The sequence below is a fragment of the Primulina huaijiensis genome, chromosome 8, assembly GCF_012295235.1.
Source record: "Primulina huaijiensis isolate GDHJ02 chromosome 8, ASM1229523v2, whole genome shotgun sequence".
Classification (NCBI taxonomy): domain Eukaryota; kingdom Viridiplantae; phylum Streptophyta; class Magnoliopsida; order Lamiales; family Gesneriaceae; genus Primulina; species Primulina huaijiensis.
The window spans coordinates 18337827-18407764 of NC_133313.1; the positions used below are offsets into that span (position 1 = coordinate 18337827).

The 69938-nt window shown below is 34.3% G+C and overlaps 8 protein-coding genes and 1 pseudogene across 12 annotated transcripts; 4 read left to right on the forward strand and 5 right to left on the reverse strand.

Annotated features, from left to right (window-relative positions):
* Nucleotides 1-12326: 12326 nt before the first annotated feature.
* LOC140981977 (protein DEFECTIVE IN MERISTEM SILENCING 3-like) lies at nucleotides 12327-15894 on the reverse strand. Of its 2 annotated transcripts, none has more exons than XM_073448388.1 (7): nucleotides 15026-15894; nucleotides 14717-14831; nucleotides 14122-14347; nucleotides 13521-13712; nucleotides 13115-13438; nucleotides 12684-12909; nucleotides 12327-12527 (listed from the first exon to the last, which is right to left on the reverse strand). In XM_073448388.1, exons 1-7 carry the CDS (start codon nucleotides 15095-15097, stop codon nucleotides 12522-12524), a joined length of 1161 nt encoding a protein of 386 aa, XP_073304489.1. In that variant the 5' UTR covers nucleotides 15098-15894; the 3' UTR covers nucleotides 12327-12521. The 2 variants fall into 2 exon arrangements, with proteins under 2 accessions (XP_073304489.1, XP_073304488.1); XM_073448387.1 differs by having other exon boundaries at nucleotides 12327-12533; nucleotides 15026-15889.
* Nucleotides 15895-20797: 4903 nt separating this feature from the next.
* Nucleotides 20798-25892, reverse strand: LOC140983530 (protein DEFECTIVE IN MERISTEM SILENCING 3-like). Of its 3 annotated transcripts, none has more exons than XM_073450614.1 (8): nucleotides 25725-25892; nucleotides 23497-23634; nucleotides 23188-23302; nucleotides 22593-22818; nucleotides 21992-22183; nucleotides 21586-21909; nucleotides 21155-21380; nucleotides 20798-20998 (listed from the first exon to the last, which is right to left on the reverse strand). In XM_073450614.1, exons 1-8 carry the CDS (start codon nucleotides 25746-25748, stop codon nucleotides 20993-20995), a joined length of 1251 nt encoding a protein of 416 aa, XP_073306715.1. In that variant the 5' UTR covers nucleotides 25749-25892; the 3' UTR covers nucleotides 20798-20992. The 3 variants fall into 3 exon arrangements, with proteins under 3 accessions (XP_073306715.1, XP_073306714.1, XP_073306716.1); XM_073450613.1 differs by having other exon boundaries at nucleotides 20798-21004; XM_073450615.1 differs by having other exon boundaries at nucleotides 20798-21004; nucleotides 25742-25838.
* Nucleotides 25893-28868: 2976 nt separating this feature from the next.
* Nucleotides 28869-31359, reverse strand: LOC140983164 (uncharacterized). Its single transcript, XM_073450091.1, has 5 exons — nucleotides 31064-31359; nucleotides 30839-30973; nucleotides 29884-29991; nucleotides 29314-29391; nucleotides 28869-29164 (listed from the first exon to the last, which is right to left on the reverse strand). Exons 1-5 carry the CDS (start codon nucleotides 31184-31186, stop codon nucleotides 29003-29005), a joined length of 606 nt encoding a protein of 201 aa, XP_073306192.1. The 5' UTR covers nucleotides 31187-31359; the 3' UTR covers nucleotides 28869-29002.
* Nucleotides 31360-31906: 547 nt separating this feature from the next.
* Nucleotides 31907-34827, forward strand: LOC140983592 (protein phosphatase 2C 57). Its single transcript, XM_073450685.1, has 11 exons — nucleotides 31907-32332; nucleotides 32805-32933; nucleotides 33077-33179; nucleotides 33269-33379; nucleotides 33658-33737; nucleotides 33810-33863; nucleotides 33976-34092; nucleotides 34162-34216; nucleotides 34319-34351; nucleotides 34435-34481; nucleotides 34579-34827. The coding sequence occupies exons 1-11, from the start codon at nucleotides 32004-32006 to the stop codon at nucleotides 34700-34702; spliced, it is 1182 nt and encodes a 393-aa protein (XP_073306786.1). The 5' UTR covers nucleotides 31907-32003; the 3' UTR covers nucleotides 34703-34827.
* A 3084-nt stretch (nucleotides 34828-37911) lies between these two features.
* LOC140983417 (luminal-binding protein 5-like) lies at nucleotides 37912-40772 on the forward strand. The gene is made up of 8 exons (XM_073450467.1): nucleotides 37912-38091; nucleotides 38236-38509; nucleotides 38616-38827; nucleotides 38922-39164; nucleotides 39284-39763; nucleotides 39845-39999; nucleotides 40100-40182; nucleotides 40262-40772. The coding sequence occupies exons 1-8, from the start codon at nucleotides 38034-38036 to the stop codon at nucleotides 40746-40748; spliced, it is 1992 nt and encodes a 663-aa protein (XP_073306568.1). The 5' UTR covers nucleotides 37912-38033; the 3' UTR covers nucleotides 40749-40772.
* An 874-nt stretch (nucleotides 40773-41646) lies between these two features.
* LOC140982290 (LEAF RUST 10 DISEASE-RESISTANCE LOCUS RECEPTOR-LIKE PROTEIN KINASE-like 1.4) lies at nucleotides 41647-43435 on the forward strand. Of its 2 annotated transcripts, XM_073448756.1 has the most exons (4): nucleotides 41659-42548; nucleotides 42854-42874; nucleotides 42960-42989; nucleotides 43095-43435. In XM_073448756.1, the coding sequence occupies exons 1-4, from the start codon at nucleotides 41792-41794 to the stop codon at nucleotides 43253-43255; spliced, it is 969 nt and encodes a 322-aa protein (XP_073304857.1). In that variant the 5' UTR covers nucleotides 41659-41791; the 3' UTR covers nucleotides 43256-43435. The 2 variants fall into 2 exon arrangements, 1 of the variants encoding a protein (XP_073304857.1); XR_012176234.1 differs by lacking the exons at nucleotides 42854-42874; nucleotides 42960-42989; nucleotides 43095-43435 and adding an exon at nucleotides 42691-42834 and having other exon boundaries at nucleotides 41647-42644.
* Nucleotides 43436-48689: 5254 nt separating this feature from the next.
* On the forward strand, nucleotides 48690-50507 carry LOC140982489 (protein phosphatase 2C 51-like). Its single transcript, XM_073449022.1, has 3 exons — nucleotides 48690-49467; nucleotides 49714-49819; nucleotides 49920-50507. Exons 1-3 carry the CDS (start codon nucleotides 48739-48741, stop codon nucleotides 50312-50314), a joined length of 1230 nt encoding a protein of 409 aa, XP_073305123.1. The 5' UTR covers nucleotides 48690-48738; the 3' UTR covers nucleotides 50315-50507.
* A 1145-nt stretch (nucleotides 50508-51652) lies between these two features.
* On the reverse strand, nucleotides 51653-62377 carry LOC140982539 (ATP-dependent zinc metalloprotease FTSH 11, chloroplastic/mitochondrial). The gene is made up of 17 exons (XM_073449087.1): nucleotides 61560-62377; nucleotides 60688-60841; nucleotides 60042-60134; nucleotides 59820-59908; nucleotides 56182-56305; nucleotides 55813-55932; nucleotides 55660-55710; nucleotides 55446-55507; nucleotides 54971-55028; nucleotides 54589-54714; nucleotides 54426-54506; nucleotides 53944-54073; nucleotides 53532-53680; nucleotides 52675-52956; nucleotides 52310-52399; nucleotides 52188-52241; nucleotides 51653-52081 (listed from the first exon to the last, which is right to left on the reverse strand). Exons 1-17 carry the CDS (start codon nucleotides 62138-62140, stop codon nucleotides 51926-51928), a joined length of 2400 nt encoding a protein of 799 aa, XP_073305188.1. The 5' UTR covers nucleotides 62141-62377; the 3' UTR covers nucleotides 51653-51925.
* A 5483-nt stretch (nucleotides 62378-67860) lies between these two features.
* LOC140982561 (RNA polymerase sigma factor sigE, chloroplastic/mitochondrial-like) overlaps nucleotides 67861-69938 on the reverse strand; it is a 3316-nt pseudogene continuing 1238 nt past the window's right edge.

A 69938-nucleotide genomic window follows, 5' to 3' on the forward strand; every position in this document is an offset into this window, starting at 1 on the left:
TATATCAACTTAGGTTAATCATTTTCGTAAAATGAAGACGAATACAAAATAATTGCTATAGGACCTCATTGTGCAGTTACGCAGGTACGGGCCCGAATTCAGGGCGTGACAGCACCGATGCCAAAGGCAACAGACGCCCTCCGCTGCCAAAGGCAACAGATGTTGCTATTTTTTCAGTTTATTTTTTGAAATTGTACTTTTTTTTATTATTATCATTTGTTTTCTATTAAACTTGGACACATATATTATTTAATAAAATAAAACTTGAGATCTCATGTAAAAAAATCAAGTTTAAACTCAAATTCAATAATTAAAAAAAATATGTCACCTTTTAAGTATTGGGAGAAAGATGTTTAATTGGATTTTTTAGTCCAACCTTATTTATCCTTCTATGTACAATATAGTTACCTCTCAAAAAACACTTGAAACCTTAACCTAAAATATATGGTAGTATTGGGCTTTATCTTCGATATTTTCAAAAAATATTTTATATAATTTGTTTTTTTCAGTTGTCCGTTACTTAATTCATTAATAAAGCAGTCATTTTATGTAGGGATGTCAATCGGTCAAGGTTTTACCCAGACACACAATGAACTCGTCCCATTTGGAGCGAATTTGGGCATATCAAATGACCCATGGGACGGGTCTCGGGTCCAATTTTTCATACCACTCCGGGTATGGGACGAGTCATGGGTCTTATAATACCCATTTCATACCCGACCCATATATGTGTGTATATATATTCTAGGGTTTTAGTTTTATTAATGTCTATTTGAGATGTCAATATTTTTTTAGAGAGTTAGTAACTCTTTTTAATTTTATGTAATTCATCATGTCGTGAATATACTTTATTTGTCATTATTAAGTGTGGTCGAATACATGAATTAGTGTTCTATTGTATTGTATTTAGATATTTATTTGTTTTATAATTCAATCATGTGAGAAGAAAATTAGTGTTTTCATTAAAAAAAAATCGGGTTTCACGGGTCTAATCGGCCCAGTTTTGTATTCAGGGTGGGGCGTGTCCGTATAATATTTAACTAGGTTGGGGTGGATAATAGGTCAAAGTTTTTTTTCATGAGACGGGTTTTGGTTCTAGTCATACTCGTCTCATTGACATCTCTAATTTTATGCAAGATTGAATATATTTGATTTTAGACACCAATGAGATTTGACTTTTCATGGAGATCAAAATGTAAAATTTCATTACAATAATTTAAAATCTTGTGTTATTAAAAATCATACACAGAACTTATACAGATGAGGTAAATGTGATTGGGTTTTCGCAACACAGAGATTAAATGTATTTAATTTTCTTTTAAAGTGAAAGATCTATCAGTCGATTAATATTTTTAAGAGGTTTTATGCAAACTTTTCAACGAAGGATCTAGGGCTAATAACCCGCTAAACAATTTGTGTCGAAAGAGCTATCGATATCGACAAAGTTTAAAATTCGAAACACATATAAAAAAAAAACCTCTCATAAATATCTTTAAAAAAATTATAATCATATATCAAAATTTTTTTTATTCTATCATATATATTGTCGCGCATACAATACATATATGGAATATACGTTTTGTCAAATTCTGTAAAGTGGGAAAAAAAAATATAATTTTATAATATATTGTGCTTTCATATAGTGGACGGTGGTTTCTGCGCTCACTTCCTTGCACGTTATTTACATTCATATTTGTTAAGCTACTTTATTTTCTGCAATACGCAAATAAAAATATACAGCTGTATCGATAAATATTATATATAAATAATTATCCAGTCGGATAGGCAATGTAATATCTGGAATTATTATTGAAGGTTTTTTCTTTGACAAAAAAGATACAACGAAGAGTAGTAGATTTTTAGGATGAGATTTTTTTAATGACACCCAATATAAAATATTATCACGGCATTATATAGTTTTTTTAATCTCAAAACTTGTAATATTACTGAGATTAAGAAATATAATTGATTACAAGATTTACGAACCAATAAAAAAATTCCATGGGCTTCCAAACAAAAGAAGTTTGGTGACACCAGTGAATTTGCAACGACGTTTGTTGTACGCTGAATGTGGTTTAAAGTGGTTTTGCTATGTTGACTCAAAGATCGTATGATATATAAAGCATAAGTGCCAACAGTAGATAGTTAGTTGTAGGGGTGTGCAATCGGTCCATTCGGTTATCGACCGAACCGAATAGACCTATAACCGATTTAATTTTCGAATAACCTAACCGATTTAATTTTCGAATAACCTAACCGATCAAAATATTCGTAGAAACCGAATTAACCGAACCGATTTTCAAATCGGTTATTTCGGTTAACGACCGAAATAACTGATATTTTTTAAAATATGCGAATTTTAACACATAAAAAAAAAAGAAAACAATGGAGAGCTTATAAATAACTATAAATATTGAACAAAAATATCAATAACAAATAAAAATATTGAAGATAAAATCATTGGATGAATAAGCTTTCTTCTAATGCATGAAAAGTTGAGTTTCTTTCTAATGTATTTTTAATGCCCATATACAATTTAAATTAATATATATACTAATTTGGTTAATTCGGTTTAACCGAATTTTTCAAATTAAAACCGAAACCGAATCGAATTAACAGATTTTTTAAAATTTCAAAACCGAACTTCCGAATTAACCGAACCAATTTTTCTAAATAATTCGGTTCGGTCGGTTAATTCGATTTAACCGAAATTTTGCACACCCCTAGTTAGTTGTGCACTTGTGTTTAATAATATATGTTGTTTAGATATTTAGTACCAATGGATGCTTATTCGCATACTATCAATGTAAGATGTCATATTGTAATAGAAATATGAATATAAATGCTTAGAAAAATTATAATTTTAGTCTTGTAAGTTGACATATATTGGTTTCAGTAATGGAACTAGTCAAAGTTTGAATTTTTTTGATTTTTGATCTATTTTTTTGTTCGAAACTATTAAATCAATTGAATATGATTTATTTGAAAGTAATTCTCTCATACATGGAAAGAATAAAAACCATATTTTAACAATAAAATTCATTGATAAAAAACGAAAAAAGCAAAATGAGCATAAATACTTTAAAATGAGAGGAAAATGATTTGACTGACATTCCCTTTATTTATGTATATTTTTAATGTGTATAATATAAATTTTATTTGTAACATGAGCGTGGATTTCGTAGTTTCGGGCATAAAAAAGATTATAAAAAAATGAAACACCTTATAACAATAATATAAAATTTCAATATTATTTGTATGTAAATCATGAACATAAATTAAAAATACGGAGTGGCTATACACGTGTTTCAAGGAAAATATGACAAAAATAATCTAAACTTGTCATCCAACTATTAAAGCATCGAGAGGGAATATGTACGGAAATGGGAATACGAGCCATGCTTTCTTTAGCAAAAAGAAAGTGGAGTTTAGGGTCACTTTGCAATTGATTGACGGGAGTTCCTTATTGGACACCGGTACAAACTTTAGCTTCCGTTATAGGAAATCTCAATAAATATTCGGAAAATTAATTATTTTCAATCATAACAAGAAATATCGAAAAATAAAATTATAGAATAAATAATGTTTGAAATTAACAGTTCAAGATGTCACACTCCTTGTTTAGTAGTTAAATATTGATGAACACAAAGATTGGTACGATATCAAGGTAAGAACGATGAAAGTCGAAAGTAGAAATTGAATACTTGTAAAATTAAATATTGAGCCGTCAAAACAAGATTAAAATTGGACCGATGTATTCAAATTTCTGCCATCTTATTCAATATAGTAAAATATTAAAAATAAGAAATATAATAGAATATCTTTATAATTAAATATTTGTTTTTTGGGGCCCCGTAGATTCGTGAACAGGCCCTTTACAAAAACATTTTTGTAAATTTTGAATGTGACAATGGTGATTGGTTGGAGAGGGAAATAAAGATAAAGGAGCAGAAGGGTTAATATCATCATGGTTGGGAATGGGGTAATGAGATAATGACCTTTTTTTCTTTTCCCCAAAGTGAAAATGATGGATTTGTTGGCGACGAAACCAATTTTGTAATAAAAAGATTTATGAAAATTAGAGACAAGTCTGACCGCAATTGTTTTTTTTTTTTTTAGACAAGTTGGCTCAAACTTACGAGCTACTTAAACAAGCAGATCTGTTCACCATGTTTGCAAGCTCACGAGCCAAATATCTTTGGACTTGAGTTTGGTTTGATTAAATTATCGAGCTCGAAATCGAACTTGAGCCTGGTTTGATATGATTAACAAACGAACTCAAACGAGCTTTTTATCGAGCAGAGCTTCGAATAGCTCGCAAACAGTTTGGTTCGTTTACATCGTTTATGTGCATCCTTTTTATGTTACTTCAAACATTATAGAAGTAGAATTTGGAAGGGACACCCTACCTGTAGTTTGGAAGGTCCATTTTAATATTCAGAACAAGATCAACTTTTATGTGCGGAAATTAAGCCATCAAAGCTATTCTCCCTCCCCGAGCATACTTTCCATGTTTTATGGCATTGTTCCCGGGCCAAATACGTGTGGTTCGAATCAGCTATCTGCTCCCTTTTGTCACGCTTCAAAGGCCATCATTTCATGGAACTTTGGTGTTGGGTTATTTTGAATGGATCGGGGATGATGCATGTATTTTTTCCATGGTTTCCTGGCCAGAAATGATTTTGTTTTCCAAGGACGAACTTCATCAGCTACAGAAAGTAGTTTCTCATGCCAGTAGTTTATGGAGTCAATTCTTAGTTTGCCAAGCAGTGACAGGCATCTCGGATTCAGGCCACTTCCTGGACTGTGCCACCATCAGGTTTCGTCAAGATAAATGTCGATGCAGCTGTTTTTCGAGATTCCCGGTGCATTGGAGTTGGGGTTATCATTCGGGATGATCAAGGCGTGGTTAAAAATGGCTCAAGCATCACACTACAAGTGGCCAATGTCACTGGAAACTGATTCATATAATGTTGTTGGACTCAATTTCTCATCCAAGTAAGCATGCTCCAGAAGCCTATATTGTGCCATTGCTATCTCGCAGCAAAATCATGTTTCAATGGTTTTTTTGTCGAAGCCGCACATGTTCGTTCTTGTTTCCTATAGTTTATCCAAGGGGGGAGGGGAGTCTTTTGTTTTTAATGACTTTCGTTTCTCAACCCCTTTGTAAAACATATATGATCATCACTTAGTCCTTTTTTATGGTCTAAGGGGTCAAATAATATATTTTTTTTTATAAAAAAATAGAAGCTAAGGGTATATAAAATAAATAAATGACCTACAAAATTATTTTGCAGTTCCAATAATTAACACCACTTTTTTTTTGGTTTAGACGTCCTATTTTTTGATACAATTCAAGATCACTATCGAATTTTAATCCAAAATGAAAAATCATTAAAATAAATAAATGACCTACAAAAATATTGATATTCAATTGTAAACACAAAATAAACTTGAGGAGGTCATTTTCTTAAAAAAAAAAAAAAAAAAACCCGAATTTGTACCGTACAGTACTGGAATAATTCAATAATTCTTTAATAGTAGGACACTAATCTCTCATGTTTTTTTCCCAATCATGTAACATTAAAAATTAAACAATTTTTAGTTGAGTTTTTGTTAAATAATTATAATGAATTTCAAATCTTTATTTAATGGAATAAATATTAATGTTGGATGTACTAAACAAAACGCATAATTTTCCCTTCAAGTTCAAAATTTTCATCCCTATATGAAGACTGTTCGAATTGTTTTAGAAAGCAGACGACTTGATTTATAAATTAATAATCAATAAATTAATAACATCTCTATGATAATATTTATGTCTGTCTCAACTTATACCAGTGTGTTAAATTAATAATTTCGATAAATAATTAAAATAATAATTTTTCAAAAATTTTTTTGTTTGAAACTATGACCATGTCAATATCATAAATTAATAATCAATAAATTAATAACATCTCTATGATAATATTTATGTTTGCCTCAACTCTATCAGTGTGTTAAATTAATAATTTCGATAAATTTATAAAATAATAATTTTTCAAAAAACTTTTTGTTTGAAACTATGACCATATCAATATCATAAATTAATAATTTTATAATATAACTAAGACAGTTTAGCAAATATGATTATATGTTTGTTTATTTTTCCATTAAAATTTGATTCTATTGTTATTTTTGTTTATACAGTGAAGTTTATTTGATTAGCCAATATGATAAATATTATTTGATTATAAAAAACAATGACATCACTTAATTTTTTTTTAATTTTATAAATATACATATATAATGAAATTTTTATATATTATTTCAAAGAATAAGATACATGCTTTGACGAAACACAATCACTATGTTTGTTGAATTTAAAAATTTATTTAAAATAATAAATTATTAATTTATCGATTAATTAATATATGAACATCCGTTGACTTGAAGCTCCGTTCGACGTACAAAATGGTGCTTGTTTGTGAATTTTCCGCATACATAGAATCCTCCTTTCATATTCATTTCTGATCACTTATCACAAATCTTTACAGTCTTTCTTTCTGGTAAGTTTAGCTTCTTCAAATCTGACACAACATCACTAACGTCTGTGTGTCAAAAACTACATACACAAGTTTAATGTCTTTGTGCAAGACTGTATTTGATTGGTGGTGGTGGTGGTGGTGGTGAGTGAGTGTGTGTGAGAACTGAACAATGAATACACCGGAAAAGTGTTCTCACACACTGAGGGAAATGAGCTTCTAAACTAAGATAATATGACTTCGTGTATTCCCTCTGGGCTGGTTGCTTCTTGTAAGCTGATAAGCAGTAAGCGTGCCCTCTCTTCATTTTACTCACTCATTATTTGGTCTTCACTGATCTTCTATTTATATGCGGGAAAGCTTGATCGTACAGTGAGACTCAATTATTGTATCTNCGATTTACTGGCCAAGGGATACATTAGACCGAGTGTTTCTCCTTGGGGGTGCTCCAGTGTTATTTGTGAGGAAGAAGGATGGGTCAATGAGACTTTGCATTGACTATCAGCAACTGAACAAGGCTACAGTAAAGAATAAATATCCTTTGCCTCGTATTGATGATTTATTTGATAAGTTGCAGGGTTCTTCTGTTTATTATAAGATCGATATGAGATCTGGATACCATCAGTTGAGAGTCAGAGATTCTGATATCTCGAAGAAAGCGTTCAGAACCAGGTATGGACATTATGAGTTTATTGTCATGCCGTTTGGTTNCACCTGAGCTTTTTATCAGTTGAGTTCTTCATCAGCTGGCCGGGCTTATGAAGTTCTTCTGCTGAACCACCTATCAGCTGGACATCAGCTGAACTGTTCTTTGATATGTCAGTTGAGCTGATTCAGTTTTGAGCAATCAGCTGGTACTTTCAGTTGCGTCTCGATAGCTTTAGTTTTGGCTCAATTAATTTATCAGTTCGAAGCTTGATCAGTTTCAGCTTCTTGCGCACTACAATAAATCATTAGAAACAAAACAACAAGTTTTATTAACATCAAAATCAAGATTGCGAACATNATATTTCTGTTGATCCTAGCAAGGTTGAGGCTGTGATCAGTTGGCCGNAAAACGTTCCAACATTATTATATTCTTTAAAAGGTTGGAGTTGTACAGTTACCATATGCTAGACATGTCAAAAGGCTGGGTCAGACCCGGACCCGAACCGGAATCGGAACCAACTCATGGTCAACGGGTCAGTTAATCGGGTCAACGATTTTGACTTGGAACCATGACCGGAACCTCCCTAAGGCGATCTAGTTACGGTTTAAGGGTGTAAAGCCTGTCGACCAACCTAGTTGGACCACTTCAACCGGTCGGGTCAATCAATTTTTTAATATTTTAAATGAAATGCCAAGATCGATTGATCAAGTGACCGTTGTCAACCCGTCGGGTCGACCATTCTTTTTTCTAAAAAAGATTGTTTAAATCAATGAGTACGATTTTGTGGTCGTTGATGGTCAACAGCCAGGATGATGTGGCCATTGTGCAACAGTCGACCTGTCGGGCTTGCCCGAACTCGGACCCGAATCGGCGAGTCGACTGTTGCAAAATTTTTATTTTTTTGGCCGAAATGTTTTCTATAAATACCCCCATATCCTTCATATTTTTCACACAGTTTTCTCTCAATCTCTAATACTTAATTGTTTCTTGATTAGTAAAATATCAAGTCTCGATTATTGATTTATTTTTTACTTGCTGATTTATTTTCATAATTACTTCAATTTCATATTTATGCAAATGGCCGGAGCTGGATCAAGTCGTAAGGGTGGCAAAGGAAAGAGAAAGGGCATCATGCCACCCGGGTTCGAGCATCATGATTTTCCTTCATTCAATGTTGATGGCTATGATTTTGATTTTTCCGATGGAAACATGAAGAACGTGTAAAAAAGGCTCAACAAACACGTCACCATTAAAGTCAAGAAGGTATGAGCAATCTAATGACGTCTAAAAGTAAAACTCGAACGGTGCTTTACCCGAGATCTGATATCTTCACCAAACATTTAAAAAAAGTGACGCTTTCCTCTTGTAATATGCAAGTCAAAAGCAAATATTGTTCGAAAACTTACAAATTTCAATAAAAAGGTGGTTATTGAACTTTGATATGGCACATGGAGAAAAATCATCAGTTGAAAATTGATATTAATCGTTCTCAAACTCAAATTCTGACATTCTCTTCTCAATCAGGTAATGCTCCACAATTTTTTAAATCTGACTAATCTAAATTTAGAGAAGAAACAACTAATTTTGTGTTGTCGAACAAATTTTTTTTAGTTTTAGTGATACATTATTTTTTATAAAATCGACTTTCTACAAGTGAAAATCCTTCTATTACACGTATTCTACGAAATACTCTCAAACGTACACTTCAAAAATTAGTCGTTCATATAAAGGAATTAATTTAAAAATTTTCAAGTTTAAATAATAATATTTCTTTGTGTTCCGATATTTGGAATGATCATTGGCAAAGTTGTTCAAATACGAGTATTACATATAATTGGATTGATAATTCTTGGAACATTAAAAAAAGATTGCTTGATATAGATGTTTTAGCAAAATACACACGACACAAAATATTTCTCAACTTATATTTGTTGTTTCAGACGAATATGATCTAACTTCTCAAGTTTCTTTAATTTATTTTGATAATGCCACTGTAAATACTTCAAGTATTAACGATCTTATTAAAATATGTAAAATACGTGGTAAATTTTTTCATATTAGATGCACATGTCATATTTTAAATTTATGTGTTCAAGATGGACTAAAAAATTTATCATCACATATTCAACCAATTAGGAACGCAATTCATTATTTATGGACACATTCTCAAGTTATGAAACAATATGACAAATTTTGCAAAATAAATGGTATGAAACCTAAACAGTTTGCATGAGACTTTCCAACTTATTGGAATTCAACATATAAAATGTTATTATCGTCTTTTGAATATAAAAATTTATTATGTATATTTTTTATCAATATGTTCAAGCTCGTAATATTTATTTATTTTCAAATCAATAGAACATATGCAATAATATTTGTGAAATTTTAAAAGTTTTTGATATGTCAGTGATCAATTATCTAGTGTTATTATCTTACTTCACATTCAATTTTAACACATTGTTATAACATTGCATGTTTTTTCAGTTAACATATTAAATCTAATGATGATGTTTTAGTTCAATGCATTTATGTCATGAAGAAAATAGGAAAATATTTTTTTACAAATTCTTGAAATATTTTTATGTGCTTCTGTTTTAGATCTTAAAATTAAATTAAATGATTTACAAGAAATGTTAACATTATTTTATGAATCTTTTGATAATGTTATGGAAACAATTTCTAATATCTAAAATCTAATTGATTTTGTTTAATATTAAAACTCATTTATATTGTATTTATTATGAATAGAACATCAAATATGGTAGATAAATTATTCCATATGAAACACAATCCACTATTTCTAGTAATATTACTTCTAAACTTACTAAATCACAATTTTTATTAAGAGAATGGACGAAACGTCCACAAGAATCCTCGAGTTCCAGTCAAGAACTTGAGAATTATTTTACCACTACTTTGTTTTTAGTGATGCAGATAAGGAAATTTTCGACATTTTGCGATGGTGGTCACAAAACACAAATATATCCAATTTTGTTTATAGTGGCAAAAAGAATTCTAGCTGACTCATTTCAACGGTTGCAATGGAGCATGATTTTAGCACTGAAGGAATATATTGAATGAGAGATATTCTAGCTTAAAATATAAAAATTTGGAACCCCAATATTTTCTCAATGATCGGTTAAAAGCCGCTAGCCAAACACGACATATTAAAAATGATGAAGAAGACCGAGACGAAACCGAATGAACATCTGGAACTACAATAAGAGAAAATGCGAATAAGTGTTATTGAACATAATGAAATATAATATATTTTTTATATAAGATGCTGAAAGTTGAAATGTAATAGAATTTTTATTGAAGAAATGTGAGATTTTTTTATTGAGATAATGAAATATTTGATAGAGTTTTGTAAGCTCAATTGCACAAACTTACTTTTTTAATTTATTTTCTATTCTTTAAATTTTTTTAAAAAATAAAAGGGTAAAATCGGAACTGAAACAGGCGGTTAACCAGACCCGGACCGTAACCGACCATGGGAGAGTATGTTAAGGTAATCTCGACCCGGACCGAACCCTGCCTGTGGCTAGGTCTACTACCAACTGTAATTTTTTGTAAAACAACAAGTGCACAGTCTGGAGAATAAGGCGAGAAATCTGATGAACATATGAGATAGGTGGTGGCTCTAGATCAAGTCCCGTTTGTGTGTTATGAGATATGCAAGATTCTAAGAGTCATATAGTCCATATATATAGGGATGTGCAATCGGTCTATTCGGTTACCGACCGAACCGAATAGACCTATAATCGATTTAACCGATTTTATTTTCAAATAACCGAACCGATCGAAATATTCATAGAAACCGAATTAACCGAACCGATTTTTAAATCGGTTATTTCGGTTACCGACCGAAATAACCGATATTTTTTAAAAAATACGAATTCTAACACACAAAAAAAAACAATGGAGATCTTATAAATAACAAGGAACATTGAACAAAAAATATCAATAATAAATAGAAATATTTAAGATAAAATCATTGGATGAATGAGCTTCTTTTCTAATATATGAAAAGTTGGGTTTCCTTTTAATGTATTTTTAATGTCCACATACAACTTAAATTAATATGTATACTAATTTGGTTAATTCGGTTTAACCGAATTTTTCAAATTAAAACCGAAACCGAACCGAATTAACCGATTTTCTAAAATTTCAAAACCGAACTTCTGAATTAACCAAACCGAATTTCCGAATTAATTCGATTCGGTCGGTTAATTCGGTTTAACCGAAATTTTGCACACCCCTACATATATATATGTTAAATTCAATCAAAGTTCTATATTAGAAATATACGAGGAAGATTAAGAATTAATAAGGTGAAATAATTTCTCCATCGGTATGAAGCTTTTTGGATAAAGTCCAAAGGCAAATCAATGAGGATTTAAGTCCAATCCAAATTAGAAAATATCATTGTTGAGATATGCGACTTCGATTATTCTAACAATTTATTTTTGTTTATTCGGCTTTACTTACGTTAAATAATTGAATAAATATGAGTTGTGCATTATTTCATTGGACTTTAATTTGGTTATAGTAGAGTGATGAACTCATACAAAATATAAATTGGCTATAATGTTCTGCATATGAAACAACATTATAAATATGTAAATTAAATCTAACATTATATTACTAATAGGTATGCTCAAGTTAATTAATCATTTAAATTCAGCATAACTTGATTGATTTGAATTCATAAAATATAAAAATTTATATAATTGACATAATTTGAACAATGTATCAACCATGGTAAGGTGACATTAATATAAATTGAATTTACAAAATTTACGAACATTAACTCTGAAAAGGAATATTTATTTGCCCAATTAAAACTTCACACGTTTATAAAACAAAATTTAATTGTTAAAATATATTAAAAAAATGTTTTTAAATTTAAATTCAGAGAACAATAATGATATAATAAAATTTAAAATATTAATAAAATGAAATTTAGTTTTCTTTATCATTATTAGTAACATAGCCAGATTGGTATCAAAAGTAAAAAGAAAAACACAGATGAAAAAATATATAAAAATTAAGATTATTAAAAAGATAGCATAATTGAGTATATGTTGGTTGATATATCGATTTAAACCCTCTAACAAAATCATGGTTATATATCTGCCAAACGGGGTATTTAACAAACATAAATTACTCTAAAATTTGAATACACACACTCTGGTTATCCAATCGAATCACAGAATAGCATTGGCGCAAACCAGAATTCAACTAAAATGTACATGAAAAAATGTAGGTGAAGGACGGTCACCATGCTTCCAAGCCATTTCTTGAATACTCATTCTATGTGATCATCTTGGAGTAGATTCCCATCACGCCTGATGCTGATTACAATACAAAGGAAACTCAGTTTTTGGTCATGATAGTTACAAATACAAAGGAATCAAAAAGAGTATATATTTTATTGGCTTGTCATCAAGAGGGAGACAGCCAAGAAAACCAAAAAAGTGTGTAGAGCATGATTGAGTCATTACCTGCGCCGCAAAAAACGAGCTTTGTGCAAGAAACTGGACAAACTCTTGTTTCTTTTTTTCATAATTGAATCTTGCGAGATCTAATAGTGACTGCTCTATCTGCAGATCACCCATAGTTCTAGTTTTTTCCCATTCTGTCTCCTTCAAACGATTTTCAATCTCAAAATAGTTCACGGGCATGTTGAATCTATCGGAGCCATTTGGGAACATGACATCCATCTCCCCCCTTCAATTAGAGAAATTCCAATTTTAAAAAAAAGCAGGAATTAATTGATACTTGATAATTAAATCCAAATATAAATGGATAAAACATTCTCCACATCAATCCTTACCTTCGTTTGAATAATGAAAAGCGAAATATGGATATTGGTTATGTAGATTAAAATGATAAATCTATCACTCGTGCACTAACTTTAAGCCTTGCTTCTTACCGCTTTTGACCCATATCAAACACCCCAGGACTTTTAATGACACCTCCATCAAGAGATACAGCTCCATTTGATATAAAAGGGAGAGCCTTAAGCATGTCTTCCCTTGATCTGTATACTTGCAAATTGGAAAAGAGGTTATAGAATAGTGACTCTCTTAGGTTGTGTCCATCACTTGAGATACCATTTAAGTAGGTACTATCCATGGTGATCATATTGACAGCAAATCCAAGAAACCCAGGAGGAATTTCCCCGTTGATGAGTCTTGGCTTTAAAAGATCAAGCCTCTGTTGAGGGTCATCATCAATAAAGTCGCCAACATATGGTCTAGACATACACAAAAATGATAATAAAAAAAGAGGTAAATTTTAAATGAGACCTAGTTTGATCATAACAGCAAAATACCCACCTTAGTTTTTCAAGACAAATGATACGAAATCGACCATCCAAGGGTCTGCCACCAGATACTCCAAGGGCACAAAGACCCAAACTTTTATCTATTAAACCTTGTCTGTTGTATGTTTCCAGGGCTTTGACACCCTCATAGGTCTTGCAGACAAGTGCTAACATTGTATCCAGGCCGAGATACTCTGAAAGAAGCCTAAGCCCCATAATTAAATAGCAAATAAGTTAGCCAGATTAGGATTAGTAGTCAACTGTTAGTTCACTCACTTTCTTAAATTAAATTTACAAGTGCGCTATCCACAAGGAGTAAATTTACATCCAACTGCTGCAGCGAAACATAAAGCACAATTAATATGGCTGCAGTGGCAACTTGCAATACATAGTAGTGCACACTCCATTGCTAGAAGAAGTAAAACACGAGACTGCCATATTTAGATGTTATTGTCCAAAGATACTAAATAATACACAAAATATATTACTGCTGCTTAAATAAAACACACTAAGTAGTATCATATGAATTTGTCAGTACATATAAATAAAAATTGGAGCCAGTAATAAATTTGCAAGAAGGAAATAGTGGAACGTTGAAAAAGAATTGAAGCAACCTGCTAAGGTTACCATCATCAACCATCCCAAGTGTAGCAACAATGCCGAGGACATCTTTTGTCAATGTTAGGTAAGAAGCTTGAGTTTCAGGTTGACTTTTCATTCTATACCACAATGCAGCTGCAGATCCCTCATGTTTAAGAATATTCTGTATGATTTTCTCCTCATTATGAGAAGGGTCTTCCTTTTTCATTGAGGAACTCATGTGATACTTCCCAATAGTGACTGGAAGAGCAAGTATGGTTAGAAAAAAAAAGAAGATAAATAATCAGAATACCATCAGAAAAGAGATATGATTCAGTTTTCGAGACGAAATAAACAAAGAATGAAGAGATTGAGGTTAAGAAAACATCTTAGCAGTACAAATTTCAAGAAATAGCTGAAAGGTAACTCATTCATCTCTAAAATATATTCTAGATCTGTGACTATCAGCTTAATGCACCAAGAGTTTGTTCCTCGTGATTTAAAAATACCATTACGTCCAAATGGCAATATGGACACCAGAACAATTCATTTTCTCCTTCTAAAAGATGGATGTGCAGCACAACCACATAACTGGAAAGACTGGAATACCAATTATGGAAATGCACATACCTTGCATGTCCACAACTGATTCATCCAATTTGTTTTTATGATGCTTCAAATATTTAACATTGTCTTCATGATGCTTGATTTTTTGACCCAGCTCCAGCATATCATCTTGAAGTTTCTGCAAACATCAAATCAACTCAGTTTCACATCAATCAATATCTTGTCCTCGAGGTGACTCATATAAGATCTTTTGATAGACAAATACTCTTACTGATTAAAAAGGAAAAGGAAAACTAAAGTTGAGTATCAAGCAAGTTACGCACGAACCATCTAAAGGAGACAGTAAAAAATCTAAGAATTTTAGTGACAAACCTTAGAATGGTTTGCAGTTGATTCAGCGATCTGAATAAGACCTCCATTCTGGATATTGTCCCTTGAAATCATATATGGGGAATTTTGACCAACATGTGTCAGATCAGAGACGACTAATGCCCTTGAGTTATTTGATAGCTGGTATTACAAATGAACCACAGCCTCAGATATCATGTTCCAAGCATTTGCATATAAAGAGCGAATTATAGGTAATAATAATAAAAAATCGTCAATGATTTAAAAAACAGAATTTCAGGTTTGAAACAGAAAAATCTTTATGCTTATTTGCTTCATTCAACAAACCAGACTCCAATCCAGGACCAGAAAAATTCAATAATTCCCAAAGCAAGATTGACCAATCAATACCGTGTGGATCAGGAAAGCAACATCATATAAAAGTAATGGTACAACGTAAACAAACTGCATTACCTAAAAGCACACAATAATCAATGAAATCATGCTTATAATCAAAACATCCAATTTGAATAAAAGTAACACGCTGAAATCCTTTTGATAAACATATCGTACTACTGTAAAATTATGTTTCATCTCACATTCACAAATTGCAATTTTAACCTTTTCTTTTTCCCTTTAACCGTTGCAAAAATGATGCCTGTAAAGAACTCAAGCATAATAAACAACAAATTTGGAGATCAGGAAAGACATTTACTCATCCAATTTTAGTTGTGACACATTTTTTTACGGTCTAGATATCACCCTCGTTTGTATAATTTCACTCAATGCAAAAAAGTTTCAACTGTCAGTTCACAAAAATCCACCAGGACCCAAGTTCTAATATATGCAAAACTGTGGTACTAGCCTTTGGAGTGTCAAAGTTTTGGTTTTTGAATTAATGTTATCTTCCCCTGCTCCGGTACTATTAGCCGTAAGATTGGAAAATAAGGAAGAAAACTAAATTCATCGATTGGTGGATCCTTCACTACCTTTAGTGCATATTTATCATTCTTACTCATTGAATTACTCATCATTCAGATTTACAAATTAGTACTTCTGTCGTTAGAGAACAAGTCAGTTATCAGACATAAATATGCTTGGAAGTAGAAACATACACATAAAGCATGATTAAAATCACAAAATATAAAACACCGTTATAAATAACATATGAAAAGTTTATACAGCTTTGAAATGTAAAAATTCAAGACGGAGGTTATTGACAATCATCCAATGTGCTTACAATACATTTTTCATGTTTTACAAGGCTCTATTGAAGGAAGTGAACAAAACTGAATTTGCGTTTTGATCTAGCAATCGGTTCCATAAGTATATATGAAATGATATACAGACTTGAATGACTTTCTCACCTATTATACTAAGTTTCTGGAGCAGTCTATCCTATTGTATTTGATGCCGAACATTGGCGATCTCATTACCGGTGGGCATAATAGAAGGACGAACTGAGNAAGAAGAATGCTCCATTTGTATGGTCTGAAGACTGTGAGTCCAGTTTTCTTGAGTTGAAGAAAATATTGACCAGTGCTCCGATCTTGACTATTCCATCAGGTACTGGTGATTTTGTCGTCTATTGTGATGCTTCTCACAGAGGATTGGGATGTGTTCTGATGCAGCGGGGACATGTCATTGCCTATGCTTCGAGACAGTTGAAGCCACATGAAACTCGCTATCCAATTTATGATCTTGAATTGGCAGCTATTGTATTTGCACTGAAGATATAACGACACTACCTCTACGGTGAGAATTTTTGAGATTTATTCTGATCACAAAAGTTTGAAATATCTGTTTTCGCAGTCAGAATTGAATATGAGACAGAGAAGATGGCTTGATTTGCTGAAAGACTTTGATTGTGAAATCAAATATTATCCGGGAAAGTCCAATGCAGCAACTGATGCCCTAAGTCGAAAGGTATGTTCTTTATCCTTATCGACGATTGGTGTTTCGAATTTGATAGAAGATTGCTGTTTGTCTGGATTGATATTTGAGACAGGTAGTAGACCATTGAGATTATATGATGTTCAAGCCGAACCATAGCTGATTTTGAAAATTAAAGCGGCTCAGAAAGTTGATCAGAATGTACAGAACTCGATATCGATGGTCAGAGCAGGGCATCGATCAGAATATCAGGTACGTGAGGATGTACTGTATGTGAATAATCGATTGGTTGTGCCAGATGTTTCAGAGTTGAGACAACAGATATTGTCAGAAGCGCATAGCATTCGATTCAGTATTTATCCTGGTGGCAGAAAGATGTACAATGATTTAAAGGCACAGTTTTGGTGGAAACAGATGAAATCTGATGTCACAGAGTGTGTGTCAAAGTGTCTGAATTGCCAACAGGTAAAAGCAGAAAGAAAGAAACCAGGAGGTCTACTGCACAGCTTGTCTATTCCTGAATGGAAATGGGATCACATTCCATGGATTTTGTGACGCAGTTACCGCGATCCTCCCAAGGTTGTGATGCGATTTAGGTCGTGATTGACCGATTGACCAAATCAGCATGCTTTATTCCATATCAGATGACATACAGGTATGACCAGATGGCTGAGATCTATGTCAGAGAAGTGGTCAGATTGCACGGAGTGCCGAAGTCGATTGTATCAGACCGTGATCTTCGGTTCACTTCGCACTTTTGGCAGAGTTTGCAGCAGGCTCTAGGTACGAAGTTACATCTGAGTACCGCATATCATCCACAGACTGACGGACAGTCAGAGCGGACTATCCAGACGTTGAAAGATATGCTGAGAGCCGTAGTGCTTGATTTTAGCACTAGTTGGCAAGATGCATTGCCACTTTGTGAGTTTTCGTACAACAACAGCTATCAGACGAGTATTGAGATGGCACCGTTTGAAGCATTGTACGGCAAGAAATGCAGATCCTCTTTGTATTGGGATGATGTCTCTGAGGTACCTGAGATTAGACCTGATATGATCAGAGATATGACTGAGAAAGTGAAACTGATTCAGAAGAGAATGAAGACAGCTCAAGACAGACAGGCCAAATATGCCAATGCTCGACGGAGACCGTTGGTATTTGAGGCAGGAGACCGAGTATTCCTGAAGATTTCACCTTTCAGAGGACTTGTCAGATTTGGCAAGAAAGGAAAGCTGTCTCCACGATATATCGGGCCGTATGAGATTCTTGAGAAGATAGGAGATCGTGCCTATCGACTAGTATTACCGCCTTCTTTATCTGGAATACATGATGTCTTTCATGTATCTATGCTGCGGAAGTATCTCCCTGATGATTTTCACATTATTCAGCCAAATGAGGCCGAGCTTGATGAATCTCTGAGTTACGTTGAAAAGCCGGTACAGATTATTGATCGTAAAGAAAAACAACTCAAAACGAAGATTATTTCACTTGCGAAAGTGCAGTGGACTCGTCATGGCACTAAAGAAGCTACCTGGGAGACTGAGTCTGATATGAGACAGAAATTCCCAGAGTTATTTCACTGATGTGAGTTGTTTATTTTATCTTATGTGATTTAATTGCTTGCGATTTCGAGGACGAAATCCTGTCTCAGAGGGAGAGAATTGTAAGGCCCGAGATGTTAACATGTTAATCCGAGATTATTTAATTTACGAATTTTGGAATAATGAAATAGATTCCACGGTTATTGTAATTAATTAGGATTGAAATTGAATTAAAAAGAGTTGTGAGGACCAAATTGCAAATAGTGAAGATTTCATGGGCTAAAGTGCAATTAATAATTTGAGTGGGACACTTGTCACCACCATGCACTTTGATATATAAATGTCCAATTTCCTTCATTTCTTCTTGGCTGAAACCGAGAGTTGTCCCTGGAAATCCTTGAAGTTTTCTTACACGTGAAAAAAATTGAGTTTGCCACATTCGGTTATCAGAATTTGAATCCGGACACAGTACCGTACTCCTCTCATCGCCAGCTACAACTGGACGTAAGTTTTATTGAGTTCTGTTATCATTTGAAATTATGATATTGGAGGAATTATTATGTGATCATTATTATGTGTGATGGGAATACTAGACATCGTAGAATCGAAGTCAGATCGAAGAACAAGTTGATTTTGGAATTGTTATGATTTTCTAATTTTATCAATTGAAATTGAACAGATTTGGATTATGGATTGATTACAGATTGTAACGGATATGTGTTATGGTTTGTAATTGATATATGTTGCTATTGTATTGACGGGGATATCGGGATTGTGCCGTTATGCCGTTGATTTGAATTAAATTCAGATTGATCAGATTCGGTATTGAATTGTGAATGGAATGTTGATATTGCTATTCTCGATATGTCATTTCAGATTTACAGAGACAGTCTTGAGTTCAGCACTTATATTGCTTCAGACCGAGACTACGAAAGAAAGTTATAAGTCAATGTCGAACCCGGGAGAATGACTCGAGTTAGATATAACTTGAGTTTCCCTAAACCACATACTTATTGTTATTATATGCATTGATTTGAATTGATATGCTTGTTCTATTGATTTATAGAAAGCGTGATTAGACGATTGGTCTTGTGACAGAGGTGCCAGACTGTGATAGAGTAGTCACTGGCCCATTGCACATTGTCACAGAGGAGTTATTGGNCTTATAAATAACAAGGAACATTGAACAAAAAATATCAATAATAAATAGAAATATTTAAGATAAAATCATTGGATGAATGAGCTTCTTTTCTAATATATGAAAAGTTGGGTTTCCTTTTAATGTATTTTTAATGTCCACATACAACTTAAATTAATATGTATACTAATTTGGTTAATTCGGTTTAACCGAATTTTTCAAATTAAAACCGAAACCGAACCGAATTAACCGATTTTCTAAAATTTCAAAACCGAACTTCTGAATTAACCAAACCGAATTTCCGAATTAATTCGATTCGGTCGGTTAATTCGGTTTAACCGAAATTTTGCACACCCCTACATATATATATGTTAAATTCAATCAAAGTTCTATATTAGAAATATACGAGGAAGATTAAGAATTAATAAGGTGAAATAATTTCTCCATCGGTATGAAGCTTTTTGGATAAAGTCCAAAGGCAAATCAATGAGGATTTAAGTCCAATCCAAATTAGAAAATATCATTGTTGAGATATGCGACTTCGATTATTCTAACAATTTATTTTTGTTTATTCGGCTTTACTTACGTTAAATAATTGAATAAATATGAGTTGTGCATTATTTCATTGGACTTTAATTTGGTTATAGTAGAGTGATGAACTCATACAAAATATAAATTGGCTATAATGTTCTGCATATGAAACAACATTATAAATATGTAAATTAAATCTAACATTATATTACTAATAGGTATGCTCAAGTTAATTAATCATTTAAATTCAGCATAACTTGATTGATTTGAATTCATAAAATATAAAAATTTATATAATTGACATAATTTGAACAATGTATCAACCATGGTAAGGTGACATTAATATAAATTGAATTTACAAAATTTACGAACATTAACTCTGAAAAGGAATATTTATTTGCCCAATTAAAACTTCACACGTTTATAAAACAAAATTTAATTGTTAAAATATATTAAAAAAATGTTTTTAAATTTAAATTCAGAGAACAATAATGATATAATAAAATTTAAAATATTAATAAAATGAAATTTAGTTTTCTTTATCATTATTAGTAACATAGCCAGATTGGTATCAAAAGTAAAAAGAAAAACACAGATGAAAAAATATATAAAAATTAAGATTATTAAAAAGATAGCATAATTGAGTATATGTTGGTTGATATATCGATTTAAACCCTCTAACAAAATCATGGTTATATATCTGCCAAACGGGGTATTTAACAAACATAAATTACTCTAAAATTTGAATACACACACTCTGGTTATCCAATCGAATCACAGAATAGCATTGGCGCAAACCAGAATTCAACTAAAATGTACATGAAAAAATGTAGGTGAAGGACGGTCACCATGCTTCCAAGCCATTTCTTGAATACTCATTCTATGTGATCATCTTGGAGTAGATTCCCATCACGCCTGATGCTGATTACAATACAAAGGAAACTCAGTTTTTGGTCATGATAGTTACAAATACAAAGGAATCAAAAAGAGTATATATTTTATTGGCTTGTCATCAAGAGGGAGACAGCCAAGAAAACCAAAAAAGTGTGTAGAGCATGATTGAGTCATTACCTGCGCCGCAAAAAACGAGCTTTGTGCAAGAAACTGGACAAACTCTTGTTTCTTTTTTTCATAATTGAATCTTGCGAGATCTAATAGTGACTGCTCTATCTGCAGATCACCCATAGTTCTAGTTTTTTCCCATTCTGTCTCCTTCAAACGATTTTCAATCTCAAAATAGTTCACGGGCATGTTGAATCTATCGGAGCCATTTGGGAACATGACATCCATCTCCCCCCTTCAATTAGAGAAATTCCAATTTTAAAAAAAAGCAGGAATTAATTGATACTTGATAATTAAATCCAAATATAAATGGATAAAACATTCTCCACATCAATCCTTACCTTCGTTTGAATAATGAAAAGCGAAATATGGATATTGGTTATGTAGATTAAAATGATAAATCTATCACTCGTGCACTAACTTTAAGCCTTGCTTCTTACCGCTTTTGACCCATATCAAACACCCCAGGACTTTTAATGACACCTCCATCAAGAGATACAGCTCCATTTGATATAAAAGGGAGAGCCTTAAGCATGTCTTCCCTTGATCTGTATACTTGCAAATTGGAAAAGAGGTTATAGAATAGTGACTCTCTTAGGTTGTGTCCATCACTTGAGATACCATTTAAGTAGGTACTATCCATGGTGATCATATTGACAGCAAATCCAAGAAACCCAGGAGGAATTTCCCCGTTGATGAGTCTTGGCTTTAAAAGATCAAGCCTCTGTTGAGGGTCATCATCAATAAAGTCGCCAACATATGGTCTAGACATACACAAAAATGATAATAAAAAAAGAGGTAAATTTTAAATGAGACCTAGTTTGATCATAACAGCAAAATACCCACCTTAGTTTTTCGAGACAAATGATACGAAATCGACCATCCAAGGGTCTGCCACCAGATACTCCAAGGGCACAAAGACCCAAACTTTTATCTATTAAACCTTGTCTGTTGTATGTTTCCAGGGCTTTGACACCCTCATAGGTCTTGCAGACAAGTGCTAACATTGTATCCAGGCCGAGATACTCTGAAAGAAGCCTAAGCCCCATAATTAAATAGCAAATAAGTTAGCCAGATTAGGATTAGTAGTCAACTGTTAGTTCACTCACTTTCTTAAATTAAATTTACAAGTGCGCTATCCACAAGGAGTAAATTTACATCCAACTGCTGCAGCGAAACATAAAGCACAATTAATATGGCTGCAGTGGCAACTTGCAATACATAGTAGTGCATACTCCATTGCTAGAAGAAGTAAAACACGAGACTGCCATATGTAGATGTTATTGTCCAAAGATACTAAATAATACACAAAATATATTACTGCTGCTTAAATAAAACATACTAAGTAGTATCATATGAATATGTCAGTACATATAAATAAAAATTGGAGCCAGTAATAAATTTGCAAGAAGGAAATAGTGGAACGTTGAAAAAGAATTGAAGCAACCTGCTAAGGTTACCATCATCAACCATCCCAAGTGTAGCAACAATGCCGAGGACATCTTTTGTCAATGTTAGGTAAGAAGCTTGAGTTTCAGGTTGACTTTTCATTCTATACCACAATGCAGCTGCAGATCCCTCATGTTTAAGAATATTCTGTATGATTTTCTCCTCATTATGAGAAGGGTCTTCCTTTTTCATTGAGGAACTCATGTGATACTTCCCAATAGTGACTGGAAGAGCAAGTATGGTTAGAAAAAAAAAGAAGATAAATAATCAGAATACCATCAGAAAAGAGATATGATTCAGTTTTCGAGACGAAATAAACAAAGAATGAAGAGATTGAGGTTAAGAAAACATCTTAGCAGTACAAATTTCAAGAAATAGCTGAAAGGTAACTCATTCATCTCTAAAATATATTCTAGATCTGTGACTATCAGCTTAATGCACCAAGAGTTTGTTCCTCGTGATTTAAAAATACCATTACGTCCAAATGGCAATATGGACACCAGAACAATTCATTTTCTCCTTCTAAAAGATGGATGTGCAGCACAACCACATAACTGGAAAGACTGGAATACCAATTATGGAAATGCACATACCTTGCATGTCCACAACTGATTCATCCAATTTGTTTTTATGATGCTTCAAATATTTAACATTGTCTTCATGATGCTTGATTTTTTGACCCAGCTCCAGCATATCATCTTGAAGTTTCTGCAAACATCAAATCAACTCAGTTTCACATCAATCAATATCTTGTCCTCGAGGTGACTCATATAAGATCTTTTGATAGACAAATACTCTTACTGATTAAAAAGGAAAAGGAAAACTAAAGTTGAGTATCAAGCAAGTTACGCACGAACCATCTAAAGGAGACAGTAAAAAATCTAAGAATTTTAGTGACAAACCTTAGAATGGTTTGCAGTTGATTCAGCGATCTGAATAAGACCTCCATTCTGGATATTGTCCCTTGAAATCATATATGGGGAATTTTGACCAACATGTGTCAGATCAGAGACGACTAATGCCCTTGAGTTATTTGATAGCTGGTATTACAAATGAACCACAGCCTCAGATATCATGTTCCAAGCATTTGCATATAAAGAGCGAATTATAGGTAATAATAATAAAAAATCGTCAATGATTTAAAAAACAGAATTTCAGGTTTGAAACAGAAAAATCTTTATGCTTATTTGCTTCATTCAACAAACCAGACTCCAATCCAGGACCAGAAAAATTCAATAATTCCCAAAGCAAGATTGACCAATCAATACCGTGTGGATCAGGAAAGCAACATCATATAAAAGTAATGGTACAACGTAAACAAACTGCATTACCTAAAAGCACACAATAATCAATGAAATCATGCTTATAATCAAAACATCCAATTTGAATAAAAGTAACACGCTGAAATCCTTTTGATAAACATATCGTACTACTGTAAAATTATGTTTCATCTCACATTCACAAATTGCAATTTTAACCTTTTCTTTTTCCCTTTAACCGTTGCAAAAATGATGCCTGTAAAGAACTCAAGCATAATAAACAACAAATTTGGAGATCAGGAAAGACATTTACTCATCCAATTTTAGTTGTGACACATTTTTTTACGGTCTAGATATCACCCTCGTTTGTATAATTTCACTCAATGCAAAAAAGTTTCAACTGTCAGTTCACAAAAATCCACCACGACCCAAGTTCCAATATATGCAAAACTGTGGTACTAGCCTTTGGAGTGTCAAAGTTTTGGTTTTTGAATTAATGTTATCTTCCCCTGCTCTGGTACTATTAGCCGTAAGATTGGAAAATAAGGAAGAAAACTAAATTCATCGATTGGTGGATCCTTCACTACCTTTAGTGCATATTTATCATTCTTACTCATTGAATTACTCATCATTCAGATTTACAAATTAGTATTTCTGTCGTGAGAGAACAAGTCAGTTATCAGTCATAAATATGCTTGGAAGTAGAAACATACACATAAAGCATGATTAAAATCACAAAATATAAAACACCGTTATAAATAACATATGAAAAGTTTATACAGCTTTGAAATGTAAAAATTCAAGACGGAGGTTATTGACAATCATCCAATGTGCTTACAATACATTTTTCATGTTTTACAAGGCTCTATTGAAGGAAGTGAACAAAACTGAATTTGCGTTTTGATCTAGCAATCGGTTCCATAAGTATATATGAAATGATATACAGACTTGAATGACTTTCTCACCTATTATACTAAGTTTCTGGAGCAGTCTATCCTATTTTATTTGATGCCGAACATTGGCGATCTCATTAACGGTGGGCATAATAGAAGGACGAACTGAGAAAGAGTTACCTCCAGGCCAACTTCAAGGATGTGACACTTTATATTATCGGTTGGATTAAGGTGCATGAACCGAATCCTAATTGTTGAGTGAATTGTGGACTTTGACTTCTCAAAAAATGGGTTATGATATGATCTCATAACCGTTCCATAAGCAATTTAGTAGCGAGTTTTTGTCTTTTTGAGAGAGAAAACCTAAGGTAAGTTTTCTTAAAAAGTGTTTTTTAAGCATCTTTTAGAATATCTTTCGCAACCAACTGTTTTTCTTTTCTTCTAAAAATGTGTTTTACTCCAAAATTTTTTGTATCCGCACGCGTTCAGATCATATAGTATCACATTCTCCTACCTTTTCCCACAATAATAGGCCGAAAATAAATCCAAACATATCCTTACATTTTCCAAAAAAAAAAAACTAAGTTGTCCAAACAAAAAATATAAAAAAAACCACTAAAAACTGCCGAAAAAATCATCTAAATTTTCAAAAGCAAATGCTGAAACGTTTTCCCAGTTTATCTCAACCTATAATCACTCTTCACACTGTAAAACAAAATCAAAGCATATTCACATTGAAAGAACACATAAAATTTGGTTAGTCCCAATCCTTTTCGACTCTAGGAAAAACCACACACATCAGTTTTAACTTTTAAGCATAATCACAAGCATGCACAAGGCTGCCGCACAGCAGCCTTCACTTTCATGTGTACGGAAAAATCCATAAATGGACCCTAAACCCCAATTTCCACAAAGTTTTGAATGATAAATCACTTAAAAAAATACCAATATCATTAAGAATAAAAGAGATAGAGGGACCTGGGTAGGTGGCTCGCCATTCATGGTACTTAGCTGCTGGTCGCCGCCGAGTATCTCCCTCCGTTGAGTGTTTGCTCTGCCAAGAGCTGGCTAGACAAAGTGAGGGAAAATTTGTTAAATAATTTCAGTAGTCACGGCGAAGTCATTTTTTTAATTTTAATTAAATAATTGAGTGAAGAGCTGCCAACACGAAAGGGGTCTTTTATGCTGGAAAAGCTAAAGAGGAAAACTAAGAATTGATAAATCGAATACAAATAATTTTTTTTTCGAAAATATACTTAATGAAAACAAAAACTTGTTTGAGACGATCTCACAGGTCGTATTTTGTGATACAGATCTCTTATTTTAGTCATCCATGAAAAATTATTATTTTTTATGTTAAGAGTATTACTTTTTATTGTGAATATCGTTAGGGTTGACCCGTCTCACAGATAAAGATTCGTGAGACTGTCTCATAAGAGACCTACTTCATAATGTATTTATAAAAGATTTTTGACAAGTTGTAACAGAATGCATGATTTATTCCTCTTGTTTCCCAAGGAATGATATTTAATTTCTTTCTTCAACATATGTAAACCCTTTTTTTTATGTTTTCCTCGGTCATTTGAACCATATTGAATTAGTTTATGAAATAATATCTGAATCTGCATTATACTTTTATTGTGTTCATTACTTATGAGATGAAATTTAGCATATAACCGATTTGATTAGCAAAGAAGAGCTAGTGTAGCTATTTGGGTTAGCTCGTCCACTCAAATAGACGAGTTGGGCTGGTGATTTTTTATCCATCCAAATGGCGGATTGGCGTGCTTCGTCAAATGGTGAGTTAAGACAGGTTGTGGGTCAGTTCATCTTGACCCATTTTATATAACTAAAAATGATTGATTATGTCGGGGTGGTCCACCATGACTCACCAAATAAACAGGTAGAGTTGACGGTTTCTCAATCCACCGAAATGACGGGGTAGCACGCCTAGTCAAATGATAGATTGTGGCGGTTCCGGGCCGGCTTTTTTTTTTTTTTTTTGGAACAATAATGTATTTACTAGATGAATTATTGAGCAAATAAATTTGATCCAAATTTGGTTATTTTTCCGTAGTGTAAAAAATCTTTTTTTTTTGGGAAGATGATTTAGGTGACTTGATTGATTAAATTTGCTTATAAAGATTACAACCACGATGTCTCTTCATAAAATACTCATAATTTATGTATGTTTTGCCTACATATATAATTTGCTAAATAAATATTTATAATTTTTAAAATTATAAACCGATGAACTCATTGTTGATAAAATTGTACTTTTGAAGAGAAATCCCATGAGTGCTTCAAATACGTGCCAAATTTTGGAGCAATTTGGATTTTGGGCATGTTTGGTTCTTTTGCTCTTCACGTGGAAGAAAATTCAATGAGAATAAAATTTGACACCAACGGCTGACTTCGTGTATGTATTAAATGTTAATTGGAGATTGATCTAATAGTAATATTATTTTTATGTAATTTGTGGTTGTGATTTAGTATATAATATAAATATGTTAACATTGTTATTATTTGAAACACAACAAAGAAAATAATAATTAGCACACGATGTACACGCGTTGCATTTTAAATAACCAAGACACAAAACTAAATGATAACGTTAACATAATTTTTTTCATTTCATTAATATCCTTCTTATTGATTTATAACAAATTTCATGTCCTTATAACATAAAAATATCTTAAAAATTAATCATCCACCATGAAGGTGATGTATTTCATGACAACGTGTGAAAAATTCTGTTAGAATATTTATGTTTTAGTGATTTAACATGGTTTGCTGATCTAATGGATAATTATATAGTCTAGCTACACTAAATTCAAAAAAAATTGATTATTCATGCGTACATTTATTTCCGAAACAAACTTGATCAAAGCCCTATGTATTGCCTAAGTGAAACTAGTAGGCAAGCAGATACAAAGGTCGCCGAACATAAGCATAACTGATCAAAAGTCAATTGATAGAGCAGTCTGGCTCGGTAGACCAGTTAGTCTAATCAACTAACATTCTCTGAACATCTGGTATTCATTTCTGAAGAGCATAGACCAGCTCATGATTGGATAAAATCTCATATAACAAATTTTTAGTACGTAAAATATCAAAGTTCATGCGCACTACCTGAAGTATACTATCTGTTAGAAATGACGATGACATGATACAATGACGTCTGTAATTGTAACGTATTTCCATATTCAAAATGATGACCATTGCACGTGATTCCTTTAAATAGACCAGTCATACGTGCTTAAGAACACTCTCATCCTTGCTCAACATTTCTATTTGCCTAAGAAAAGTTCTTCGTGTTCAAAGCAATTTTTGAGAGCCCAATTGATCATAACAAGCACATGCTGATATTTTTCCAAGTAGATTACATGAGACCTAAAGAAGTAACACAAATACAAAAAAGATATGTTGTGTAATTCTTAAAATATAATTCACAAAAACCATATGAAAAACCCAATGATCCAACAACGAAATAAAATAAACAAAATCAAATGTTAAAAAAATGATTTGTGATGTTGGCACATCCAGTATGTCACCTTTGAAAAGACCAATGGACTCCATATTTCCAATATTGAAAAAAATTTGTTGACAACAAAAAGTTGAATCATAGGATTTCAAAACTATGCTACCACATAAGATCAGTGAATGAGAACGTCGTTCGAGTGTAGTTTTTACCAATCTCCCAAATTACAAGCTTCAAATTTTATCTCCAACTGTAACATGCTTGTCCTTGAAATCAACTCAACAAATACAACATATAAATACCAAATACAAACCAAGTAAAGGCTAATTTATATTAAGCGATAACATATATTTTTTTTAATAAAAATATAGACTAATTATTTATCAAAATCCACCAAATAGACTAATTATTTATCAAAATCTACTACACCATTGCACCAATTTCTTATTAATAACAAATTGATTTAATAATCTATTCAATGTTTACTGATTGAATTTTACTGATTAAATTTAGCCATCAAAGAGTAGCGGAAGATAGGAAATTAGTTGTTAACATGTTTAATGGAATATCAAAACATTAAAAATGTCAGGTAGACGATGAGATAGATGCATTACCAAATTACAAAATGCATGTAAATGACAGTGATGGATAGATTAAAATAAGCCACTTTATTCTTGAAATTTCACATACCGATCCCATAACTAATGAACAATCCCAATCAGGCCAATTTTCATTCCACATTAAACCAAATAACACCAAAAACATCAGTCATCCGTCACCCTTTCCTTATCTTGACATTAAGAATCCACTCATTTCCGGCTGGCTTAGGTATAGACTTCGGTAGCCGAAGAGGCACCTTATACTCCCCAAGAGCAGATAAAGGAGTGGGTAGTTGCAAATTTTCCGGTTCAATGTGCACTTGTAGTTGCCTGGCAATCTGAATTTACCAGAGAAATTAGTCAGATCGATAACACATCAAAAAAGCAGTGCCCCCTCAAGTAACAGTATGAAAAGGCGTAGCCAGGATAGATTGACAGAAACTTAAAGGTAACCTTATGTTTCAAGTTTGAAAGGTCAAAACAATACCTCGGCCAAAATTTCTTCTTTAGTCACCGGATCACGCACCTCAGTGCCCTTCCCTTCTACGATGAACCGTCTTATACTCTAGAACATAAAGGGGTAGTGCAATAAATCTATACTGCTGATTACTTTCAACTTAAACATATGTGAAAAAAAAGTCCAATGTAGAAAAGGGAACCAACTGAATTACATAACTCTCAACTTTCCTGGTAGTGACATGATTCGTCCAACCCATATTAGGTAACCATGATTCTAACCAAGACACAATTCAAGAAAGAAAATGAAGACTGATGCTAATAAAATAACCAAATTAACGATTTTAAAGAATTCAATACACCTTCCTATGAATTCGAAAATTTGAAGGAAAAAAAAACAGTGTGAGAAACAAGAGCTCCGTTGCACGTAGAACTAGTGCAAATTATGACAACTATATAAAGCGGAAATAAACTTCTAAGGATGAAACTGCATTAACTTTTAAGTCAGCGTAGACACCTTTCCAGAATTTTTATGGGAAACTCAAATCTTCAAGTAAGAAATACTGATATTTCAAACCCCAAAAAAGTAAGAAACACTGACCAGTTTTGCATTTGCGAGACGGTTTGCTGCCGCCTGGCACTCTTTCATGCTGTTTTCCTCTGTCTTCGTAACTACTTTAACCTCTTCGACTTCCTTAGGCTGGTAAATCTGATCAGAGAAATGGACAAGGTAGCGATCAGTACTATTTTGTTACATGTTTAATGCATAAAGTGCTGGCATGAGAGCTACTTAAAAATGTTGACCATGCAGTTATTGGAAAAAGAAGAAAAATAGCATGTCAATTGCAAGTATTAAATACTTGAAGTAAGGGACCAACAGAATACAGTGCCTACATGGATTTACATAAAATTTATGGGAGAAAGAGTGTATTCATATTTGCTTAGAATGAGTTTGGAAGAGGAAGTCTTTTTTCCCACATTATTCTCTTCTTTCACTAATTTCCCTCTTGTCGTCCATATGCATTCATGAACATAAAAGCCAAAGAGTGGTCTGAGTGGAAAGGGATAAACACTTTTCTTTGAGGAGTAATTTAACTATCATGTGACTACTATATATGAAGCACTCATTGAATTTATTATAGAAAATAAAATAAGTTCAGATTCACATTTAAAAACATTTCTACCACAACACTCATAAGATATGATACTCCTGTACAATATTGAACATAGCTGAGGGCAGAAATTGGCAAAGAGGCGAAATTTTCAAATGCCATCTTTTTAAAAAATATAAGATACGTCCACCGAAATACACAAGTGCTCCAAAAATATGTAGGATCCACCCTTACCAACGGATACAAGATGCATCAATAGCAACACTTTACAAATCAAAATAAAAAATCTTTGGAGTCACACTGATATTTATTCAAAACGTAGCACAATTCAAAATTCGATTAACCCGTACCAAAACAGAGAAATAATTCCAGTTCCAATCACACCGCTCGCACAATAAGTTGATGAACTCTAAAAAGTGCCAATCAAAATAGAGAAAGAGCTACCTTGCGCTGGTCACGAATGAGATGCGCGAACTTGTCAATATTGGGAACAGCTAATAACTTTGGCATCAAATGGTTCCGGAAATACCCTGGCGCCACTTTAACCGTTTCTCCCGCTTTCCCGAGCTTGTCAATCGTCTAAATCACCAAAAAATACAGTCATCTGCACCATTTTTGTAACAATTTGGGAAAAAAAACTTTAAAAATATATGAAATTGAGGCACTGACAGTTGTCAGGATGACTTCCAGCTTGCGATATCGAACGCCTTGAGCAGCGTAAAACAGCGGGTGATGTAGCCTTTCATTTGATCCCCGCCGGAGAATGTTTTTACCGTATTGCAGATAAGCCATTTTTATTCGTCGACGCTCAAATGTCCGCGAAATGTAGCTATAAACTAAAAACAAAGATTAAAAAAAGGTTGGAGAAAGATGATAATCTGAAACAAGGTTGAAGCGACGGCAACAACGACGGCGGCGTCGTCTGAAAGGTTAGGTTACGGTGTTGGCTCTCGGGTTTTAGATTTCGATAAATAAAAGCAAACAGGTAGCGCATAAAATCTATGAAACCCTTCAAATGACAAGCATATTAAAAAAAATTATCCTAAAATTCTTTTTTACAAATGTGTTTCATTTTCCATATTTTTGTATGAAATGGAACTTGCGATTGCTATTTTTCTATAAGTTACTCTTCGACTAATTTAATAATCTACAAATCTATTTCATATTTTTAAAACATCTCTTATTTTCAAATCAAATATTCTCGTCCAATAGCTTCGTTCAAACTAAGAGGAAAAAACTGTAAATATGCGTTACACTCTTTAAAAAAAAGATATGAATAACCTACAAAGTAGGAATTGAACCTACGACTTATTGTTCAAGAAACAAAAATTTTATCTGTTAAATTACATTTGACTTATATTAAAATTTTAATATTTTATTAATATATATAATTATTATTCTCAAATCCACCTGTAGAAGGCCAATTTGCAGAACCGACGTCGCTTCGAATTGCTCTTTAAATCTAGACCGTTGAATCAGTTGCATTTATTCTGGCCGTTACTCCACCCTATCATCGTTAACCAACCTTAACCAATCAAAGTAAAATACGCTCAATAACACACACACCAAGAAATCCTACTATCATTTCACACGACCCTTTCAGTACCAAATGGCTGTGTGCAGTTCCCAGCTGCATAAGTTTCTATTACGTAGGATCTGCTGCAATTATGGTTGTAATATAACTACCAAAAAGAATGTGAGAGTAAAGGGTGGAGGAGGAGGAGGAGGAAGGTTTTGCTCCGCAATCGCTATAGACGCGCCGCCGTCTTCTTTGGGGAGCGTGGCGGAAATTCGGTGGGGTTCTGTGAAGTTAAAAGGAGCCCGCGATGAGATGGAAGACGATGTAGTGATTATCAATTCTGATGGTGGTTTTGATGGATTTTCTTATGCGGCTGTTTTTGATGGGCACGCGGGATTCTCTTCTGTTAAGTTCCTAAGGTTTGCCCAATACTTGAAATTCTTCGTGTAATACATACGAAAGAACCTTTAATGTTATATATTTTATGGTAGTTTGATGATAAAATACCAAAGGTTTGTGTTTTAACAAAAAAATTAACTGAGGTTTTAAGTCATTATTTTTCACCTGTGGTTTAAGCTCTTACCAGATTATACGGGGATCCAGTTAAACATGAATGTTTTTTGTAGGTAAAAATGAAAACTTTTGACAAGATTCGTGATCGTAGTTTCTTGTCCATTTGTTTTTTTCTTGATCTTTAGCGTCAGAAATTATTGCAACTCAAGAATCTGGTGTTAAGGTTAAGGAGTTTGCAGTAATTTATTTTTCCAGTTCCTAGGAGTGGTATTTTGTTTCATACTACTAAGGATTATCACATTCCGATAAAATGAATATCTTGATACTCTGTTTGGTTCCAATCGCAAATAAGAGCGCGACACGACTTATTAATTGCAGGGAAGAATTATACAAAGAATGTGTTGCAGAATTACAAGGAGGGCATCTCTTAAATGGAAAGGATTTCAAAGCAATCAAGAAAGCACTGACGGAAGCTTTTGAAAATGCTGATGCAGAACTCTTGAAATGGTAAGAAAATTATATTCTCTTTTCCAAAAAAAAAAAAAGAAGTTAAATTCCCTTCTGCTAGAAGAACATGTCATCAAATGTCTAAATATATATTTTGCTTTTATATGATGCATGATTGTATTGAAGGATTTTTTTTTGTAAAGGCTTGAGACGAGCAGTGACGAAATCGAGTCTGGTGCAACTGCAACTGCAATTTTCATCCGGGAAGATGTTATGTTTATTACACATGTTGGCGATTCATGTGTGGTAGGAGCTTATGTTTTTATCATTTTCAATTCTCCTATCTTCACAATTTGTTTGATTAAGTAGATTCTTGGAAAACTTTCTTGTCTTAGGTTCTCTCAAAATCCGGGAAGGCTGAAGTTTTGACAAATTCTCATCGGCCTTATGGAAACAACAAAATTTCTCTTCAAGAAATCAAACGAATCAATGAAGCCGGTGGATGGGTGTGTTCTTTTTTACCTTTTTAGTCACTTTAAATTCATCATATTTCAACGTCATCTGGAATTTTCTTTCTTGTGACAAGTTTTGCATCCTTGTGAATACCAACCCTGATTCCAAAACAATGATTTTTTCCACTCATGCAATTATCTCACTTTCTTTTACCAGAACAGAAAATATGAAAAAACGTGCGTCTTTTTGTCCCTAAATAGAACAGAACTTCGAATTTTAATACCAATAATTTGTATATGTTGATGGTGTTGAATTAGAAAGATGTCTGCAGATTGTAAATGGAAGAATTTGTGGAGAAATATCTGTCTCCCGTGCTTTTGGTGACATGCGCTTTAAGAACAAGAAACACGAGTAAGGATTTTCAATTTTCCTTCTCAAGTGACTGCCATTTCGTTTGTTCACATTGTTTTCTCTTAATGAAAGGATGCTTGAGAAGGGAGTTGAGGAAGGCCGGTGGACTGAAAAGTTCGTTTCTCGGTACATATAGATAAATCACTTGTAAAATTCCAAGTTTTGATAATAAATGCCAATCTAGGATGATCCATTTCAGCAGATAACAGTGTTAGTATGTCACGTGATAACTTTTCAGGATACGATTCAATGGAGACTTAGTCACTGCATCACCCGATGTTTCTCAAGTATTTCTAGGACCAGATGCCGAATTTATATTATTAGCATCTGATGGCTTGTGGGATTACATTAAGAGGTCAGATATATACTTACATTCTACAGCTTAGAACAGTAAAGTATTGTGAATAATTTTTGATTATTTTAGTTCGGAAGCTGTTGACTTTGTTAGAAAGCATCTTCGCCAGCATGGAGATGTGCAGGTAATCTAAGTTCATACTGCCATGGCTTAAAATTTTTTATGGTTCTGAATTTTTTAAAAAAAAAACTTAACCTGTTTCCTTTTCTTTTTCTTTTCCGAGCAGATGGCTTCTGAAGCTTTAGCCCAGTTGGCTTTGGTAACGTTCCCCCAAACCTTAATAATTTTCAGTGTATAAAGATCAAATTATCACTAGAACATGAAATAAAATATGTTTTGCAGAACCGATACTCGCAAGATAATGTGAGCATTATCATTGCTGATATGGGGTATGTAATAGGACTTAGTTTTCATTTGTTTCTGGTGATTTTATTGTCTTCTTTTCCCTTGCTAAGTGTTTGTTCTCGGAACTGCGTATTTGAACAGACGAACGGATTGGCAGAACTTACCCGAACAACAACAGGATTTTGTGTTTGAATGGGTTCAAGCTCTAGCTACAATCAGCATAGTGTCACTTGGAATATGGATGTCAAGTTTGTTTTCTTTTTGAATTCTACTAATGACTACTTGTACATAGATACAATGTAGAATTCGAACCCGTAAGTCAGTTCTCCTCCCACATTCAAGATATGTATGTTATATTCTCCATTTTATGGAACAAGTTTTCACTGAAAATGATCGGTCTTGTTGAGTTCTAAGAACCGTTGCTTGTAGAACTGAGTAATATTCAACAAAAACCAGGAGAATGAGAGGCAATTCTTCATAGATATATTGTATCCACGATAGTTATGCTGTGTTGAAGTTCAAGTGATTTTGTTGTGGTTGGAGTGACGCTTGATTTGATGAGGGTAAAATACATACAAGACTTTTAATTCTATATGTTTAATACATTCACATGTTTTAATATTGGAATATAATATAACGTATTAATTACTACAAAATAATTATTTGAATGTTTATTTTATTTATATTTATTTGCTCTTTTACGTAGTCAAATTAATTTATTTCAGTTGTAAAGGAATGAGAGTGCTAGAAATTTGATTCTAATACTCATCTTTAGATATCTCAGACGAGTCAACTTTGTTCATATTTATGATAATAATTCATACTTTTGGAATTAAAAATAATATTTTTCATTGATAACTCAAATAAGATATTTATCTTATGGATAAAGATATGTGAGACCATCTCACAAAAATTTTTGTGCTTCTTTATTCCATTTGAATCTCATCTCTCCATGTTCAAAAGCTTCAAACCCTTGGCCAATCTTCAGTCGGTCGTATCTTTATCGTTGGTCATCGAAAAATTTAAGTAAATACATGGTTGGAAAGCTCTCGACTAAAGCTATCCATTGATATCGATTTTGCCCACTTTTATGGCGATCATGTCAAAACCGCCGCATTTTTACCTCCAAAATCGCCGCACTTTTACCTCCAAAATCGGTGCCCTCCACAGCTCAAAACCCAAAATTGATTGAGGGGTTTTTGTTCACTATGTTGTAAGCTTTGTTTTGATACCAAAATTTCACAGAAAGCTCGAGATTCGGCCGACCCTTTTTTTGTGTGATTCCGGTAATCTTCTCCGCGAGTTCGCCGCCTGTTGCTGACGAGCTTAGTATTTATGCTCGATTTCAAGTCTTGTTAAGGGTAGAATTTAATCTTTCAGAATTAATTCGATTTTAGTCAAAATATCGCATTGATATTGATAAATTATTAGATTATTCTTGTAGGTTCCGAAATTTGATCGATTTGGAGGTATAACCCGACGAAACAACAATTTATCGTTGAATTAATTATTCGATACTTTAAAAAATTACGAGAGTTCAATAATTATTACAATTTATGACAATAATTCGAGCTAATAAAATAATTAAATTTGAATATTGTCATTTTTTTGTATAAAATTCAAATTTTGGAAAATTAAGAAATTAATTGCTTGAATATTAGTTTAGCTTCATTTAAAAATAAAAAAAATATTTTCGAGAATAAAATAGAAATGAATGATTTTAATCTTTTTGACCGAATATTAAAAATTTAGGAATTTAAAATTTGTTAAATAATTAAAGTTGGAATTCAATTGAATTTAAATGGTCGTGGAATTTTTATAAGATAATAAGATCATTTAAATTATATTCAGGGGGTATTTTAAAGTTGACATTTCTAGGATTTTCTCGAGGATTTAAATTACTGATAAATTGTTTGAGGTATGTAGAGATCAATTATTTTCACAACGTGTGACAGAGACATTTGATGATCATATGTATGATTTATTTCGATATTTGTTGATTTATGTAGTATTATATTATAAGTTGTATTTATCAGCTGGTAATTGATGTGTCAAATAAATAAAAGATTTTTTTTTCACACACATTTTTATTTTAGTTAGACAGTTCAATATCACTGAACATATCATATTGAGGATTTATGTTATTGAAATCCAATTATATTTCGGTTGAGATCCACGATATATATGATATGATCTTGTGTCATGAAGATGTTTGACTACCTTGATTCGGTCCGGTTTAGGTAGTTAGTGACTTTGAGGTTGGGCCATATCCCAGACACAATCCGTTGAGTCATGGACCAGCTCGATTATATTATGTATGATTCTTGATTTCGATCATTTAACTCGTGATATCTCGATATCTTGCTCTTCTTAATGCATTGCATTTATATGATATCATTGCATTTCTATGTCATATATCGTGGTTTCTTAATATCTCGTACTGAGGTTTTTGACCCGCGAGAGGGGGTTGTCATGTCTTTTGTGTGTGGACATGGCATGTACTACAAGTGGTTCAACCTCTGATGCTCAAGAGGAAGCTTCAAGAAGTATCATAGCTCCTTGAGAGTGTGCTCAGTTGTATTTCAGTACTGCGTAGTGTTGTCGTCTCTTAGATACTATGTTTATATTTGGAGGATTGTATTATGTTGTTATCGAGCCTTGTCGGGCCTATGGTATTTTTAGTTTGTATATGTCATAATTGTACCTGACCGACCGTTGTTTATGTTGTTGTGTTTATTGAAGACGTAAGTTGTTTATTTTGAGTATTTGATTTTATGATATGTCATATTTACGAGAAAGTTATGTTGAAATTTTTATAGGCTCAGATACAAATTTTAAACCACTTTTGCGTTGTTTATTGATTATTCATGATTACATGTTAATAAATTGTCATTAAGATAACGAACCCACACAAATATTTTGAGTAATGCAATTTTGATATCTGATGAAGGGTATATTACCATCTCGCATTCATTCATATGCGGTTAGAGATTAAATTAAGAGAATTGAAATAAATTTATTGTGTAAATTTACTTTTTAGAAGATTAAAAATTCCGATATTTAATATAATATATTTAATTAATTTTCTCTAAAAAGACGTTTGGATATTACGTAAAAAAGAGATTTTGGCCCGTGGAAACCTGTTGATTGACCAGTTTTATTTTTATTTGTATGCTTAAAAAGTATCCTAAAATAGATTTAGGTGGTGTCAAATATTATTGAAAAACAGTATTTTAAAATATGAAAATTACTATATTTATATTAAAATATTGCGTAATAATATTTGAAAGAAACCCTATGATTGGTCCACGTCAATACAATTGACAATAACTCAATACGTTATTTCCGATTAAATTAGGCTTAAACATGTCATACTAGCGATATGATTGGTCCACGTCATCCTAACTGCACCCCCGTTTCCTATATATACTTGCCATGCACCTTCCCTCATGAACTTGGAATATCATTAGGTTTCTTCTTCTTCTTCTTTAAAAGAAAAGCAAAGCATTAGGATTCCACTCTATATCAACAACTCTCCCACGCAGAAAGCAGAATCGGACTTTAGTTACCATTGATTCTTGCCAAGTTGTTCGGGGATGGCTTGTGAGTTGAGGAGACACGCTTCTGCATTTTTCTTCGTGATCGCTTTACTCGGTGAGCTTTTCTTATGTATTTTGATATATAGAGAGTTTCGAACTGGTGTTATTGATTTTTCTACGCTTTTCTGTTCATGAGACGTGCATGTGTTGTGGAACGATGACGATATTGAATGAAATTGTTTTTTATTGCTCTAATTAGCAGGAAGTTTATTTGCATTCACCGTAGCAAACGAGGACGTTACTCCCAAAGTGGGAACGGTTATCGGCATAGATCTTGGTACGACTTATTCGTGTGTTGGTGTTTACAAGAATGGACATTTTGAGATTATAGCGAACGACCTAGGTAACCGCATCACCCCTTCATGGGTTGGCTTCACCGATAACGAAAGGTTGATTGGAGAAGCAGCGAAGAATCAGGCACCCAGTAATCCTGAGAGGACTATCTTTGATGTCAAGAGGCTTATTGGAAGAAAGTAATATCTTGTTTCTTTTTTTTTTTTTTTGATGATTTCTAATCATGATGAGCTAAATATTATTGTGACTGATCATTATATACAACCCCTTGTTGAATCTTGATAGGTTTGACGACAAAGAAGTTCAGAGCGATATGAAACTTGTTCCTTACAAGATTGTCAACAGGGATGGAAAACCTTACGTACAGGTTGTCAAAAATGGTGAGAACAAGGTGTTCAGTCCTGAGGAGATCAGTGCCATGGTTTTGACAAAGATGAAGGAGACAGCCGAAGCCTATCTTGGCAAGGAAATTAAGGATGCTGTTATCACCGTTCCTGGTACGTAAACTGTGAAGCTGTCTTATTTTGATATTAGATGGATATATATATAGCTATCATTGTGTTTTTATTGAAATTCTTCTGCCTTGTGCAGCTTACTTTAATGATGCTCAGAGACAGGCCACTAAAGACGCCGGAACGATTGCTGGATTGAATGTTGTAAGGATAATCAATGAACCAACAGCTGCAGCAATGGCATATGGTTTGGACAAGAAAGGCGAAGAAAAGAACGTTCTTGTTTTTGACCTCGGTGGCGGAACATTCGATGTTAGCATCTTGACTATTGATAATGGTGTTTTTGAGGTGCTTTCAACTAATGGAGATACTCATTTGGGAGGTAAGAGTACTACTGATTGCGATTATTCGATCTCTTCATCGCTCTGTTGTTTTCGTTTAATAATTGTACCACCATCTTTGTTTTTCATGTATCAACCCTGGCCGTGTTCATTATTCCAGGAGAGGATTTTGATCACAGGATTATGGAGTACTTCGTTAAGTTGATAAAAAAGAAGCATGGGAAGGACATTAGTAAGGATAACAGAGCAATGGGAAAGTTGAGGAGAGAAAGTGAGCGTGCTAAGAGGGCTTTGAGCAATCAGCACCAAGTTCGTGTAGAGATCGAGTCCCTCTTTGATGGCATGGATTTCTCCGAACCACTTACGAGAGCTCGTTTCGAGGAATTGAACAACGATTTGTTCAAAAAGACCATGGGCCCTGTTAAGAAGGCCCTGGCGGATGCTGGTTTGGGAAAGAACCAGATTGATGAAATCGTTCTCGTGGGTGGTAGCACCAGGATTCCAAAGATTCAGCAGCTTTTGAAAGAATACTTCGACGGGAAGGAACCAAATAAGGGCGTGAACCCAGACGAGGCGGTTGCATTTGGTGCCGCTGTTCAAGGAGGAATCATCAGTGGAGAGGGAGGTGAAAAGACCAAAGGTACGTAATGACTTTCTTGATATTTAGAATCAATCGGTTGTGTGGATGCATGGGATCACTAATTAATTTTTGCTAACTCAGATGTTCTTCTTTTGGATGTGGCTCCGCTTACACTCGGCATCGAAACTGTCGGAGGAGTGATGTCCAAATTGATTCCAAGAAACACTCGCATCCCAACCGAGAGATCTCAGGTTTTCACCACGTACCAGGACAAACAGACCACCGTCTCCATTCAGGTACGTACGTAATTCTTGAAAATCTATCTATCTATCTATCTATCTTAAGAAGGTTGCTGCATAACGATGACGTTTTCGTTCTTGTTTGATATACATACAGGTCTTTGAGGGTGAAAGAAGTATGACTAAGGACTGTAAATTACTTGGAAGTTTTGATCTCACCGGACTAGCTCCTGCCCCAAGGTTTGTATTAAAAGCCGATCGATGGGAAATATGTTAATTATGAAACATTGATTATTATTTTTTTGTTTGGTTTCGATAGAGGAACTCCTCAGATTAAAGTGACATTCGCGATAGATGTCAGTGGCATTCTAAATGTCAAAGCCGAAGATATGGCCGCCGGGCGTTCCGCAAAGATCACAATCACCAATGACAAGGGACGTATGTCTGAAGAAGAGATCGAGCGTCTGGTGAAGGAGGCGGAGGAGTTCGCGGAGGAAGACAGGAAGGTCAAAGAGAGAATCGACGCCCGGAACGGCCTGGAGTCGTACCTGTACAACATGAGGAATCAGATAGACGACAAGGACAAACTGGCGGACAAATTAGATCCCGACGAGAAGGAGAAAATCGAGGCCGTAACAAAGGAGGCCCTCCAGTGGATGGACGACAGTCAGGACGCAGAGAAGGAGGATTACGACGAGAAGCTGAAAGAGGTGGAGTCCGTCTGCAATCCAATCATCACCGCCGTTTATCAGCGGTCCGGTGGCGGCGCGGCAGAGGAGGAAGACGTAGCCCATGATGAACTGTGAAAAGTTCTTAAATTTTCTTGTTGCTTTTATATATTATTATCAAATATAGAGATTGTCTAGTCTATGGAAAAAAGTTTTGTTACTTTATTATGGATTTAAATTTTATTAGATTATTAGATTATATTTTTCTCCATTTCTTTCATATTTCTAGTGATGAATACGGTATTATCTTTTTTCTAAAAGAAAATATTCTGACTTTCTTTCCTCTTCATATTTATCTCTTCTCCTTCTCCCTAATAATAGGGACTAGGGGTGAGCAATATTTCGGTTAAACCAAATTAACCGATCGAACCGAGCCAATTCGGAAATTCGGTTCGGTTATTTCGAAAATTCGGTTTTTAAGTTTAAAAAATATTGGTAATATCGGTTAATTCGGTTCGGTTACGGTTTTCAAAATTTTGAAATCGGTTAACCGAATTAACCGATTTATTAAATAATATTATTTAATAAATTTTTATTATTTATCAATATATATATATATATATATTCAAATTTTTAATTTTAAAATTTAATTTGTTATTCTTATTCTTATTTAATTTGTGATGTGTGTGATTTCATGTTTTTATCCATTTGTGTCGACGGTAGTGTTTAAAAAAAATTACATATATAATTACAATTAAATCACAAATTTTTTTAAAAACTAATTAACCGATTTTAATTCGGTTCGGTTTTCATCGGTTATGAAAAATAATTCGGTCGATTCGGTTATAGCTAAATATTTCGGTTCGGTTCGGTTCGGTTAGGTTATTGCTAATTCGGTTCGGTCGGTAACCGAATTAACCGAATACTCACCATTAATAGGGACCACCCCACTCACACCCACACCCACTTGGGCAAACCAAGTTGGACCAAATGGATCAGAACAAGTTGTCCCTTTGAAATTTGAATCACTCAAATTCCATATTTCTTCCAAATGTTGCTCTCAATTCTTGATTAAGCCCTTTCTGGGTATAAATGAGAACTTCGCGAATCATTCAATAAACCATCCAAGAAACTGTCAGTTCCATAAATTTCTTCACTTTCGTACTAGAAAATCTTTCAGGATGTCAAAAGGGAAGCCCATGTTTTTTATTCTAACAATCTTAATCCTATTGTGGTTCCCTGCTGGAATCAGATCCCATAATTCATCGTCATGTGTCAGCTCTTCTTGCGGCGAAATCAGCATAAGCTACCCGTTCCGGTTGGCCACCGATCCCCCAAACTGTGGCCACCCAGACCCCATTTTCAAGCTCCAGTGCCTCCAAAATCGAACCATTCTTCAATCAGATTCTGCAAAATACGTCGTCCGATCAATCTCCTACAATAACTTCTCCATCCGCGTATCGGATCTCGGTATTGTTGAGAAAAACTACTCTTCGTGTCCAGCTTATTCTTCGAATGCTCTAGAGACACGTTACCTGTCCGCCGGTTTTTCTAACACGGACATACTATTTGTCAACTGTCTGAAACCCGTGAGTAATCGGTTGTACGTGGAGGATCCCGTCTGTGGGAACCCAACTGCTTTCTCAAATTCTTCGAGGGTTTACAGTTATTTAGTTGTTGGATGGACTATGGATTCGGAAACGACGGAGTTTTGCAGGGAGGACAGGAGAACTCTGGTTTCATCGGATACTTTGATTGACAATAGAAATTATACGATTATCCATGATTCGATGGCGTATGGAATGGAGCTTATTTGGTTTCGTGCATATTGTGGAGAGTGCGACAGGAGTGATGGAAGATGCTCGCTGGAGGACAACAAGATTCGTTGCCGCCATTATTGTTACGAGGATACACCATTTTCCGAGCGCACTTTTGGATGTAAGCTTGATTTTCTTGTCGTAATTACTTAACCATACATATATATATGATATTTTCAATCTAAAGTCCACAATAGGCACCTCCTATTTGCTCTGAGTGTTTGATTCTTAAACAAATCTTTGAACAAAAATGAATATCTGAGTGTTTGATTCTTAAACAAATCTTTGAACAAAAATGAATATCAGGAGCAAGAAAGATCAAGTGGGGAATACTTATTTTGTCATTATATATAAAGTTCACATTCAAGGCTGGTTTCAAGTTTAAAATGTTCGAAAACTAACATTTCTTTTACTTATGTAATGCAGGCAAACTGGAATACTATGGAGGTACATTTCCTAACATTTCTTGATTCTCTATTTTTTCTTTTTCTGTACATCATCATCTGATCTTACATCCTCTTTCCTTTCACAGCTTTGATATTCGTCGTGGGTGTCGGTATTGGTAAGAAGATATAAACCATTCAGATAAAACATGTCGAAGATTTTAGTACGCGTGCAGTACCCAACATGTGCTAACTTGTTCTGTTTTGATGTTTAAATCATACAGCATCACTACTGGGACTAAGATTTATACTTGGTGTTGTGTTCATTATTGGATTCTTGTTGTGTAAAAGGAGAAAGCAACGATCAACAATGGACAAAAGTGGAGCCATCGAACATCGGTCGTCGGATCCAGAGTCGAGTAAGCTAGAGCTCGAGAAAAGATGAACACCGCAGATCTTCTGTTTTGCTATACAAGTACTTCAGCAGTTCGATCTATGTGCATAGTTTTTAATTTTTGTATTATTGAGACTCGATTAGCATGAGCTACTCAAGTTTTAATAATCTTGTGTACAAAGTAAACAATGTTGGAACTATTTTGAAAGCTAATGTAATTTAATTAATTGTATATGTACAAGTTATCTAATAAAGAATATAATAAGGTGTTCTAATTAATTGTGTGTTTTCAAATTATTAAATAAAGAGTTGATCTCTTGTGACGGTCTCACGAATCTTTATCTGTGAGATGGATAAATCCTATAGATATTAACAATAAAAAGTAATACTCTTAGTATAAAAAGTAATATTTTTTAATGGATGACCCAAATAAGAGATCTGTCTCATAAAATACGACCCGTGAGACCGTCTCACATAAGTTTTTGTCTTAAATAAATTGGTATGGTCTACCTTATGTGTAAAACTCAGCTTAATTAAGTAATCTATGATGGATCGTCTGCTAAGATTATATAAAGTTATTGTAACGTCCAAATATCAGTCCACGTAAATCGCATACATGCAAATTATTTAAATTGCTTATTTATTTTATTTAATTGATTTTAAATGCTTAAATGATATATATTTTATGATTAAATTGTATGATTTCATGAAATTAAGATTTTTGTCCGCATATTTGATATTAGGTTGTGGAAAGTAGATCGGGGACGACTAAGATGAAAATATTTTTAAGGCTCGATAAAATGATTTAATAGGATAACAATTTTCTAAAAATGCTGGAGTCTAAGTTATTTGTCGAGTCGAACCTTATTTTATTCAGGAGGTCGATTTTAGTCAAACAAAAGACTTTTATGGACCCTAAATTTATTATTTTGAAAGTGATTTTTGTAAACTTTTATTTTATAATTAAATGGGCTTTATTGGGCCTAATTTACCTAGGACTAATGGACCTAATTATTTTCAAAGCTAGAGTCTTAAAAACTCTAAACTCTAGACTCTTTTATCAACTAAAACACTAAATTATAAAATCAAATCCTAGACTTCTAAATTCTCACCTTGGCCGAAAATTTCACACACCACACACACAAAATTTTCAAAAAACTCAAAGCAAGAATTCCAAGGTTCGTCGCCCGTTCGTTCCTTTTCGCAACCGACGTCGACGATTGAATATTCGAGCATTCTAAACACAAAGGCACATTTCTAAACTTTCTTTTTGCATCATTCAAATAATATTATGCATGATTTATGTTTTCTAGCATGAAAAACGTTTAAGTTCAAATTATTTTACGTTTAGACGTATACTTTTCAAAATTTCGACGTTTCTATGCATATACGAATTGTGTTAAACGTAAGGGACATGTTGCCAATAAGAGACGTATATGGGTCGTAAAAAGAGTCGTTTAACGGAGGAACATAGGCTGGAAACGTGCAAGGCTAAGGGAAGTCGAACCTAGGGTCTTCTATGGTTAACCATTGAGTTTGGGGACATGATGGCTCGGCTAGGAGGGGCAGCGCACCTGGGCTCGACCAGGGCTTGGGCAGGGCTCGGCGGGGCCTGTGTCGATGGGCTAGGAAGGGTCCTAGGGCGGCTGGACACGGCTGCACCTTAGAGGGGGCAAAACCGTAAGTTTAAGGATAAAGAGGCGAGCGCGGCTCGGCCTGGGTGCATGGGTGTACGTAGTGGCTCGAGGCTGGTCAGAAGGGGTCTAGTAGGGTCCTAGATGGGTTTCTAGGTGACTGGGCTCAGTGGTAGATGAGTTGGTGAAATCCGCAAGCCCTAGGAAAAGAAAAACGAGGGCTGGTGACGGATTGGCTGCAGGGGCTAGGCGCACGGCTGGTTTGGGTGGCTAGACTGGTTTAATTATGGTTCAGGACAGTAGGCTAGGGGGTCTGGTCGAGGTCGGGTCCAAGAGGGCTCGAGGGTGGCTTGGGTTTTTGGGGAAAACGTGGCTTAGGAAGGTTAGGGTTTGGTTATGGCTTGGGAAGGAAAACAGGCTCGAACCGTGGCTCACAAGGGTTGGTTCATGGCTCACGGAGGTAGTTTAGTGATGAAAAGCTTATGTTTAAAATTTGGGATGAAATATTAAGTTTGGAATTAATTCGAGTTTAAAATACTTTACGGTTTAGCTATTAAGTCGATAAATCGAAAGGCTTGGGTTTACGTTTAAGAAAAATATTAGAAATCAAATTTAAGATTGTATGATGCTATGGGAAAAGCTCAAGTCAAGAAAAATAAGAAAAAGTCAAAATTGAGAAGTTTGATGTCCATGGACAAAATGTTCATGTTACGTCCCGGTTAGTTCGAAAAGTCTGGCAGTGTCCCGAAGAATCATAATACATGCTAATTGATATTTTAAATTTTTATGATGAAAATATGATATTTTTATGATATCTGCAAAGACTGTACGATTTTTTCTGTTAAATGCTATTTTTAAATGACATGATATTTTATAAATAAAAAGAAAGGAAAAATATTTTGAATGCTGTGAATTGACTGTGACACCGAAGCTTTAATGGTGATATCGTGAGGGAAAAGACCTAGAGGGAGCCTCTTTACGGGAAAAGACCCAGAGAGAGTTCGACGATCGTATTTTCATATTTGACCACGGCCCAATGACGACAATTGCTGACGTCCCGTCCCCAGGTACTTGGTATAGCTAGACTGATCGATCAACCATGATGATATGATATATGATAGTCACTTTCAATGATTAAACTTCACTTAAAATGATATACGATGATGAAAAGTTTTATAATTTAATGATTTATGATATGATGTATGATTACGAGTTTTTACGCCAGTTTATTTTATAAAAGATTTATTTTTAAAGCTGCATGTACATGTATATGTATTATTTATTACATATGGTTAGAACGTACTGAGTTATTGGACTCAATAGGTTTGGATGGTCGCAGCCGATGATGATTTTGAGAGAGACGCTGACGCTTGAGTATATAGGGTCCGACATTACAATCTCGAGGGACTTTTATTTTTCTGCATAACTTAGTATTTAAAGTTTTAAAGTAAATATTATGAGTATTATGATTTAAAAATTTTATGTTTTATTTTGAAGTTTAGTTTTGGATTGTTTTAAAAATTGACGTACGATTTTGTGGTTGACGATTTATGGATTTTATGCATCAAAGATTTTTAAATATTAGTTTTTTGTTGGATGGTTTTGAAGTTAGAAGAAAATTTTTATAAAAAAAAATTTCCTAATATTTATTTAAATTTTAAAGTTAAAAGTAAGGGACGTTTCATTTATGGTCCCCGATGCACATAGAATAAAACATAATATATACATTATACATATTCTAAATCTCCCCCTTATCTCATCTAAGGCAAGAATAAGGTGGTTGATATTTTGTTGCCTTGAAAGATTCATAACTACAATGCTAGATTAATCAATGAATTATGGTGTACGTTTAGTGTTATTTATATTTTTTTACGATTCGACATGAATTCATGATATGTTGTGTTATATGGATTTAACCACATTATCTATATATTTATTTTTGTTAAATATCCAACAAATGGTATCAAGGCCATTTTCATGTTGAATTATGATAATTTTTTAATTGATTGATATGAAAATTCATTTTAATTTTTGTGAATAATTCAAATCTAAATTATAAATAAAAATCTGAAATTATAAAAATTTAATTTTCTTTGAGTCCTTAAGAGAACTAGTTGGAAATGCAAGTTTTATTCTTGGATCACATTTATGTATTTCCATGCTACACATCGATACTTATATATGTTATTGATTGATTATGCTGATATTATGATAATTGATAGGTATAGTTGCTTTAAATGTACTAATGACAACTTTTGTTCAATATTAATATAATTGATAGACCAGATTTGTAAGAAATATTTTGGTTTAGATAGCAAGTGCTCAATCCAATTTTTGCATTTACAATATCCGGATAACTTATGTGTCCCAAGTAGGATATCTCTGGAAATATTTTGTGAGTTCACATAATCTAATTAATTGTACATGAATAAGCTATATAATAAAAAACTCAATACAATGTTCTAATTAATTATGAGTTTTCAAAATATTACATAAATTGATATAATCCACCTTATATGTAGAAACTCAGCTCAATTAAGTCTTCTATGATGTGTCGAAGATTACTAAAGTTATATAAGGTTATGGAACTCGAAACACATAGAATAACACATAGTATATATATTACACATATTCTAGATATCTTTTTTAGACAAGAATAAAGTGATCGATTCTTTTTGTTTTGGAATATTCATAACTACAATGATACATTAATTAATGAATTATGATACACGTTTATTGTTATTTATATTTTATGATTATTTGACATGAATTTTTGACCTGTTGTGATATATAGATTCAATCACATGATTTGGATTTGGATTTGGATTTAGAATTACATCTTATGTTTGGTTTAAAATTTAAAAATTATATTAAAAATTCATTTTTTATTTGGGAAAAATAGGATTTGAATTTGAAATTTTAAAATTTTACTAAAATAAAAATCTTTTACATAAATAATTTTTTAAAACATATTATTCACATTATTAAAAAAATTAAAATTAATTTTATCATATATTTTCCTATACAATTTCAACTATATATTTGTGTTATACAAACTACATAAACTCTTATATAATTAATTAACTGTTGTTAGTGAACATAAAATAAGTTATTAAAATAAAATAATCAAACATAACATATAAATATACAAATTTAAATTTTATGAAATAAATTATTTCAAAATTAAATATTCCACCACATCTTAATTTTATAAATAGAAAAAAAATTTATTGAATAAAGACTGTTCAATCTTCATATCAATTATGAGAATAGATCTCAAAATCAAATATGTAAAATAGAAAATAAATAAATTTACCATTGAATCCAACCAAAACATATAAAGATGGTAGAATGATAAGAATGAAAAATATTGGTCTTAGATATTTTTTTAGATTTATTCAAATTCAAATTTTATCAAATCTGACCAGTTCTGAGTTAAAACCAGAATTTAATATATCCTAATTTAATATTAGTGCACATTCACACATCTTTTTTTATTTAAAATAAAAATAATATCATAATTATAAAAGATAATTCAAAATGATAATGTTATTTAAATTGATTATATTTATTTGAAACATTCTTCATGGGAACAGATAATTTTAAAGTATGGCACGAGGAATACATACCAAGACAAGTGTGAGGGGTTTGGTTTGGGACAAAGTGAGAAGGAAAACACGAAGCAGTTGCCACGAGGCTCTTATCTCCCAACACGTGTCCAGTCAACGTCAATCAATCACCCGGCACGTGGACCCCACAACACAACCCTCGATCGTTACGTGTCTCTTTCGCCACTCTCGTTCTCCCACGTATGGCTGCGTGGCCGTTTCCTATATATTTCCTTCTCCTCTAATCAACTTAAGCTTCCTGGGGTTTGATATCTTTAATGAAGGGTTGGCGATGATTTTCGATAGCGTAAGGCATGGGTCTCCGGTGCCGGAGAGTTTCAGCCTTGGGAAGAATGAGATCACCGGAGGAGAAGATGAGACCATGAAGGATATTTGCAGAAAAAGAAGGGAGCTCCGGAGAGTTAAGTTACTGGGTCGGGCGAAACCCGCTGGAGATACAGTTATCTCCCCAGATTGTGATGTGGGTTTCAGAAATAAGCGATGGAAGTGTGCTGATACGGGCGTCCTGGAGGCGTTGGTGGGTGGGACTGCTAAAAAAGACGTCACATCAGGCGGAGCATCAACATTGAGCGGCGGTTTCACGTGTCATACACATGGCTCTGTATCTGTGATTGGTCGGCGGAGAGCAATGGAGGACGCGGTGGCTGTGGAATTGGGTTTTTTGACAAGAGGTTCGAAAACATACGATTTCTTCGGGGTTTTCGACGGCCATGGGGGGTTTCGGGTGGCGCAGTCTTGCCGTGAGACGCTTCATAAATTGGTGGCAAAGATCGTGGAGGAAAGAGGAGGCACAGAGATCGATTGGGAGAAGGTGATGGAGGCGGGCTTCCGGGAGATGGATGAGGAGGTGAATAAGAATGGAGCAGCAGTGGCGATGGTGGGATCCACGGCGGTGGTGGCAGTTGTCGGGGAGGAAGAGGTGGTTGTTGCCCATTGCGGGGATTCGAGGGCTGTGATTTCACGTGGTGGAGTCGCCGTTCAGTTGTCCAACGATCACAAGGTACCACAAACATATGTACACACATAATTAATGCATATTTCATTTGCATGATTATCCAAGTTTAGTAGGTATCAAATCAATCTGCCTATATTTACGATAAAACGTAAAAAGTATGCATGAACCATTCATCTAACAAAATTGATTCGTAATTCAAGTTTTTGTTCTATTTGATTTGTTTGATGAAGCATTATATATCTTACATGGATCAAAATATGGTATTGATGATTTATGCCTACTATCTTGCAGCCCGATAGACCCGATGAATTGGAGAGAATTGTAAACTGTGGAGGGAAGGTCATTGATTGGAATGGGCAAAGGGTCTTGGGAGTTCTTGCCACTTCAAGATCTATAGGTTAAATACTTAACATTCATAGTTTTTTCAGAATAATGGAAATTTTATTAAATTAAATCAGAAACAATAACATACGAACCAATGTGACTCAATGCTGCAGGTGATAAATGCCTCAAACCTTTTGTGACACCAGAGCCAGAAGTGAAAGTTGTCGATATAACCGATTTAGACGAGTTTTTGATACTAGCAAGCGATGGTTTATGGGACGTAGTTTCTAATGATCTAGCGTGCCGTGTTGTAAGAAAGTGTTTGAATGGACGTATAAAAAGAACCTCTCATGTTTCAGTAGTTCAACAAGACACAGAACTCGAGCAAGTCGACGACAAAGGGAAAGCAGAAAATCAAGTGGTGGTAGCAGCAGCAAATGTACTAGTTGAGTTGGCTATGGCTCGAGGTAGTCGAGACAACGTCAGTGTCATTGTTGTGGACTTGAGACACTCGAAGAGTGGCCGAGTTCGTAGTTTTTCGGACAGGAGAAACCAAGTTACTACGTAGTAATCGGTTAAAAAATAGACGTATGGCTGAGAATTTCAGTACCAAGAATTTCCCCCTTTTTTTAATCGATGCTGAATTTTGATGATTTGGTTCGAGTGAGTTGGTCGTTTGATCAACCTAACCTCTGTCTTTCTTGACGTAAAAAATTTCAATTCTTTTGAAATTAGAAATATTGAACCCATTGAAATCTTTATTGTAGTTAGAATATATAAGAATACAAGATATATATATATATATATATATACATATATATATGTGGTAATTTATGACAATATTTGTTTGAACGTGTATAATTAATGATACTATGATAAAATATTGTAAATAGATATTTGATTATGATGGATAATTTTTTTTAAAATGTAATGGATACTGATATTTATTAAATTTTCTTAAATTAATTTTTTTTAACGAAATCTATAGTACAATCAAATTTCAATTTCCGTTGCGTACAAGTTTTAAATATTATATTAAAACAGCTAGTAACCAAGATAATGATTAAAAAAAATTCGTTGAGAAGATATCATGGGATTAAACATTGGATGATTGGAAGACGACAATTTTTTTTTTAAGAAATTATTATTATTATGATAGAATGGGTGGCGGCTGGTTCCCGCTAAACTTTTACATATGAAAGTCTAAGAAGGTCAGCTTGGTTTTTGTTACGAATCACTTTCAATTCTTTACGAATTGGTCTAATCCAAACGCAGTTGAGTTGGTTGCGGCTCATCTCTTTTCTTTTTTATAGAAAGAAATGGGAGAAAAAGAATTAAATATATTCTGGATATATAATATATTTCACTTATTTAAAATAATTATCATGTTAGTATTTGCCAGGAGGATATGCCAAGCTGGACTTGATTTTCTTGGATGAAACCATCATATTTAAAGAATCGTTTTCTATTCTCTGAAAAAATGATGCATAAAAAGTAGAATATTAAAGAGGGGTCCTCGGATTTGGATAAATTGAAATTTTTGTTCAACAAGTCTGTCTATAAATAAATATTTTATTTATATCTTTCAAGTAAACATGAATTTTTTTTTTAAGAGAAAGAAAACATGAATTTGTATTTTAAATATACTCACTGTAAATATACAAATTACAGAGCACGTATACATAACATGATATGATAAAGCATTCGAAAAATTTGGGAAAATAAAGTATATGCAGATATCAAATAATTTTTTGAAGAGTTCATGCTATATATATTCCGGAAAAAAATTTAAAAAAAATGATGTTTATTTGGAGTTGAAAACAATTCTTGTCCAACTGACAGACACGAAGACAACTTGATTTTACTGCAGCATTCTAGATTTGTAGGTAACTAGACACGATTGGAATAACACAACCAAACCACTAGAGAAAGAAATGGCTTTGAACTATGGTTGCTTCTACATCCAAAACTTTGCCCCAAATTGGGTTCGTGTCCGAATAATATAAGTGAACACCTACTTTTCGTATAGACTTTTTCTGAATAAAATTTTAAAAAATTATGTTACAACAACATATACGCAGGAGAAAATTACTTTGTTATATCGAAGGCCGGACGACTAGCTTTGCACTGTACAAAACTGCATTTGAGAAGGATTTTCTTGGTCAGGTGCTTACTTTGCTCAAGCCAAGACAAGCTCTCCTTCCTCCTCCTGTTGTTCCAGTTCTTCAGATAAACGTCCCTGGCTATAAGGAAGAAGAACACGTCTAATTTCTTCTGAACTAAGCGTCTCGTATTCCAGAAGAGCATTCGCTAGTGTATGCAAGGCCTTCTCATGCTGCATTTCAATTGATATTCCAAAAAAATAAGGTTAAAGTTAAAACAATGGCGATAATAGGATGAAGCTGACATAAAACGATGAGAAGACAACTGTATATAGATACCTTCTTCAGCAGGGCTTTGACACGATTATACGCTTCCCTCAACAGCTTAACCACCTAGTGCAACAACAAATTCAATTGGGGGGTAATATGTCCAATATTATCTTGGATCAATTGAAGCATACCTCAGCATCAATACGGGATTGCATTTCTGAACCCGGTCGTTCTTTAATGTGAATAGGTCCAATTTCATCACTCATCCCACATGTTGAAACCTAACAAGAAAAACTAGTTAAAACGTTTTCACTCTTGCCAACTGTCATCTGTCGAAGGTTGAAATTTGGCATGACAAATTACAATTCCAGATGGCATGCAACACATAGAAGTCTAATACTAAGAAGGTAAACATAAATGAGAACGATAAAATGAATGCCAAGTAATCAAAACTATGAAGGATCGGTATTTGGGACTTGGGAGGAAAGGAAAATAACTGTAAAATGCAAGAAAATCGAGATATTCTGAAAGACCTGTGAAGTTTTATAGAGAGTACCATATAGTGAGCAAGCTCAGTGGCTGTATTGAGATCACTACTTGCTCCAGTGGTAACATGGTCCTGGCCAAAAATAAGTTCTTCTGCCACTCTTCCTCCCATACAAACATCCAGACGTGCTAGCAATTGCTTCTTGCTGACTGAAGTCTCGTCACTAGAGGGAAGCTGGGTAACCATGCCTAGAGCAGATCCACGTGGCATGATTGTAGCCTTGTGAATTGGATGTGCACCTTCGGTGTTTAAGGCAACAATAGCATGACCACTCTCATGGTATGCAGTGAGCTGGGAAAGAAACATATCATTCAATTTCCAAGAAAGAAATGCTCAATTTGAAGTTCAAAATCCAATAAAAATTCTTCCTTTCATCATGCAAAGAAAGTTTTTGAAGCGCACTTTTTTTCAGGTTATAACACATACATTTTTAAGGAAGGCTCCGTAATGCAAAGATATAATAAACTGGACACAAAAACCTTTAGTCTTAAGATTTGTCCCTTTGATTGTGCTTCAGTCATTTGAGACAACAGGATCGACCATGGTGGAGAATTATGTCTTTGTATCACAGGGCTGAAACTTGTCTTTGTGTCTATTCACTCAGTTCTTAATGAAATTTCTTTTCTATAATAATTGTCATCCCATGGCATTACCACAAGATCTCTCAAGATTTACAATTCCAATAGAGAATGTTACGTGATTTTTAATTTTCCAGAAGGGCAGCTAAATGTGATTCCAAAGTGCTATATAGCACTACCTAGATGATTGATGAGCACAATCCGGGCTATATCGTATCATTGCAGTAGAAATTTAACCCCAAGATGGACTAAATCCATAAAACAAATTAAAAATAAAATAGTACAGACCTTCTTTGACTCGTCAGACAGAAACATCGTCTTCCTTTCTGTTCCCATCATTATCCTATCTTTGGCAAATTCTAACTGTGCCGAAGTCAACTTCTCAGCACCTTCAACGGCAGCCTTGATTGCGGCAATATTAACCAAATTTGCAAGATCTGAATCAGAAGGAGAATTAGTGGACAAGAAATATGGTTGGAGAAATATCCGTTTATTCCAGTTACCGGACCAGAGAGACAGCAACCTCTTGGGCATTGTCCAGTGCCAAGATTAGTGTATATAAAAAAATCCACAGGGCTTATTTTATTAAAAGAAACCAAAGAATCATCCTGACACTCAGCTTCAAATACAAGACCAAAAATCAGTTGCAAACTACCACTAGGTACACTATGGTTAAAGAGACAAACAAAACACAACATGCCTGCCCCATTGAATCCTGGAGTACCACGAGCAATTGCTTTGACATCAACATCCTTTGCCAATGGTTTGTCTAACAAATAAAGCTCCAATATTTCTTGACGACCCCGAACATCAGGATTTGTGACAACAATCTAAAACAGATTTTCCAGGTGTTAATTTTTCTTGGAAAAGGGAAACTGTAGTCAAGTTCATTTGTTTAAGAGATTACTCAACCAAGAAACATATATCACCAACACAAATCAGTAACAAATTTTTCAGCTGCAAAGACTATGTAAATCTGACGGCAAAGTACATTGATGAACTAATCCAAGCTAATACTTGCATAAATTCCAAAATGAGAACTTTTAAACATCACAGAATGCAAGATATAAATAATTCCTCACGAGAGAGAAAAAAGGGCCTCAAAACTTACACTCAGTTCATAATTGAAGGACCAATACATCAATAACAAACAGGTCTTTGTGAAAAGATAGTAAAACTTACATGCCTGTCAAATCTACCGGGTCTTGTCAAAGCTGGATCAAGTACATCTGGCAAGTTAGTTGCCGCCATGACAATGATCCCCTACAAAAAGGTTATCATTCTGATATCATTAACGTGTGCAAGAGGAAATTTAGCAGAACAATATGATTTTATCTGCATTCACCTCATTCTGTTCAAAACCATCCATTTCAACAAGCAGTTGATGCAGTGTTTTCTTTGTATGACCTTCCCACTGCTTTCGAGTTGACCCAACAGCATCAATTTCATCAATAAATATGATGCATGGAGCCTGTCAATGTAAAACAAATCATGATGACTTGAGAAAATACAACCTATGACCCAAAAATAGATCTCATCTCAAGCTTAATTTACTGATGGCATCCAAATTAGCATCTCACGAGAGTTAAAATGGCAGAGATATTAATGACATATTATTGCAGTGCAATACAGTTTTCCACTGTCTATTATAGTCCTTTATATTTAAGTTATAATCAACGGTACATGGTATACAATACTTATGAGTGCAGAAGGAATAAGCAATGCACCTTCTTTTTAGCCGCTTGAAACAAAGATCTCACTCTTCGAGCTCCAACTCCCACAAACCTAATAAGGTAAAAGAGAGGTAAATCTTCTGCCCAAGCCAAAAGGACTGCTCCCAGATTTAAAATAATAGACACTAAATTTCTTCAGCACCCAAAAAACTGTATGTTGCTCGTCTCAGATGATGTTTTTCGTTAATGTCCTTTTTTCCCAGAAAAAGGTAAGCGCAAAATAATGTTGTTTTCCTATTATATAACGCCCTAAATGCTAACAAAACTTGCGTGAACATCACATTGGATATGGAAAATAAAAATATGAGTACGGGTTGGTTTTCCTTTTTTTCTCGAGAAAGAGAAATCAAAAGGTCCAATAGAGAAACAAACAATATATAAAAATTAAAAACAAAATCAAATTACAATAACCAAAGCAATCTTTAACACAAGCAGACAGATGTAAACAATTTCTCTAAATACAGCTTACATTTCCTCAAATTCAGAACCAGCTCTGTAAAAGAACGGTACCCCAGCCTCTCCAGCAATTGCCTTATACATTCAAAAAGTAACAAAAGTCAGACAACACTACCAATTGAAGGCAGCTGGAAAAATCAGCAATGCATCTAAGTTCAGTAGGGGCTAGAAATAGAAAGTACATAAAACACGAAAATTCTATCATCATTACACCAAAAAAATTGTACCTTGGCAAGCAGAGTTTTCCCTGTTCCAGGTGATCCGGTCAGAAGGATTCCCTGAAATTTGGTCACTCTTAAATGATACCACAGTAGGAAAGTAACACATAAGAAGATGATAAAATGGTAATAACAAGAGAAATATACCAAACCAATACAAACCTTAGGCAATTTTCCTCCTAACCGAGTAAACTTTGAAGGATTTTTTAGATACTCAACAACCTCCTCAAGTTCTTGTTTAGCATCATCACAGCCTTTGACATCTTTAAATGTCTTTACATTCTGCAACAAAAACAAATTCAAATGCTATTCACTGTAACTCAACTAAACAAGTACACAAGCAAACAACTGCAACAGACAGTACGTAATTGTTCATTAGTCTAGCTAAATTATCTACCGCCCAACTTTTCTTTTTTATCTATAGCACCTTCAAACTCCCTATAGATTGAGAGAAACAAATCATGAAGTCAAAGTACTACGACAACATAAAAAAATCAAAGACGTGATAGGAAATCAACAAAAAATAATCACCTTCTCTGGCACTATTTCTTTGTTCAAGTCTTTTGTAGAGTAAGAAGAACTTGAACCGACCCCTGAAGCTCCTATCCCTCCTAAGCTACCAATGTACTTCTGGAGTGCAGTGGCACCCATTAACCTGAAATTTTACAAATAATTCCAGATTTAATAGACAAATTGAGAAAACAAAAGAAAGATGTACACTTGCCGATTGCATTATAAAACATATCCAAACCTCTTCCTCTTCTCTAACATATCAAGATGCTGTTTTTCACCAATGTAGTCGAATTTAAACTATTGGGATGTGTATTATAGACTGTAAATTTGAGAGGAATATCTCAAATATTATTTCATTAGATAATCTCATGTTATATATATCACAACAATTTAACTACCTCCAAAAAATCATAAAAAATATCATCCTATCTAATTTTACAAAATTTAAACACAACAAATATTATCCTATATCTATCTACATTCCCCCACAAGCTTGACAGTATATGTCGATGAGGCCGAGCTTGTTGACAAGAAACTCATGGTTGTGTTATGACAATCCCTTTGTAAGTACAACAAGTTGATTGGATGTGGGTACGTATTCAATGCTAATAATCCCTTTATCTATAACTTGTCCCTGATAAAGTGTCGATCTACTTCCACGTGTTTGGTTCTGTCGTGATGAACTAGGTTATGAGCTATACTGATAGTTGACTTGTTGTCACAATAGAGCTGCATAAGATCCTTGCATTAAATTTTAAGTTCCTTTAGTACTCTCTTAATCCAGACAAGCTCACAGACTCCATGTGTCATTGCTCTATATTCGACTTCTGCGCTGCTCCTGGCAACAACTGACCGTTTCTTGCTCCGTCATGTCACTAGATTTCCCCGCATCACTGTGCAATATCCTGAAATTAACTTCCTATCAGAAATAAAACAAGCCCAATCAGCATCTGTAAACGTATTCACTCTTTGATCATCAATCATCATTCTTTGCGAAGAATAAACTTTTGTCTAGAGTTTGTTTCATGTCTAGAGTTTGTTTCAAGTATATGAGAATTCTATAGACTGCATCCAGATGACCTTGACATGATGAGTGCATATATTGGCTTACTAGACTAACTGCAAACGCAATGTCGGATCAATACGTGAGAAGTAGATAAATCTCCCAACAAGAGAATGATATCTCCTTACATCCAGCGGTTTACCTTCAGATAATTTTTGTTTGTTTACCAACTCGATTGGTTACTTGGCTTACAACCTAACATGTCTCTCTTCTAATAGGTCTGAAGTGCATTTTCTTTGGAAAACTGAAATGCACTTTCTGCTCCTAGCAATCTCCATTCCCAATAAATATCTCAAACTTCCAAGTTCTTTAACCTCGAACTTTCTTTGTCATCATGTTCTTAACTTCTCCCATCTCTTGACTATCATCTCCAGTTAAAATGATGTCATCCACATATACAATGATAACACTGATCTTTCTCTTCTCAAAATATTTGACGAACAATGTATGCTCGGCTAGTCCCTGACTATATCCAAACTTATTGATGACTCCAGAAAATCTATCAAACCATGCACGTGGAGATTGTTTCAGTCCATAAAGTGATTTGTTGAGTTTGCATATCATCTGCTTTCCCAATTTGTCTTCGATTTGTCTTTGAAACCAGGTGGTTGGCTCGTGCGTGTAAACTTGTTCCTCGAGATTACCATTAAGAAATGCATTTTTTTATGTCCAATTGTTGTAAAGGCCAGTCAAGGTTAACAGCTAGTGACAAAAGAATCCTCACAGCATTGAGCTTAGCAACTGATGCGCAAAAGTTTCCTTGTAATAAATACCACAAGTTTGAGTGAAGCCTCTGGCAACCAAGCGTGCTTTGTGTCATTTGATTGAGTCATCAACCCTATATCTTAGGGTGAATACCCATTTGTATCTTACTGTGTTCTTGCCATGTGGTAACTCTGCCAAACTCCAGGTGTTATTCTGTTTTAAAGCACGTATTTCTTCTAGCATTGCAACTTTTCACTCAAGAATTTCTAGAGCTTCATGAACTGACATGGGAATAATCTCACTAGATACTTTTGAAGTAAAAGTACGCAATGATTGAGAAAGATTTGAATATGAGACATTTGGAAATGGGATGTTGTGTGCAAGTTCTAGCACCTTTCCTAATAGCTATGGGAACATCAAGATCAAGAATAGTACCTGGCCGAGGATTTACTATCGGTTCATCTTCTTGGTTGTGATTAGGAATCACAATGTCTTTAATAACTCGAGGTCTTCGTCTTGAGTACACAAATTTTGGTTGAGGTGTTGAGTCTCCTCTTGGTTCAGATACTGGAGAAGTGGATTATGATAGTGGAGAGTAAGATTTATTTGTTTGAGGAATGATATGAGTGAGACAGACAGAGGATGTAGTGTATGGGCTGAGGACGAGAGTATGTGTTGTATCCCAACAAGCTTCTCTTTCCAAATTCTCCCCCTGAAGCGTAGATGTCTCAAAGAAGGTGACATCACGAGAAACAAAAGAATGTTTTTGTACGAGGACAATAGCAACAATACCCCTTAGGCCCTTCTGAGCAGGAGAGTACCCCAAAAATATTGTCTTAACCGCCCTAGGATCTAGTTTACTTCGGAGGTGGTCATGAATATGTATGAAAGCAATACACCCAAAGGTCTTAAGCCGAAGATTAGTGGAAGCACGAATGTGAGGAAAGATAGAAGTTAACAAGGAAAGATAGAAGTTAACAAGGAAACGGGTGTGCAGAAATTTAGTGGACGACTAGGCAGGCGATTGATTAAATAGGCAGCTGTAAGGACCGCATCCCCCCCCCCCCCCCCCCCCCCCCCCCCCCAAGAAATTTACACACATTCATTGTAAACAAGAGAGCAAGGCCAACTTCTAAGAGGTGACTATTTTTCCTCTCCAATACTCCATTTTGTTGAGGAGTATTGACAAAAGAACTTTGGTGTTTCATCTCATGGTGCTGTAGATAAGAACCAAGAATGGTATTGAAGATTTATTTACCATTGTCGGTTCTAAGAGCATGAGTATGGGTTTGGAACTGAGTCTTAATCATGTTGTGAAAATTTTTGAAAGTAGTTGCTATATCAGACTTATGCTGGAAGAGGTAGACCCAAGTAACCCTTGTGTGATCATAAATGAATGTGAGAAACCATTAGTTTCCAATGGGATTTGGAATTTGTGATTGTCCCCATATATCATTATGAATGAAAGAAAATGTGGCAGATGGTGTGAATGGCTTTGGGGAAAAAGAAACACGAGTGTGCTTGGCCAGTTCACAAAATTCACATTGAAACAAACTGAAATCTTTATTATTCTGAAATAACGAAGGAAATAACCGATGTGGGACCACCAACATATCCCCTGATATGAAACAACTAACACACACGCCAAGTAATGAACATCTAGAAGGTGAAGTTTACAAGACAGCGGGTTGCCCAATTATGAGTAGTCCAACACATAACAGTAGATCTAGGCTTTGATACCATGAAAATTTGAGAGTAAAATCTTGAATGTTATTTCATTAGACTAATCCCATGTTATATAGATTACAACAATTTAATTACCTCCAAAAAATAAGAAAAAAACGACCATGCAATAACTACAACTGAGCCAGTGGAGAAAATGTCATACCACACCAAACCAACAGCAACAGTGAAAAGTATAGTTGAAATGACTTCTTGTGCAAGACGTGATGATCTGTTCGACATTTTAGGGTCCACCTGCATCACATAAAAGTATGCTAAGAATTTAAAACATGAGTAGCAATTAAAGTATGTAACACAGGCCCCCAAAAAAAGGTTAAAAAACCATGTCCCAACCCCTTCCTTTTTGCAATTTTTTTTTGTCTCTTACCATCACAACATGTAATGGCTGCTTCTCAGATATACCAGGGTTCACAAAAAGCTCATCCATGTTCCCAGATGCACGTTGTTTTAACTCTTGAAGCTGTATATGATAATTAAAGTCAGCAAGAGAAGTATACATTGAAGAATTTTCAATAAGGAAAAATTGGAGGTGAACAAGCAAATTGGTCACATATTTCTAAAAGTCAAACAGAAAATTTCTCTACAGCAGTCGATATTTCTATATGCTCGTCTTTTTTTTTTATCGAGTTCTTTCGTAGATCCCGTCACAGGGAAAAAAGACCTCCATCACAAATTTACCTCTTTCACAATTCTGGTCACCAATCAAGATCCTTCAAGAAACAACATTTACTTGTCTGCTAAATGTCTGTCTTGGTTTCAATCCCATATCAAGAGACCACAAGCTCTTGGCAGCATGTGTGTAAATAGAAGGTTATTAATGTTGGGTCGATATGTATTAACATTATTCTAGACATTTATCTAGGCAACCAGAAGAATTGGCAGTTAATATGAAAAGAAATCAATGTCACTGCAATCTTCAGATCTTTTGTAAAATGAATTCAATCAGAATCGGTGGTGGTAACCAGAGCTAAATTTTCAAAACAAAACAAAGAATATTGAACAAAGCCAAGTACCAACAAAGGGAGACTAGAAGCCTTTCCGGATTGCTCATCAGGTAAGTACTCAGCAATTGCATTAGTGGTCACCAGTGCCCGAATATATTCTGCTACTCCTTTACTGTCTACGACATGAGCTCGCTGTTCAAAACGCTGGATGACAGACTCAGGACTGAAAAAAAAAAGGTAAGGGAAAAACAATAAAAATGCATCACAACCAATTCTACCACAAGAATTTAGGACCAATTTTGCATGCTAAATAAATCTCATACATCACAAGGACACTTCCAGCATAGTGATGCTGTCAGATTCACCATAAGTTTTCAACTGGAAAACCAAACTAACAAAGATTCTCAGTATTTGACCCCCTAACCCTTACTTCTCTTTTAATATTTCATCCCATAGAGTTGTTAATCGTGATATCACAGATTATTCCACGGTTATGAATATATTCTTGGAATTAAACATACTATGCAACAATTTCAGCAGAGCCAAGGTAGAATATTTTGCTGTTTCAGTTTTTCCAAAAAGTTCAAATTCAATTCTAGCATTTACCAAGCAACCATCCACTTTGAGTTAACAAGAAAGCACTTGATACACCAAAATGTGAAATTAAATAGCAGCTTAAGAAGCTCTAATTGAAGAATATTTCGTCCAAAACAAATTGAGAGCTCCATGTTGAAAAAATTATAACATGTTACAAGGTACATAAATATTTCTTCAGCTTCGAAAGCTACTTTATCCAAACACCCTTTCAAATGACTAGCTTATACCTATTCGATGATGAAAAATAAGAAACTTGGAAGCGTTGGTAAGTACCAGAATCCTTTAGTTAAAGTCATTCTTTATTTTTATTTTTTGAGTAGTAATGTAAAAATGAGAAAATTGACCTGTGCTTATTGAGTTCCGCAAGAAGCAACCCCTGCTTTGCAGCATCTTTAGGATTTGCATCAGCTTCAGCAATCAACCGCTCCAACAGCTTCTCCTGACGCCGAAACGGCCACCAACCAAACCGATCTGAACTCAAGACCCCCTCGAACCCATTTTTCAACCTCGCAAAAACTCCCAACAAAAACACCATTATTGGAAATTTCTTCTTCGCATCCTCATTGACTTCTAAGCCCTCCTTCCCCAACTCATCATCCACCTTCCCACCCTCACTCAAAACAGGTCCATTATTGTATTCACTTATTTCGGAATTCTCAACACCCGAGTTTGAACTACTGCTGCATGATTCCTGAATTGAATTTACATCACTCGAAGCAGGATTCAATGCAGACGTAACAACTAAACGATGCCTTAAGAATCTAGAGTTGTGAAAAATTGAATCATTAAACCTAAAACTCAGTCTTAAAGAACAAGAAAAGGGCGGAGAAAACCTGGAAAGGTGGGATTTTTGAGGAACAGGAAAATGGTTAGACCGAAGAAGCGATGGCCTGTGAAAGATGTAAGCCTGAAGTGCGATACTCATTGCAAAACTTCAAATTTCAAAAATCAGTAGAGAGTAATAGGGTTTAAACAGAATAGGGTCTCCGAGGTTAGCGTCTACAAAATGAAATCCAATTCACAAAATTACAGCATTAGAGCACGCAGTTCAAACAGTGCCGAGTCTCTTCTCAGTCTGAACCACAGGATTGCAGAGAGGACGAGAGAAACCTTATCTAATCGCTTGAAATTGGGGACCTACGAAAATATGAATGAACCAGTGGTGGGAATGGAATAACTTGGCTAATAACACTATAAAACTAGTCAATCTTATTGATATATATAACAAAAATAATACTATTAGGTGTGTTTGGTTGAATGGATTAAATAATGATAGATTAATAGTCAAATATTTATCGTTAAAATTTTAAGATGTTTTAATAATCATTTTGATCTGATTTAAGATCCAATACTATTGATCAAATAGTTATCCATAAAATTGGATCTTAAACCGGGTGAAAATGATTATTAAAACATCTTAAAATTTTAACGATAAATATTTGACTATTAATCTATCCTTATTTAATATACTCAACCAAACGGAGCCTTAGCATAAAAAGATGATCATGGATTACCCAAATAAGATATCTGTATTACAAAATACGATCCGTGAAACCGTCTCAAATAAATTTTTGCCTAAGTTAGTTTTTAAGATATCTTTAAAATGAGAAATAGAGAAATTTTATTTATCAAAATCTCAATAAATTCATTATAAAATCTCATAAAATATTATGAGAACATCACCATATAATTATTGTAAATATTGTTATATTATATATTTGTGCTATGTTTATCATTATCCCTAATGTTAACTATAATTTTAAGCTGAGATAAAATTAAAATTTATCATATTTTGAGAACGAAATTTATAGTATTTGAAATAAAATAGGCTTCAATCGAAAAAGTAATTTGAAATTATAAATCGCAAGTGCGACATGCCTAGCATATTTCTCTCTTCAATGTGAGAGGATGAGATTGAACACTGAGATGGAAAAAAATAAAAATAAAAATTCCCTCGTCTAGTTATAAAAATAAAATGACAAAAATAAATAAAAAACACTTGAAAAAAAAAAAGGCCCTCTTCATTATGTCATTTCCATCAAAAGGTTTGGTGTTTATACCAATGTAGAAAAGTCCTAAAATTTAATTTCAAAGCATAAGATTATTATTTATATTTTATGCATAAACCAATGAGTGTTTGGAGAAGCTATTCTTAGATTATAACTGGTGGAAATGTTTTGAGGTATTTGTGATTGTCAGCTTCTACTTAATTTCTGTAAATTTTAAAAAGAAGTAAGAAACAAGATTATTATGTTTTTTCCTGCTTCTGTTTTTTTGTTAATAGTTTAAAATTATAATTTGACATTTGTATCTTTAAAAATTTTATCATATTCCACAATTATTCTTAATTTTTATAAATGTTTTTGGAAATTTTTTGAAATGTTAAATTTTACGTACATGTCAGTTTTTAAGAGTTTTTGAATAAAACTCATAAAATTCCTGTAATGCCTGAGATTTTATTACGGTAATTTGAGAATAATTATCGATAAATTGATGTGAGGATAGTCAGATCAAGTTGAGAGCTAATTTAAAAGGCATCAAATTGAAAATGGAATAGCAATGCATGTACAAGAATGGTCGAGCAGTGTATTACGCGCACATGCGCGAGAGGCTTATTGCGAGGACAGAGGACCTCGCGCATATGCGCGAGATTGGGCGCGCATATGCGCGAGGAGATGTCTTGATGATGGCCAGGTCCAGAGAAGTTGGCGCATGTGCGCGGTGTTGGGGCGCGCATATGCGCGGGCTGTTGAAAAGCCAAGCGCCGAGACAGAATGTCTCGCACATATGCGCCGGTGCTGGCCGCGCATATGCGCGAGACGTGCTGCACAAACATGAAGCCACCCGTACTTTGACATGCAATAGATATATATATATATATATATAGAAAAACGTCTTCATTCCTTCCCTCGGACCAGCAAAAGTCGAAATAGTGGTAAAGAAAATCCCTACGCCTTATTTTTCAGAAATTTGAAGTTTACGGAAGATCCGTCCGTCCGATTTTCAATCCGACTTCAGTACTGTGTTCCTATCGACGCAGGCTCCAACTGGACGTAAGTTTTGTTACGTTTTGATATGTTTTGAAATCATGCTATTGTCAGAATGGAATAGGATTCAGATATGATGTTCTTGACATGCTAGACATCATAGAATCGAAGTCAGATTAAGAAACAGATTGATTACGGATTTGTTATGATTTTTCATATTATATTGATTGGTATTGGACAGATTTGGATTATGGTTGGATTACAGATTATTTTGGATATTGACTATAGATTGTAACCGTTATCTATTGATATGGTATTTACGGGGATATTGAGATTGTGCCGTTATGTCGATGATTTGAATTAAATTCAGATTAATCAGATTCAGTATTGAATTGAGAATGGAAGGTTGATATTATTATTCTCGATATGTCCTTTCAGATTTACCGAGACAATCTTGAGTTCAGAACTTCCGTTTCTTCAGACCGAGACTACAAACGAAATGTATAAGTCAATGTGGTATTGGGAGATCGACACAAGTAGGATATACTTGTGTTTCCCTAAATCACATACTATTTGTTATTAATTGCATTGATTTGATTTGATATGCTTGTTCTATTGATGTATAGAGAGCATGTGTTTAGACGAGTGATCTTGTGACAGAAGTACCTGATAGTGGCGGGATCGCCACGGGCACATTGCACGATGTCACAAGATAGTGTATTGGCGATAGTGCCACAGTCTGTGACGGATAGGTCAAGACACTGGATGTTTGGTTATATCGACGTGGATAGAATCGGAGTTTCTTCTATTACTGTTGGTCGATATAGGAATACCATCGTCTGGAAACCGGGATCCCTAGACTAGGATTGAGTCTAGTCTGAGCCGTGGAGTCACGAGTATGATTGATAGTTTGATATTAATTATGTTTCAGATTTTGATATATATCTGATATCTGCTTCATGCTTTATATTAATTATATGATTGCATGTTTCATTGATTTATACTGGGATTTATTCTCACCGGAGTTATCCGGCTGTTGTCGTGTTTGTATGTGTGCATGACAACAGGTGGGACAGGTTCATGGTCGAGGAGATGAAGAGAGAGATCGTGATTAGAGTGGAGACTACGGACTGGATCTGAGATAGGGTTGAACACTTGATATTTAGTAGTTGAACCTTAGTTTGTAAATGATTGTATATAGTACAAAACTTGTACTTGACTTTTATACTGATATGTATAGTAGAGTGATTCCATTACGTTCCGCATTTGATATTATATTGAAAAAAAAAATTTAGACCCTGTTTATTATAATTGATTAATTAGTCTCAATGACGATTAAGAACATGATTAGCGTCCGGGTCCCCACAATTCCAATCATATTTTATCACAAAGCATTTATTTTTTTTAAAAAAATTTGCATTTTTTTTATAATTTGCATTGTAGACTTTTTTTTACATAGTTTTATGCATTTTTTTTTTGAATGGAACACTAATAATATTAAACAAAATCATGAAGAATCACATTCAGAAATAAATAAAGCTAAATATAAACTTGATCTTCAAGACTAGACAAAGAAACAACAGCTTTAGCTAAAGTATGAGTAGCATGATTCGCTAATCTCCAAACAAAAACAAATGATAAAGATTGGAAATCCAACACTTGTATTTTGCAATCTTCCAAAAGAAGGCAAACTGAAGAGGAATCCGAAATCGAGAAATATAATCCATGAACAATTGATTGAGCATCGCATTCAATTAAGACATTGGAGAGGCAAATCTTTGATTCAACTAAAGGCTTCCCTAATTCTTAGTGCTTCGGCTACCGAAAGATTTCTAATATTAGGCAAAATCCCATGAATAGCTCCTAGAACATATCCGAAATGATCCTTTATAACACAACCATATCCAGCATGAACCGATATGGAAAAAATTGTTGCATTAACATTATATTTCAAGAAATGTTCTGGAGGTTGAGTCCACCTAATAATATTGAGCTGATTAGAAGTAGTAGGCGAGTTCAAAGAGATATTATGAGCAGCTTACCATTGAGATCTAATATCCAAAGCTGTCTAGAATATTTTGATTGTCGTTGTGCTCTTTTGATTCCGCACTATATCATTTCTGTTCTTCCAAATACACCACAAAATGACCGCCGCTATCTCAACTTCCATGAGTGAATTATTTGTAACCAAAGAGTTCCAACAAAAGATCCCACTAAACCAACTTGACTACCAATTGATGTAAGATTTCCACACATTACGAGATAGAGGACAAGTTATAAGAACATGAAAATCCGCATACAAATCATCACGACATAAAGGGCACCACTCGGGACCTGTACTCGGCGTACACCTAAAGCATTCCTCGTAGGAAGACAAGATGACATAGCACGCCAAACTAAATTACGTACTGACCGGGAGGTGTAATCGCCAAACTTTATCCCAATTTACTATTGTGGGATTAAGAATTGGTTCTGAATTTTGCATCAAAATTTTGTATCCACTCCTGATTGTATAGCTTTCTTTTGCATTAGCAGCCCACATCCAACGACTGATGTTGGTCTCTCTCGTTAAAAAATTCTTTCAACAAATAAATATCCCAATCATCTGCCTCGTTAAGACGCAATGAGCTGACAGATAATTTTTGTAATTCTGGGATACATTCTGAAACAATACATGGATTATGCATATCAGGCAACCAAGGATCAACCCATATTTTAGTTTGTTGCCCTAACCCAATGCGCTTAAAAGCTCCTTGGCAAATTAGTTCCTGCGATGCCATAAGACTATGCCACACATAGCTAGGATTGGCTCCCGAGCGAGCATCTAAGAAAGCGTCTTTAGGAAAGCATCCGGCCTTAAAAACTTTAGATGTCAATGAATAATGATCAGTAAGGAGTTTCCACCCTTGCTTGGCTAAAGTGATATATTATACTCATGAACTCTTCGAAAACCCAATCCACCAGCTGTCTTTATTCTACTGATTTGTGCCAAACTTTTCCACCTGACACCACCACAATTCAGATCTCCTTTACCCTACGAGAAAGAGTTCATCATACGCTCTTAACTCCTCGCAAAGGATTCGAGTAAGATAGAATACACTCATAACATAAGTTGAAATAGCTTGCACCACTGTTTTTAGTAAGATCTCTTTACCTGCTCGAGACAAAAAAACAATTATATTGATTTTGTTGGCATGCGTCATTTTCACGATATTCATGTTGCCAATTCCAAATTCGCCGATTTTCAAAATGAAAATTTAGTATCATAACAAAAAAAAAAAATTGGATTTCCAGGATATTAAACCCAACCTCTTGAATTCAACAAACATGTCCGGGTGATCCACCCTCACTATTGTGCGACCATCAATCAACAATTAAAATGTATAATTGCCATGTTAAACAAAGATCACTACCATCATGAAAACATTGATTGAAGCACAGTGATATAGGCATAAGTCATATAATTTCTTATTAGTCCTTGAGCTTGCAAAGTTCTTTGCCAGAAAATATGTAATCAATCCATGGAAACAATTATCTATAACTTGAAATGTTGGCATCTGCACGGTAATTAATTATTGAACTTCGTGAAGTAGGCACAAAATAGAACTAATGGAAAGAGAGGAGAGAGTTAAAACCAAAAAAAGATGGAAAAAAAAAATTAGATCATGTATATTTACCGGCAGATTGTGGCCTGCAAAAATGGATTGCACAAGTTAACAGATTTTTACACGAATCTCATTTGACAAACTACAGGACACCCTGTTTGTATAACAACACAATATACAGCAAACAAGTTCACTCGAGCTTGAACTAGATCTGGGGCCGGAGTTGGAGATGGATCATTCAGGAATCGCACACTTGAGCAGGAATTTGTTCATTTAGAAATGTATCGTCGAAGATAATCAACCAGAGCCGGATGCTTCAGCTTCATAAGTGCCTTCACCTCATGTTTCCTTTCCATTTCTCTTGAAATGTTTAAATTTCCTGCAATTTCCCCAAGTGTTCTGTCTCCTTTGCCATCAAGTCCATATCTTTGTCTAATACCCAAATTCTCTTTGGGCTTCAAAGAATCGAGCTGTCCAAATAGCATATGAAAATTGTGTTTTGGCCTGGTGATTTATACATATGCATCAGCCACAAAGAGTATAAAGTCAGAAATAGAGTGGTATACGGCATGGCCGGTCCAAGGAAAATGGAAGAGGTGATTAAGTATATTGAGGGACACAGGATTCACATGTTCAGAATGTAAACACATTAATATCCTTTGAATGCAAGCTCAACCAGATCAATCAATGCTCAAGAAAGAACAACAGGAAATGGATGAGATTTGGACATTGTCTGCATCATGGTACGAAAAGTGCATGTTCTTGGAGGATAAAATTGTCTCCACAAGTGTTTCATTACGACTTATAACGACAATTAGGATTACGTAAATTATTTAAGACCTTTCAACAAGGCAAAAACATCGAGGCAGATGAAATGAACTCTTAGCAAGGCAAACAAACAATCTAGATCAAAGTTGACTCATTTCTTCGTATCACGAGGCAATGGAAATTGAGACTCGAAGTTACCACATCATCTGAAGCAAGCTTGAGAAGTTCTGGCTGCCTTCTCTTATCTCCTTCAACATCGTCAACATCTGTTATCCCATTAATGAACTCTTCTTGGGTAACTGCATTCCGAGCCTGGAGAGAATAGATAGGTTTGGAAGCCCTCATCACCTCTTGGTATCGTTCTGGGGAAATGCCAACTCTGTCTAGAATTTCTTTCTCTACGGGCCGTCTTTGAAGCTCAAGTGACAACTCTAGCTTTGTCCTCTGGATTTCTACTCTGACCTGCATCAGAAAGTATTTCAGTTTTTACAGTAGTTTGATGTAAAATTGCAGAAACATTTGTAAAAAATAAGCCAAGATAGCAGTTTGATCCACATGCATTATGTCCTGCAAGCTCAGTCCCATAAAAATTGGCCTTGATGAATCCTATTCAAAGTATGATTTTTTAACAAAAAAGGCCACAAATGAGGTAGCAAAGCAACTCATAATTATTTCACAGTTCAAATAGTATATTTTCTGTTCCTACGAAGGCAGTAACGAAATTCATGGCTACAGCATTAAATCATGAGACACCAACAAGAAAAAGAGCATACCGACTCAAGGCCAAAGGAGACCTTAGTGAAACTTGAAAGCGTCATAGACCGAATAATTGCATGCCTGATCCAAAAGAGGCCATATGTTGAGAGCTGGAACTTCCTATTTGGCTCAAAACAATCAATAGCTATTATAAGCCCCTTTACTCCAGCTTGACAGAGGTCTCGGAATCTTGGGCCATTCACGAATCTTGAAAATATTTGTTCATCACAAATAAAACAAGTCGGAGGTTGCGCTGCAACCAATAAAAAGAGTAATACCTTCAGTGAGGTTTTCTACCCCATAAAGCAAGCTGAAGAAAAGTTTACGATCCACATGATGGACAGTAGGAGCAGTTAGATCTTCAAAAACTGGCTTAACCCACCCCCTCTTCCACCCATCTGAAGAAAAACTAATTACCTTGGCAGCTCGACCAACTTCCATTTCTTTCTTCAGCTGGGCATTAGTGATATTTGTTGTCTCTGCTAATTTGCTGTCATTAAGTTCTCTACCCAGATCATTTTGCATATCCTCCTTTACTTGGAGAATTGTCATTAAGTTCTCTACCCAGATCATTTTGCATACCCTCCTTTACTTGGAGAATTGCCTA

Bases quoted from the DNA above. Each gene is read 5' to 3' on its own strand.
- LOC140981977 (XM_073448387.1), bottom strand. From the start codon at position 15,097: ATGATTTCAAGGGACAATATCCAGAATGGAGGTCTTATTCAGATCGCT. The intron at 14,348-14,716 runs GTATGTGCATTT...TTGCTCTTCCAG, and splicing joins ATCAGTTGTGGACATGCAAG to TCACTATTGGGAAGTATCAC. The intron at 12,910-13,114 runs GTAAGAAGCAAG...CTCTAATTGAAG, and splicing joins TTTGATATGGGTCAAAAGCG to GGGGGAGATGGATGTCATGT.
- LOC140983530 (XM_073450613.1), bottom strand. From the start codon at position 25,748: ATGAATGGCGAGCCACCTACCCAG. The intron at 23,635-25,724 runs GTCCCTCTATCT...TTGTAATACCAG, and splicing joins ATGGCGAGCCACCTACCCAG to CTATCAAATAACTCAAGGGC. The intron at 21,910-21,991 runs GTGGGTATTTTG...GTGTATGTCTAG, and splicing joins ATTTGTCTCGAAAAACTAAG to ACCATATGTTGGCGACTTTA.
- LOC140983164 (XM_073450091.1), bottom strand. From the start codon at position 31,186: ATGGCTTATCTGCAATACGGTAAAAACATTCTCCGGCGGGGATCAAAT. The intron at 29,392-29,883 runs GTCAGTGTTTCT...TTTATGTTCTAG, and splicing joins GTCTCGCAAATGCAAAACTG to AGTATAAGACGGTTCATCGT. The intron at 29,165-29,313 runs GTATTGTTTTGA...TGGTAAATTCAG, and splicing joins AAGAAGAAATTTTGGCCGAG to ATTGCCAGGCAACTACAAGT.
- LOC140983592 (XM_073450685.1), top strand. From the start codon at position 32,004: ATGGCTGTGTGCAGTTCCCAGCTGCATAAGTTTCTATTACGTAGGATC. The intron at 33,180-33,268 runs GTAGGAGCTTAT...TTCTTGTCTTAG, and splicing joins ATGTTGGCGATTCATGTGTG to GTTCTCTCAAAATCCGGGAA. The intron at 34,482-34,578 runs GTATGTAATAGG...GTATTTGAACAG, and splicing joins ATTATCATTGCTGATATGGG to ACGAACGGATTGGCAGAACT.
- LOC140983417 (XM_073450467.1), top strand. From the start codon at position 38,034: ATGGCTTGTGAGTTGAGGAGACACGCTTCTGCATTTTTCTTCGTGATC. The intron at 39,764-39,844 runs GTACGTAATGAC...TTGCTAACTCAG, and splicing joins GGGAGGTGAAAAGACCAAAG to ATGTTCTTCTTTTGGATGTG. The intron at 40,000-40,099 runs GTACGTACGTAA...ATATACATACAG, and splicing joins AGACCACCGTCTCCATTCAG to GTCTTTGAGGGTGAAAGAAG.
- LOC140982290 (XM_073448756.1), top strand. From the start codon at position 41,792: ATGTCAAAAGGGAAGCCCATGTTTTTTATTCTAACAATCTTAATCCTA. The intron at 42,549-42,853 runs GTAAGCTTGATT...TATGTAATGCAG, and splicing joins TTCCGAGCGCACTTTTGGAT to GCAAACTGGAATACTATGGA. The intron at 42,875-42,959 runs GTACATTTCCTA...TTCCTTTCACAG, and splicing joins CAAACTGGAATACTATGGAG to CTTTGATATTCGTCGTGGGT.
- LOC140982489 (XM_073449022.1), top strand. From the start codon at position 48,739: ATGATTTTCGATAGCGTAAGGCATGGGTCTCCGGTGCCGGAGAGTTTC. The intron at 49,468-49,713 runs GTACCACAAACA...ACTATCTTGCAG, and splicing joins AGTTGTCCAACGATCACAAG to CCCGATAGACCCGATGAATT. The intron at 49,820-49,919 runs GTTAAATACTTA...TCAATGCTGCAG, and splicing joins TGCCACTTCAAGATCTATAG to GTGATAAATGCCTCAAACCT.
- LOC140982539 (XM_073449087.1), bottom strand. From the start codon at position 62,140: ATGAGTATCGCACTTCAGGCTTACATCTTTCACAGGCCATCGCTTCTT. The intron at 60,842-61,559 runs GTCAATTTTCTC...TTTTTTTTTCAG, and splicing joins GCGGAACTCAATAAGCACAG to TCCTGAGTCTGTCATCCAGC. The intron at 54,074-54,425 runs GTAAGTTTTACT...AATCTGTTTTAG, and splicing joins CCGGTAGATTTGACAGGCAT to ATTGTTGTCACAAATCCTGA.